The sequence below is a fragment of the Talpa occidentalis genome, unplaced genomic scaffold, assembly GCF_014898055.3.
Source record: "Talpa occidentalis isolate TD23 unplaced genomic scaffold, MPIMG_talOcc4v2.1 talOcc4.12, whole genome shotgun sequence".
Classification (NCBI taxonomy): Eukaryota; Metazoa; Chordata; class Mammalia; order Eulipotyphla; family Talpidae; genus Talpa; species Talpa occidentalis.
Window position 1 is genome coordinate 98,420,571 of NW_023601212.1, and position 64,066 is coordinate 98,484,636.

The 64,066-nt window shown below is 54.7% G+C and overlaps 2 protein-coding genes across 7 annotated transcripts; one reads left to right on the plus strand and one right to left on the minus strand.

Moving 5' to 3' along the window:
• Positions 1-2,367: 2,367 nt before the first annotated feature.
• Positions 2,368-13,651, minus strand: METTL22 (methyltransferase 22, Kin17 lysine). Its single transcript, XM_037507628.2, has 11 exons — positions 13,578-13,651; positions 11,622-11,793; positions 9,768-10,118; positions 7,270-7,310; positions 7,034-7,178; positions 5,747-5,818; positions 5,515-5,568; positions 4,598-4,678; positions 4,282-4,384; positions 3,513-3,681; positions 2,368-2,469 (listed from the first exon to the last, which is right to left on the minus strand). The coding sequence occupies exons 2-11, from the start codon at positions 11,725-11,727 to the stop codon at positions 2,434-2,436; spliced, it is 1,158 nt and encodes a 385-aa protein (XP_037363525.1). The 5' UTR covers positions 11,728-11,793; positions 13,578-13,651; the 3' UTR covers positions 2,368-2,433.
• Positions 13,652-26,715: 13,064 nt separating this feature from the next.
• On the plus strand, positions 26,716-42,698 carry TMEM114 (transmembrane protein 114). 6 transcript variants are annotated; one of them, XM_054693857.1, is made up of 5 exons: positions 26,716-26,747; positions 40,017-40,117; positions 40,859-41,245; positions 41,316-41,474; positions 42,466-42,698. In XM_054693857.1, the coding sequence occupies exons 2-5, from the start codon at positions 40,033-40,035 to the stop codon at positions 42,696-42,698; spliced, it is 864 nt and encodes a 287-aa protein (XP_054549832.1). In that variant the 5' UTR covers positions 26,716-26,747; positions 40,017-40,032. The 6 variants fall into 6 exon arrangements, with proteins under 6 accessions (XP_054549832.1, XP_054549831.1, XP_054549833.1 ...); XM_054693856.1 differs by lacking the exon at positions 26,716-26,747 and adding an exon at positions 26,772-27,250; XM_054693858.1 differs by lacking the exon at positions 26,716-26,747 and adding an exon at positions 26,773-26,807.
• Positions 42,699-64,066: the final 21,368 nt, after the last annotated feature.

The following is a 64,066-nucleotide window of genomic DNA, read 5'->3' on the forward strand; positions in this document are numbered from 1 at the left end:
ACCCATGCTGTCAGTCACTGCCAGCGCGGAGCCGTGGTTCGCAGGGAGGCTGAGGCGCAGTCATTCACTCTCGAGCAGGGAGCCTGCTGGGGAGCCCCCACCCCCAGAAGGCACTAAAGCAAGGCGAGGGCCGGTGATTAATGACAGCAATGGAGCGAGGGTCACCCCTCGTGTGCCCTCCCCGAGCCAGGCATGTCCAGCCCCGGCCGCAGGGGAGTGAGCCCTGTGCCCACTTGCAGACATGGCCGCGGGGGCCCGGAGGGTGGGTGTTGGGCTGTTTCAGTCCCACTCGGGCACCAGGCTGCCTCACCACAGAGCTTTCTTGCTTCTCGGCACGTCCAGGGCCGGGGCCGTGGGGAGCAGGCTTAGTGCCTCTCGTGCCCACTCAGGCCTCCAGATCGTGGCCCCCACAATCCCTCGGAGGTGAGCTCTGAAGCCGGAAACCCCACCACCGCCCCAGCCCGCTTCTGAGCTTGCTCCCTGGGGTGCAGAGGCCCCTGTCCCATGGGGCAAACACCCCCACAGGGCCCCACTGTGTCGTAAAGCCCCAGGCGGCACACATTGTACTCTCAGCCTCGGAGCGCCCCACCCTCCCCATGTCCCGTCCACAGGTGAGCCAAGGCCGCCCTGGGCAGGGCAGCGGGAGGACCAGCCTCCCGCCTGCATCACCGCGTCCTGCAGCGCGTCCTGGAGTGCGGACGGCCCGCGGCCCGTGGAGGCGCTCGAGTCTCAGGCGCTTCCCCCTCCTGGGCCTGGGTGGGGTGCTGGTAAGTGGGATGGAGGCACGTGGGTTTGAGCTGAATCAGGCCGCAGGGTGGGCCGTTTCCTGGCAGCTTCCAGAACGACAGCGTCACGAGGTAGAGCAGGGACTTGGGGCCCAAGAGTCCCCCAGGACCCACAGAGCAGAGGGGCTGCCGCGTCTAAGGGGACTGACCCTGCCGTGGATTCCTTGGCACACGTCCCGGTTCCCATTGGTGAGGCTGGGGCGCCACCGCGTGGCCAGAGCCCTCGGGCAGCGCGTCGGGAGGTGAGTGCCCGGGAGGGACAGCACCTGGGGGAGAAGGACACGCGCGGCCGGCTGGGAGACAGGGCCGAGAACAAGCTCCGCGGCGGTCTCCACCCCCGGCCGGGCCACAGTGGGGAGCCCTGAAAGGTCCCCCTACCGTCAGCCCACCCATTCATTCACTCACTCACTCACTCTCTCTCACTCTCTCACACTCACTCACTCTCTCACTCACTCACTGACCCATTCATTCACTAGCACAGCTGGGAGTCACCCTGGCCCCCATCTATCTCTTCCTGGACCCCTCAATGACTCAGGAGTGAATCTCAGTCCATTCACCGAGAGAGAAGAGCGTGAGCATGTCGGGGAGCCCCGGCGCTAGAGGGACCCGCTCTGTGCCCGGCCTTGTGGGTGGGCCAACGCCCAGCTGCCCTTGGGCAGCCTGAGGCAGACCCCATGACCCCGCCTTTGGGGTCCCCACCACCTCACGGGTGGGGGCTGGACCTTGTGACCCACTTGTCGAGTTGGGCTTGACCAAAGCCATGGGCTGTGCCATCCAAGACAGGGCACCAGGCTGGCTCGGCAGGGGCTGCGATGAGCAACCGAGTTAAGATTCGCACATGCCTGGTCCCTGCGGCCCAGGTCAGCGGATGGCCAGGCCGATGGACCGGAGAGGGGGAGCCAGAGGGAGAGGGCTCTGGGGGGGCCGAGAGTGCAGAAGCAGGGTGGGTGGGGCAAGGGCAGCAGGAAGAGGGGAAGCAGAGACAGGGGGAGCACCAGGGTGGGGGAGGAGGGGAGAAGAGAGGCACTAGACCAAAAACCAGACAGACAGACAGACGTGAAGCGGGACGGAGGGGAGACGGAGGGAGCAGGGCTGCAGAAGGGGTGTGCCATCACAGCTGGCGGGCAGCCACACCCAAGCGCGTGCTGCTTGCTCTGAACACACTTGGCTAGGGGCACGAAAGGCCAGGTCTGTCCAGGAGCCCCACCTGCTCCCCTGAGCGGGGTCAACGGGGGCGGGGGGGCGACAGGTGGGGGAAGGCGACTGTGCCCCCTTCTGCCTGCTGTTATTACAGCAGCTGTAAGCAGCTAACGCTGGGGCACGGCAGCCCCCCCAAGAGTGTGCAGTGCCCGAATGACTCGGGGAAGGGAGCGTGCTGAAAACACTGGCCCCCACTCGACAGAGTGGCCCCTGGGTGCCTCGACACACACACGTCGCAGCAGGAAGGACACAGGTGCTTGAGCGGCCCCGGTGAGCAGCGGGCCCCGGCCGCCGCTGGGGGACAGACCCCAGGAACTGGGCGGGTCTGGCAGGCCCTTCTGCCTTGTTTCAGAATGATGAAGTCTCAAGCATGCACCTTTGTGAGCTTTTGATTTTATTAGAAAAATATCACAAGAACAGTCACGAAGCCCAGCTTGCTGAAGGATGGTCACGTGACTCGCTCCACAAACACCTTCCAGAGCTCCTGCGGCACAGAGAAGGAGACCGGGATGCGACGGGGCCGCCGGTGACCCAGGGAGGGAACCAGCCCAGGAGACTCAGCAGCCAGGCCGGCGGGGGCAGGCAAGCAGGGCAGGGGCGCCTGTGGGCATTCTCATTGCTCAGGGGGCTTCTTCCTTCCACTGTGGGGGCGCCCCGGCCCTGACCCGGGGGGCGTCAGGACGCCACACCCTCCAGAGGCACCGCAGCACGGCAGCCGGGACACGAGCTCTCCACTGGGGCCTCAGTGCCGCACGCTGGGGCTACTGGACTTCGCAGGAGCGGGCTTCCTGGGCCACGCGGTGCTTATCCTAGTGATGGCAGGTGCCACACCCACACCAGATCTTGGGCATCCCCACATCCTCACTGGCAATCAGCCCGGGCTGTGACGGGCAGGCAGGCTGCCCAGAGGAGACGCTGCCCAGAGGGCAGCTGGCACACTGAGGCCATGCAAAGGCCACGCTGCGGGAGGCAGACGGGGTGCGTGGTGGAGAGCGAGCACTGGTCCCCCCTGGCATCCCCTTCTCCTCAGGCCCAGAGCACGGGAGGCCACGGCCCAAAGGCAAAGGGAACGAAGGCCAGACATCCTCCGCCTCTGGACAGCTACGGTCCCGCTCCTGGACAGTTTCGGGGGTTTCCAAGGGTAATCTGGACTTTTCAATATCCCCAAGGGCTATGATGAAGCCACCCAGCGGCACCTCTTGGCTGGGTGACTTGGCATCAGCTTGGACTACTTAGGGTGACCACACAGAGGCCTGTGGTGATGGCGGCCCTCGTGCCAGCAACTCCAAGGTGAGAGCATCGGCCCTGTTCCCGCCCCAAGATCCACCACCCAGCGTCCCTGACATCCTGCTTCCTGCAGGCCGCCCCCGATCTTGCTTCCCCTGGAGTCTAAGCTCTTTCCAGGGAAAGAACAGGCCAGAGAATCCAGAGTGCTGGTTCGCCTGGCTGGAGTCTGGCTCCCGTCCTGCAGGCCAGGTGCAGGGCCCGCATCTGGAGGCCTTGGCCTGCTCCCACGGGGCCACCTACCAGCTGCCGGATGCGCTCGTAGACCAGGCGCTGCGGGAAGGAGGCCTCCACGGGCTCTACCACGAAGCGCAGAGGCCCGTCGGTGAGCCTCTCCAGCCGCTGCAGCGAGGAGCGGAAGTGGTCGTAGGCCTCGCACGTGACGTCCAAGTGTCTCAGTGTGAAGTTGAGCCTGCGGACAGCAGCGACACAGCACTGCTCAGCTGGCCACCGCTCTGCTGTCCCTGCCCGGCCAGCCCCTGCCCAAAGCATCTGGTGCGTGGAGCTGCAGTGACCACGGGGCCGGTGGACAGAGGCTGGGGGCATGGCGGTGGAGGGCGGCTGCGGACAGGCGATGCTTGGGCCCCACAGGCTGGCTTCAGGGAAGCTGTGTTGCGCCCATCAGCACATGGACACTGTCCGGGAGCCCGAAGGCTTGAGACAGTCACGTGGCAATGACCAGGGGCTCTGTCTGCATCAGGCAAGGACAGAAAGCTGGGGTGCTGAGGAGACGGATGGCGTCCCAGGGGGCCATGGGGTGAGGGGCTCTGGGGCGGGCCTGCTCCAACTGTCTGACCTGCTCTGGCCTGACAGGTACCCTGAGGTCTCGCCTCCTTTCTTCATCTGGAAATAGGGATGGCAGCACCCCCACATGGGGTGGTGCAGGGTCACGGGGGGTCATGTGTGCAGAGGGCCCGCGCAGACCTGCACAAAGTAAACAGCGCCCCCGAGGAGGCTGCAGAGCAGGAGAGGAGCCTACTCTTGGGGGCTCGGGGGCTGGGGCAGCTCTCACCTCTTCTCCACAGACAGGATGGCGGTGCAGGCGTTCTTGAGCTTGAGAGCCAGCGCAGAGAGGGTCTTAAACAGTGCGTCAGTGAGGTCGTCATCATAAAACACTGTGGGGAAGGAGAGGGCAGAGGAAGACCTGCGCGTGTCAGAGGAAGCGATTCCTCAGAGGAGCCCCCAACCGCAGAGAGAACCTCATAAGCAGGAGAGACCCCCGTAAATGCCCAGCAGCAACAGCCCTGAGTTACACGTGCGGGGGTGGGGGGTATCCTGGAAGGACATTTCTAGAAGGGAGGGAGCTTACTGCGGGCCTTGGCGCTCACCTTCGGCGGCCAGCAGCACCGTGGTGTGCTCGTACAGGTCCGTGAGGTCCTCCTCCGACCAGCTGAAGGGGGCCGCGGGGTCTGTGGGGGAGGAAGGACGTTCTCTGCTCATTCCTCTCTAGAGGCCACAGCTCATGAGAGACTGGCTGAGAGAAACTTCAGAACAAAAATGGGGTAACAGCTGCTTGGGGCCATAGGTACCCCAGCTTTAGGGCCATGGCCGCTGGCGGAGAGCACAGGGGAGGGGCGGTGGCCTGGGCAGGACGGGGTCTGTGTGGCAGGCTGGGCACTCCTACCCCACCTGCTTGTGTGTGACGCTGAGAAAGCGGCTCTGCCTCTCTGGATTTTTGTACTAGAAGGGGCATAAAGCACGTCCCTCATAGGAATGTCAGGCCAAAGGCCCTGATATGCGGAGCACCTGGCAGGTGGCAGGTACATGTCAAGCCCTGACCTCCAACCTCCTCAAAGCAGATTTCATACAAAGAAGGAAGAGGCGTGCTGGCCTGAACACAGGCAGGGTGAGGCGTCTGGCCACTGCCAGCCCGTGTGGGTGAGGGCGGCGCAGCAGGTCTTCTTGCCCAGTCTGTGGCGAGGGGTCTAAACCCGGAGCTGGCAGACGTGGGCCCCATCCTGATGCCTGCCATGTCTGCTGTGCGGCCCCGGGCAGCACTGAACCTCTCTGAGCCCCAGTCTTGACTCACGACCCAGGGACCACTGCGCTACTGTGCACTGGCATCGGAGTCTGAGTCACAGTGGGACACCCCAGACCACGCTGCCAGCCTGCGGCCGGGCGAGTGAGCTGGCAGGGCGGCGGCTGCAGCCAGGGCTCTGCGGGCAGACGAGGCCACAGGCAGATTGGTCAAGAAATGTCACAGGGGACCACGGGCTCGAAGAGGCCCCGGCGAGGAGACACACACCAGTGCAGAGGTCCACTTTCAGCCAGTCCAGTTCTTTGACCTTGACCGTGCCGCCTGTAAAGACAGAACAGGTAGAATTCCTCAAACTCAAAACATGAGTAGGAAAGAGGATAAACGCTTATTACCCACGATAGCTCGCCCTCCTTCCGCCGCCCGCACGGCCCCTCCCGCCCGCCCGCCCTCCAGGCTGGGCTCTGTGCTCAGGGCACAGAAGCTGATGTTCTGGGCTCACCTGCAGCAGCAGTCAGGTGACTGTTGAGGCTGGTGTTCCGCTGGCACATGGCCAAGAGGTCTGTCCCCACATCTGCAACGACAAAGGGCAGACCCTAAAGTGCAGCCGACAGCACCCTCTCACTGCGCGTCTGCTGGAGAGAGCGGGGGCCGCAGCCCCACAGCAGGGGGACGGAGTGCGTGTGGCACCGCGCCTCTCCCCCCCATACAAGCAGGTTCACTTTAGGCTCTTTCGAAAGGTCTTTTCCCTAAATAAGAGGGGCTCAGGCGGGGGCCATAGACTCCAGGCACCTTCCGGGGAAGGGCTGAGAGCTCCCACGTCCCTCTGCATAGAGGGGCCCAGCACGTCCCCCAGGCTGTGTCCTCTCTGATGACCAAGAGCCCAGGGGAGCTCAGACCGGGCGACCCGAGGGAGGTCACGCCGCAGACTCCAGAGGCTGGCGGCCCTCACTGCTCTCGTGTGACCACTCCTGCACCAGGTGCCCTCGCCAGCAGAGGCGGCGGGTTCCCAATGGCTGGGGCAGAGCTGAGTGCAGCGAGTGCCCCAGCCTTGCTGGGGTGGGCAGAGGTGGGGACGGTACTCTGCCCAAAGTTAAGTCTCGGCGAGAACGCGTGCGTGGGAGGCACAGAAAGTCTAGTCAGTGACAAAGCCTGGATGGGAGGCCGTCGTCTCATCCCAGGGGCCACGCGGAGTTCGCCAAGGCGAAGACAAGAAAACACAGGGGCAATGAAAATGCCCAGAAGTAGACTGGTTTGAAAAACAAAGATGAAATATTAGACTTCCGCTACTGTTGGGGAAGACGGCCTCGCAAAGGAGAAAGACTGTAAAACAGCCAATATACAATAACAATGCAAATTCTAAAGCTCCCTGAAGACAGCGACTTGATGCACTTCATCACCAGGCCTGAGCCTGGCTGACCGCAATGCTGGGGACACCGCCTGCTGGGGGCTGGGAGAAGGCTTTATCTGCCATTCTACAAACTTGTCGCCAAGAGCAGCAAGACTTTCACAATCAGGGAAGACGAGAAAGCAGTTTTTGGCAGCATAGAAAAGGTGGTGCTGGTGGGCTCTAGGCTGAGCAGAGGTGCCCCCACCCCTGCCAGGGCCTGGGTGTGGCTGGGTCACGCTGACCTGACAAACTGAGAGACAATGGCGGGTGGAGAAACCAGCAGGGCTGGATGCCGCAAGCACCGGCCTGCTTCCCTGTCTAGCCTCTCCCCCAGCCCCCCCATTCAGTCAGGAGCCCTGCTGTGCAAGGGCTGTGTCCCCACCTGCCACGCAGGGTTACCTGTGCAGTACACGGTCCTCGCCATGGTGGCTGCAATGATGCTGACCAACCCCATGCCGGCCCCCAGCTCCAGCACCGTGCGCCCCTGGAAGAGGTCCGGCTGGGACAGGATGTAGTCAGCCAGGAGCAGGGCACCCCGCCACACCTGCAGGGGAGATGGTAGGGACCTCCAGGTGACCTGAAGCTCTGGAGAGACACCTGAGGGCTGCGGGGTTGGGGGGAGGGGACCTACCTACCTGCTTGCCAACATCCTCCAGCGGGGTGGCCATGGTGTGCTCTAGACAGGACGGAACCAGGAGAGAAAGGGCCACTGTGAATCGGGGCTGGCCAGAAAGCAGAGGCAGGCACGGCATGCTGCACGCAGGCTCGCGGGCACTGGAGCTGGGCGTCAAAGGGCAGTGAGACAGGCCGGGTTGGCAGGCGGGAGGGGGCGTGTGCACGTCACCCACAGACCAGGCACTGGGCTGGGTATCCGCCCCCACAGTGCATCCCTGGTGCTCCTTACACTTAGACCCCACCCCCACTGGACGGTCATAACAAAGTCTGAAGTGCTCTCCTTGCTTAGGTGAGAATATTCTCCAGCCAGAAGCTGTAGGATAAAATCTGAGTGTGGAGGGGGTAGGGCGTGAGGTCAGGAGCAAAAGGGACAAGGCAAACCTTCTTGCTGTTAATGAAGAGCCGGCTCTAGCATTTTTAAGCGAGATGGTAACAGCAGCACATTCATCCACACCCCCCCGCAGAGTAGGGAGGCTCTGGACATGGCCAGACACACACAAATCAAATCACATGCTGCTCCCCAAACGAGGGTAGCAGGCTGGCGGGAGGGGGACAGCGAGCTGGAGCTGGCCATGAGGTCCACCCGAGCGAGGTGGGCTTTGCTTTCTGTCCCCTCCAGAGCAACTGGGCTTATGACAGGAGAGAGATAGGCTGTGCCATCGTCCTGGGGTCCCGGGGGACCCCCCTGAGGGGGTCTCCGGGGGACCAGACCTTCCTGCCCTCCCTGCAGGTTAGACTCTGGGTCCTGAGAAAAGGTGACTAGTGCATTGTTCACCAGCCTCTTGGCTGGATTTGACCTCCTGGTCTGGGAGAAATCACTTCCGAACCTCTGATTGCTGAAGCCCAACCTGTGTGTACAGGTTGTGAAACAAACAAAAGTATGTCCATGACTGGAAGCTCACTGGATGGACACCTGCCAGAGTCCAGAGCCCAGAGCCTAGAGCCAGAAGCCTGGCCAGAGCCCGGCCTGGGGCCGTGGGGCTCTCCCCTATGCTCACACTAATCCTGTGACGCAGCCCTCATCACCCCATTTCCCAGATGAAGACATTGGGGCTTGGCACTACGTTTCTAAGTTATGGGGACAGCACACCTTCTCCCTGCCGGCCCCCTGTGACTGATGGGGGAGCTCACGAAACTTCCATGCTATCCACAGAGGCAGCTGAGTGCCGTCCTGTGGGGCGAACCAGGCTGGGCAGGGAGGCAAGTTGCTGGGCCTCAGCTGGGACCCCAGACGATGTGCTGTTCCCTCTTCCCTGCCCACCCCTGAGGGGAGCTGTTCTTGCTGGTTCAGAAAGCACTGGCAGGGGTCCAGAGTAGAGCGCACAGGGTCGCCAGGTCTGTGTGAGGGGGGGTTGTCCCATGTGACAGATGATGACACTAAGCTCAAGAGGCTCAGTCATGTACCCATGACACCCCGAGTACCTGCCTCCCGGCCCCCAGTTCTCTCTGGTCCAGTTTCCTGATCTATGAAGTGAGGACGATGGACTTTGGATTTCTCAGTTTACTTTGACCCTCGGGCCTGGGACTCTTAGCAGGTTTACGAGTAAACTTTGGGTTTTTGTCACTCCTGAAGTTATGTGGAAAACACACTCTCCTCCAGGGTAGCCTTTTCTTATTCTTTTTCCTTTTCCTTTTCTAAATCAAATTTTCAGAAGGGCCCACCAAGTGCAAAGAGTCACGTGAGTGGACAGGCGGCTGGCAAGAGCGGCACTGGCACGAAGTCCCACCCACTGGGCTCCGACCTGGGTGCTTTCTGTGCAAAAACTGAGGTGGGGTGAAACCTGTCCCAGGCAAGTGGGGCCCTCTCCAAGTTACTCTGTGCACTGAAGTGGGGGGCAGAAGGGCAAGAGGCGCTGCTCCAGCCCGGGTTTCTGATGGCTCCCCACGCGCCTGCGCAGGGCGGACCTGATGACAGGGAGCGGAGAGGGTGACTTCCAGACACCGTGACTCAGGCCTGTTGCGAGGCCAGGGGGGCGGGAAGGCAGGGAAGCTGGCCACTCGGTGACCCTTTCTCCTGGGACTTTGCTCCTTGAGTGCGGGACAGTCAACCCCAGCACATGAAACTCGCATGCTCCAGAGGCCAAAGGCTGGACGGGGGCTGACCAAGCCTGTGGCGCCCCCTCGGGGAGGCCAGTAAGGGAGGGCTGAGCAGGAGACGGCCACCAGTGAGCCCTGAGAACAGACTGCACCAGAGACCCTCCCCAGAGGAGCAGTGCTGGGGCAGGGGGTGAGAAGGCGCTGTGGCGCCGGCCCACGTGGCTGAGCTCCGAGCCCTCCTCCCTCGGCCAAGCAGCTGCACGGCCGAGGCCTCAGCTCAGGGGATTCCTGGATCGCCTGAGCCGGTCCCGATGACCTGTCTTACTCTCTCTCCCTGGCCTGGGCAAATACACTGTGCGCCCTGACCCACAGATCCACACGGGGAGTCGCCGCAGTGGCGGGGAGCCAGGCCCTTACTTACCTATTTTGATGACATTGTTGGGGTCACTCCCTTGGGCTGTGTCGTCCAGGATGTCGTCCTCTTCCTGCCTGAGAATCACTGGATGGACCTTGTCTCTCGCAGGTCCAGGTACGTCCGGGTCAGAGGCAGCCCGGGGTCTTCTCACCACATCCAAATCCCCATCCTCGTCCAGCTGAACTCCCACCCCCTCCGGGCAGGCGTCACTGCAGCGGCTTCCCAGCGGGGATCCGGGGCTGCCAGTCCCCTGGGGCGGTGACTCCCGGGTGCAAGCACCTCCATGACCACCACCCTCTGCCCCTGAGTCTGTCTGGGCGTCTCCGTTCCGCAGAAGCTTGAACTGGGTCAGGAAAACTGAAAGGCAAACAGAAAAAAGGCGCGAATATTTCCAAGCTGCCTGCTCTTTATTGTTTCTGTCTCCAGGCTGGGTTTCACAGGCTGGGTGGAGACATAAAAAGGTCAGCAGAAAAGGCCCATTTGACTCAGCCACAACGCCGGGGTGTCTGGCCTGACCTTCACCATCGCCGTGAGGGCACACTCACCTCACTGCACTTCACAGACGCTGCCTTTTGCACACATGGAGCTGTGGGGACCCAGTGCCCAGTGAGCCTACCAGCACCATTTTTCCAACAGTGCTCACTTCCCGGCTGGGTCTTGTCTAGCTCAGGCCTGCGCAGCTATCTTAGACCCAGTGCTACTGCCCACTTAACAGACGACAGGACAGTGTGAACATGACTTCTATATACACCGGGAAACAAAATAAGTCACATGACTCATTGGGCTTTATCACGGTGGTCTGGAACCGCACCTGCACCTCTGAGGGGTGTGTGCAGTGGCCATCTTACAGACGTGGAAACTGAGGCTGAGAGAGTGTAGGTGAGCTGGCCAAGGACAGCTCTGAATGAGGCTGAGGCAAGGCTCACGCCCAGTCTGTCACTCCCCAGGCCACTGCCTTTGTCACCAGACTGGTTGGCTGGAGACCTACTAAGACACACTGGTCAGCAGGATGAACCAGGATCCAAAGTGTCCCTCACCCTCTGGGGGCCAGAAGGACACCAGGACAAGGTTCAGTGAGAGCGGCATGTCAGCGGGGGCCAGGGCAAGGGCTAGAACAACAGCCCCAGGCTGGAGTCCTTGAGCCCTGGTATCTGACCATGGACGTTGCTGTCTGTCCTTTACCTCAGTTTCCTGATCCAGGAGTCAAAATTATAGTGCGAGGAAAGGAGAGTGAATCATAGCAGGAGGGCCATCTAATCAGGGTGAGCAGGCTGGCATGGGTGCCAGGATGACATTTGAGGAGCCAGGGCCAAAAGGAAGAATATTCTAGGAAGCAATAGGTGAGGAAGGTGTGTGAGGGACAGGAAGGGGCTGAAATGGCCACAGCAAAGCAGGTGGACACACAGGCAAGGGAGGGGCAGCACTGGCTTGGAAGGTCAAGGTCAGGGGCTTATTCTGAAGTAATTTTATTCTGAAGTGATGGGACAGTCACCAGAGGATTTAAATCTGAGGGGTCATGTGATCTGCATTCCCAAGACCTCCCTGGCTGCCGGGGAGCTGGGGGGGCCAGCAGGCACCCTGGTGGGATGTGCCAGGCAAGTGATGAAGGTGCTGGACAGTGCAGACAGAGGGCAGTGGGCAGATGGAGCCGTGGTGCCCTGTCTCCCCTAACGGAGGAAGGTCTCCCTCGGGGTGGGGGTGGCCCACTCCCGTCTGCTGTCCCAGCATCAAGTCCTGGTGGGTACACGGGGGAGCTCAGGAGAGCAATTTACACAATGAAAGAATGGGCGTGAGAAAAAGAAAGTACAAGGTGAGGCCATGGGGTGTTGGGCCCCCCTTTGCAGACACCCTGGTCCTTACCGGGCTGCCCCATGCTGTTCAGTCGCACCATGAAGTGTCTGTGGTTTGGGGTGTAGAGGTGGACGTCCGACAGCACAGTGTCGCTTCTGAAGGTGACCTCATCCATGGCCGGGTGGGAGCCTCATTCAGCTACCAGGTGCCTGGCTCCACATAAGTCACGGGGCAGCAGCACCTGGGAGGCAGGACAGAGGTTCATACAGCAGGTCCAGAAGGGGGACAGTGTGAACAATTCCAACCAGGGGTACAGAGTTTTGCAGCACAGCGGAAGAAAGTGCTTCCCTTTCAATGCTTTTCATTTTCCCTAAAGGAGAAAGTTTCAGGGCCCAGGGAAGGGAAATGAAACCAGCTAGAAATGTGTTATTTTGCTTGTATTGTGTTCATTTTTATAGTAGTCTTTTATCTGTGGTAAGGGACCTGAGAAAGCTTTTTTAAATTTCTCCCCACTTTTTAATTATGAAGATAGACAAGAAAACGGAAGTCATAGCACAATAAATAACCATATAAATATACAGTGCTTAGATTCAATGATCTTTCTGCTGTGTTCACTCCATCTGTGTTTTTTTCTTCCCTGACTGTAAAGTATATTGTTGACATCACAACATTTACCCCTAATACCTCGGAGTTCATCTCCTAAGACGTGCTCATATAAACCCACAAGAGCCTTGGTAGACATAAGATAAAAAGTCCAGTCCAGTCAAGTTTCTCCACTTGTCATTCAAATGTGTCCACAGCCAGTCTTTCCTAAACCAGTATTCACTGCGATTTACATTTTACATTTGTGATTTGCCCTTTGGTCTTTGTTTATTCTACAAGTTGATCCCAGCTTCCCACATACTGTTGTTTTTTCTTTTTTAAAGAGTGGATTTAAAAGCAGTTGAGGGAATACAGGTGACACACAGGTATGGAAGTGTTATGAAATCATGAGGACCCAGGTGACACGGATTTCCTTAGAGGGGTATTTTCAGAACCAGGTATCCAGGAATGTGGGGGCACCTTGTAACTATCTCAGGGTCCGTGTGAGCATTAAATGAAATAATGGTGACTTTCAGGGTTCAGGGCAAAGTAAACTCTCAATAAGTAATAGTAAATATTACCGTTACACCATAATCTGCTATAAAGGGCGTGCTGGGAAGATGGGGAAAGGCAAAGGTGAGTTTCTTTACTTAGGAACAGCTGCCTCAGTCTCCATCTAGCTATGACGGGGCTGACTGAGCTTTAGGCCCCTCTTCTCAGGGGGCAGAACAGGGGAAGGAGACCCAGATGCAGATGGGGACCCCTTCCTCAGGTTGCAAATCATTCCCATGCAGTTGCTGACAGGAATCCTTGACTCTCCTAAGGCTGTGGGGTCTGACTCATCTTTCCCTTCCCAAAGCCCCCCAGCGAGGACTGCCCCCTAAAGCACTGTTTCAGAGTCTGGGGGTTCAAATCCCTCACCCCTCCTAGTCTTTCTGCCAGGAGCCACTCCACTCACTCATTCAACCACTTGGAACTGGGTGCACATTCTGTGCCGGTTCATAACCAGGCGCTGCACAACGGAGGGCAAGTTGTGAGGTATGGGCAGCTGGAGGCACCGGGCCGGGGAGTGGGGAAGAAAACTCGGCCCTGGGGGCCAGGGGTCCAGGGACTCCTCCCCGGGGCTCCTCAGACTGGACCTTGCCTCTCCTTGACACGACCCTTCCAGACTAAGGACTGCTCCCTCGGATGCAGCCACAACGTGATCACTGTCCTCCCCTCTACCCGCAGCTGAGGAGGCTGCTTGGACCCTGGACCGAGCCCCCGGGCCGAGCCCGATGAGGACGTGGACGCCTTACCCCGACACCAACTTAGAGGGGAAACTGAGGCTGAGCGTGGGGACCTGGGGCCCAGGTACGTGGGAGCCCGGATTTCACTGCCAGGTCCGGCGCCAGGGCACCTTTTGTGCTCTAATCCGTCCCGCTGCCTCTCCTAGGCGCTTACCCGCAGTCGGCCACAGTTTGAAGTCCTACCTAACCCTGTCACCTCGGGACTCAGGAGGCCGCCATTGTGGTCGGCCTGCGCATGCGCGGCCCCGCCCCTCTGCGCCCCGCCCCGTGGCCCCGCCCACACCCTGGCTGCTCATGCGTGCTGCGACCGCCCACCTGGCGCGTGGTCCTAGTTCTGGGCACCGCTGCGGCAGGTCCCCCTCACCTGCTGGGGGCTGCTCTTATTTGCCGGGTGTGTTGGGGTGACCGTCCTGGAGGGACCACGACTACGGGTCGGGGGGTCTGTTAGAAAACTCGCCCTCGATCACGCAGCTACTAAGTGGCGAGACTTGGATTCGAACCTGGGTCACCAGAGCTCCGGTGCCTCCTGCGCTGTTAAGCAGCATCCTAGATGCTGTTATTGCTACCCTTGCTCTTAGTAGTCAGTAGTAGTAAAAGCTGGTGGGTATTTCATTCATTCAGTCACAAGTGAATTGCTTCATCAGGCAATGAAGACTCGGTCTTACTTGAACTTCTAAGGGGAAATGAGAGCTGCTGCAGGTGTTGCACTCTAAGGAAACTGCTAAGCACCCAGGACCACGTGTGTAAAATGCACACACACACACACACACACACACACACACACACACACACACGGCCTCAGCTGGCACCCACTGTCTTAATTATTTTAAAATGGATTTCTCTTTTCAAGACAAAAGATTCCATGGGTACTGTTGATAAAACATGGGGTACGGGGCTTGATAAGGGTGACCTGGCAACAAAAGAGAAAAAAGTGTTTTTTAAGGAAATAGATCCTGTTAACTGAACTCCCCGGGACGGAGAGAAGTCCTGAGGCCCCGTGCAGTCCTGGTTCTCTCTTGCTGACTGAGAGCTCCTGGTGCTGCCAGTCCCAGAAAGGGCAGAGGCGAAGGTGCCATTCATGTTCCTGGGATTTGTCTTTGAACTTGGGAGAATAAACAGGAGAGGAGCAGGCACAGAGGCCCTATACAAAGAAAAGTCAGATCCTGTCTCTTTGTTAGAATCCTTTGAGGTGCCCCATCTTGGACAGAAAGGGACATGAGTGTGCTTTCCCCTCATACCCTTTCCACCTCACCTCTGCTCCCCCTATTAGATCTGCTCCCCCACCCTTATAACCTCATTTAATGGGAATTGCATTCTTAGAGGCCTGTAGGGTAAGGTAAAAAATGATACCAGGCTTTTCTGCCCTTCCGCCATTAGGATAGATGATGGATCCCTGTGGTCCTGAATGCATGCCTGATGGCGGGCACCTGGAGTGGGGTGTGGGCATGCATAAGTGGGTACACCTGGGCTGAGAGACCGAGCTTATAAGGGCGGCGTCACCCGGATGCCAGAAGAACCACAAGAGAGCAGAGAACGAGAGAGAGAATGAGAGCGAAAGAAAGGAGCAAAAGAGAAGCAGAGACCACAAGAAAATGCCGGAGAGCCCAGAAAGAGTGAAGACTTGCTGGGGGCTGGGAGGCCTGCCAGTCTCCCGGCTCCCCAGCACCCCTGCCTGCCGTGTGCCTGGTAAATCCCAATAAAAGCCGGCAAAAGCCACCGAGGGCACCAAGAACTCTCTCCTCCTTACCCTGTCTGCTCGGGTCGTAGAAAACCTGGCCTGTGCCTCTCCTGCCATTACAAGGCCCCATCTCCAAATTCAGCAGCACCGGGTAAGTGTTTCCATATATAAATTTGGAGAGATTACATTCAGTCCATAATACCTGTAAAGTCAGGAATGGCCACAGTGCAGGTTTTCTGATCCCATGCAGACCGGGTAAAGGAGGAGTCAGAGTCCTCAGTGGCTTTTTGCAGGTCTTTTATTGGGGTTCAGCGGGTACGTGGCAGGCAGGGGTGCTGGGGGGCCGGGAGGTTGGCAGGCCTCCCAGCCCCCAGCAAATCCTCAGTCTATCTGGGCTCTCTGGTGATCTCGGCTTCTCTTCTTTGCTCCTCTTCGGCTTCTTTCTCAGCTTCTATTGCTGCTACTGGCGTCCCCGTGACGCCGCCCTTAAAAAGCACAGTCTTAGCTCAGCTGAATCCCATCTACCTATGCCCACACCCTATTCCAGGTGCCCGCCATCAGGCATGCATTCAGGACAACGATCCATCATCTATCCTGATGGCGGGAGGGCAGAAAAGTCTGACATTTTCTTTACCCTACAATACCTTTCTTGCCTCTCAGTCTCTGGAGGTTCCTGGCATCACCCCAACATCTGCCTGCATTTTCCCATGCCCTTTTCTCTGTGTGTGTCTGTGTCCAAATGTCCTCTCCTTAGAAGGACATCTGTCTTTGGTTTAGGACCCAACTCCTCCGATAGGACCTCACCTTAACTTCATCACATCAGCAATGAACTCTGTTTCCGAATATGTCACTTTCCAGGTACATGGTTAAGACCTGAATGTATCTTCTGGCGAGACACAGTTTGACCCCCAGAGGAAGCCACCTTGGAAGGCTGTTCCAGACCCAGCTCCTTAGCCCCCAGCTGTGAGAGTCCCTGCCCCATCCATGTGTTCTCACCGGACCCCTGGGACATCATAGTGTACAGACAAGTCAGCCCCACACAGGCTCTGCCTGCATGCAGACCTGCAGAATCCATCAACAGCCAAAGACAACAGTCAATGCCACTGCATTTTGGGCATTTACGACCCAGCAGCATCTTATCAGAACAAGTAGCTTATCAGAAAACCCAGCCCGTCTTTGCAGCGCCATGAAGGCAGATGGGGTAGAACGGACCCTTTATTTCTGTGTCCAGCCGTTTCCAAACCACTTGCTGGGCTCTCTAAGTTCTTCCTTCGTCTCACCGCCACTGCTGACGCCCAGAGAGGTGACACACCCCCCTCCCCCAGCTCCCGAGAGGCAGGCTGGGTCTCTGAATCATCTCTGTGGGTCTGCTGGGTCTTTCAAGCACGCCAGGCAATTTTCGCCTCTGACTCTCTTCCCTGGGTGATGCAAGAGTTTGGGCGCTAACTCACATAAGCCAGAGACATCACCTGCCCCCTCCCCCCTGCCCCAGCCTGGGTTAATGACAAATCATGTACGTGGCGCAGGAAGCTGACCAATGGCCAGATGTGTGATGAGGAGCTGGCTTGCAGGAAATTGCTGCCAGGTGATTGCCGGGGGTTCAGAATAGCCCCCTTTCCAAAGGTTGTGCGTGGACAAATGCTTCCTGTGCTTCCCATTGGCCCCGGAGGACGCTGTCCTTCTGGACAGAGAACTCTGTCCCGGGGATGGTGGGAAGTGGGCGATGGTCAATGTTCTCCTCCTGCCAGCTGACACAGCGGCCCCAGTGACCACCTCTCGTTCTGGGCTGGGTGCGGACATGCACCCTCCTGACCTTCCAGGCCATGGCTCAGGACTCCAGCCCCCAGCTCCGTGGCTGATTAATTATACTCATTTGTTCAATGCATCCTTGTGGAGAGCTTTTCACCTGCTGGGTACTCAGGCAGATGACTTCTCTGAAACTCAATTTCCTCATTTCCTGGGTACTGATAACAATACCTACTTGAAAGGGTTGGTGTGAGAACAGGTGAAAAAAAAAATAACATGAAAAGTTCTAGGTATTTCTTAGAGATGATCTGACAGTATCTGGGATGTTGCAAAGAGTCCGTCAATTTCACTTCTTTTGCCAACTCAGATTGGTAGATGAAAATCGGCAAATTCTAGTGTTAGGCACACTGTCTGTCTTCCTTATAGGACACCTGTCATGGGATTTTAGGGTCCATCCCGATAATCAAGGATGCTCTCATCTCAAAGCCTTCACTTAGTCACGTCTGTAAGGACCCTTTACCGAAATCGGTTCACATTCATGGTTTCTGAGTAGACGTGTCTTCTGGGGGCCAGCATTCAACTGACCACAGCAAGAGAACTTGACGTTCACGCTCTCACACCAGTCAGTGATTGGCTGAGGTTCACCCCGGGAGGATGGAAACTCCCAGGCACTAATTGCTTTCTGCAGGTGTCGACGAAGTCATCCGAAGGCTATCTGGCTGATATTGTGCGGGATGTGAGTAAGATGTTCTCGTACGTAGAGAAGAAACACAAAATACTGTTTCCTCAGGATAGATGCATGTTATATAAATGCACAAAGACCCCCCCTCTTCTTGGGAGGGGTCTATGCTGGGGGTAGGATCAAGAGGCCTTTGCTTTCATTTTAAAGAGCTGCCTCATTATTATTTGTATATTTAGAAATTTATTTGGCACTGAAAGTGCACAGGGGCCTCCCTGGGTCAAACATGGTCACCAGGAGGACTGAAAGGAGGCGGTGGGAATAAAATGTGACACACTGAATAAAAACAACCTATTACCCAGCTACTCAGACAAACGCATCTCAGTCTGTTGGGGCTGCTCTGACAAAATACCACATGGCACATGATTTATTAACAACAGGAATTTCTTTCGCACAATTCTAGAGGCTGGAATCGAGGCGCCAGCAGGTCAGGTTCTGGCAGAGGCCCTCATCTAGATTCCAGACGGCTGACGTCTGGCTTTATGCTCCCATGGGGGTGGGGGGTGGGGTGGAGTAGGTACTTTGTAGGGTTCATATCCCACTTCTAGGAATGGGATATGGGCCCTAATCCCACTGACAGGACTCCAGCGAAGGCCCCACCTCCTGACCCCATCACATCATTAGGAAGTACTTACCGCTGTTGATTTGTCTCCACTGTGCTGACTGAGTGGAGTTGATGCTCCTTTAGCTGCTCCACTCCACCCCTTCCACTGCGCTCACCTGTGCTGACTGCACACGAAGCAAAAATGATGCAGTTAGGGTTCCCCACCCTGTCCGCCTGGCTGGGAGACCGATGCAGACTCTCCTTCCTCATGCCGGCACTCACCTGTTAGAAGTAGCTGAGCTGTGGTGGCTGCTCTCAGCAGTGCCGAGGGGTGTCTGCAGAGGTGACGTGGTCCTGACTGGTGGGTGGCCGCGGCTCCTCCCGTGGACACCTCTGAGAGTCGTCTGGAGGTCCTGGCTGTGTTAAGTCCCCCCAAGAACATGTGGTTTGAAATGGAGACGCTGGAGACCGGAGAACACCACCAAGCAGGGACAGGAGAGGCCTCAGGCAGCTTTAGGGGGGCTCTAGGGGAGCTGACCCTGGAATTGGCCCACCACCAGGCAGACTGCAGGGCCCTCTCCACCAAACACTTCTCGGGGGACTGGGCCAGGCGTGTTCAATGCCTGTCCTCTGCAGCGCCCCCACCTGTCCTCCACCCTGAGGACAGGCGCGCCGGCCAGAGACTCAATGCCACGGGCCCTTTTCATTCTGCTCTCGGCTTTTGTGATCTATTTTCCGCCGCCCTCTCCAAGTTTCAATTTTCTCTTTTTTACACGATGACACTTCATGAGCCTTCAGATGTTGCACATTCACTTTGATTACACATCCCCCCATCCGCGCCTTTCATCTTGGGAACATTTTGCAACCAAATCGAATCAATACGGAGCAAGGGGGGCCTGGTGGAGGGGCCACATGTCTGGGTTTACTTCAGGAGCTCTGCCTGGCGGCTGGGAGCGGGAGGCTGAGGCCTGACCTCCAGCGGGACATGCCGCCCTGGGCCCACCTAGCAGCGCAGAAGAGTCTCAGGGGCCCGCTGCCTTCACACGCCCTTCAACTCGTTCTCCCAGCAACCTGAGGGGCAGGTGTCCCCAAAGTCCCCGTTTTGCAGCTCAGCAAGCTGAGGCTCAGCCGTCCCAGGCCACTTACCCGCAGTCACTTGGCATCTAGGGAGCTAGATGGACCTGACCCTGAAGAATGGCTTAGAAAAGGGAAGTGGGTCTTCTAAGATGCACCCCAACTTCCTAGAGTCAGTGGCCTCTGTGCAAGCTTGGCCTGCCTGGCTCCCGTGTATGAGGCTCTGCAGACCTGGAGGTGGGGATGCATGTGCATGACTTATGGGGAGGGGCTTCCAGGAGACACTGCAGAGGCCGCAGGCCCAGCATGAGAGGGGGCAGCCTGAGCCGTGGGGAGCTCTGAGCACGCATTACATCAGAGTGTTAGCAGCATGGGTAGGAGTCTCCCAGGGATGGTATGAGAACTGAGAAGTCTGAAATCCAGGGGTGGCCTGGCCTCAGTCCCTCTGAAGGTGGCCTCTGTCCCAGCCACAGTGGCCACCCACAATGCTGGGTGTTCCTGGGCTTGCTGACCTTTGCTCCAATCTCCTTTCTCATCCATATCTGTCTTCCTTATAGGACACCTGTCATGGGATTTTAGGGTCCATCCCGATAATCAAGGATGCTCTCATCTCAAAGCCTTCACTTAGTCACGTCTGTAAGGACCCTTTACCGAAATCGGTTCACATTCATGGTTTCTGAGTAGACGTGTCTTCTGGGGGCCAGCATTCAACTGACCACAGCAAGAGAACTTGACGTTCACACTCTCACACCAGTCAGTGATTGGCTGAGGTTCACCCCAGGAGGATGGACACTCCCAGGCACTAATTGCTTTCTGCAGGTGTAGACAAAGTCAAGCTCATTTAGAAGCTGAACTACCGAACTCGGTGTCTTCGTGGGGTGTCTGGTGCTTGTGTCTATCAGCCCCTTGAGGTGGTCCTAGAGTTCCCGCCTCCGCTCTCCCATCCCAGTCAGCCCCTGCCAGTCTAGCCAGCCTCTGGCCAGCCGCCGGCTCCTGGTGCCAGCTCAATAAATATCGACTTTTGTATGACTCTAGGTGTTATTCCTGTTCTGTGGGGGAATTTAAGCCACAGGCGAAAAGGGCAGCTGGTGCAAAAACAGAATTTTCGATTTCTTCTTTCCCAGCTGGAAAATGTGTTGCAGACAGAATGGTGTTGAGCCCTGTGGAGAGACGCAGGGAAGAGGATGGGGGAAGGGGCTGAGGCAAGCCAGAGGCGGGTCATGTTCTCGCGGGTGCATGGCTGGGCTGGTGTGGAAGCGGGGCTGGGGAAGGCTGGAATGCCAGGGGTGCACAGGAACTGAGGGACCGGGATGCAGTGGCCGCTCCAGGACAGGCGGTGTGTCCTGGGCACAAAGCCCTGGGCTTCCACGTCTTAGATTCTCATCCTGACTCTTGCTAATGAACCTCTGACTTGGGTGAAGTTCATGTCCGTTTCTTTCATCTATACATGGGGTAAGAACGCCCACTGAACAGGGTTGTTTTCAGGATCGAATGGAACAGCCTAGCTTGGTACTTGATTTATATATTAGTTGCTCAATAAACACACCTTCCTCTCTTCAGTGTCTGAAGTGTTCCTATAGAATTGGGGTGGGTAAACTGGCCCCAGGCCGAGCCCCATGTACTGCCTTCTTCCATAAGTGAAGTGTTATGGGAATACTTGCTTGTAACTGTTCCTACTGCTTTACCCTCTGTGCAACCTCAGAGCTGAATAATTGTGGCCAAGATCCTATGCCCGGGGAATGACTCAAATATTTTCTGGCCCCTTAAGAAAAAGTTGGTTGAGGCGCTATGTAAGAGCTAGGTCTTACAGAGAGAGCCCGCTTCTCTAGATGGTCAGTGGTGTGTCTGTGTAGACGAGGGGACTGGCGGCTTGTGCCAACATGTGAGTTCCTTCTCTTCGGCACTCTGTCTCCAGGGCGCTCAGTCTCGGGGGGGGGGGGTGGGATCTAGGTGGGGACTCAGAGGAGGACCCCAAAGTCCTCAGTGGGCCTGTAATGTGCTGGGTTGTGCCAGTTCCCAGCAAGGGCCATGTGGCCTAATGGTTAGTAGAAAAGCATAACAGCAAAGCAAGTCAGTCTGGGGTGGAGTCTCCAATTCGATTCTATGACTTGGGGGCAAGTCACTATACCTCACTGTGTGCCTCAGTTTCCCTTTCTCTAAAATGGGAGTCTTGGTAGCACATCACTCATAGGGTTGTTGAAGGGATTAAGTGGGTAATGTGTCTATTATGGAGTCTGGCCCCTAAGTACTCAAAAAGCAGTGGCCATTTTCTAGTTGATTTGGAAGCTTCCAGCCCCCGCCTGGCCTTCGGAAGCCCTCCTGGGCTGGCTGCCTCCCTGACAACCTCGCAGGTGCGGACTGGGGCCTGTCAGCTCTGGCTGGCTCTGCCCTTTGCATCCAGCTGGCTTTCGCCCCCCCAGGCTTTCTTGAGCCTCTTTTTGCCGCACCCTGTTGGGCAGAACTGTTTTCCAGGATGCTGACAGCGGCCTTTAGTTCTCACTGAAAGGTCCTGAAGCTTGAAAAGGTTAGAGCGGGAAGGTGGGAGACCAGCTTGTGCGATGGCAGCCAGGTGACTCTGGAGCTGGGTGGGGTGGCGGGGCTGGACGGTGGCCTTCACGGCTCCTATCCACGTGGGAGTGATCCTTGATAAATCGGGTGGGTGTGCTGATTCTGTCCGCGGCTCTCCTTCCTCTCAGGAGCCAATCTGCTCCATCCTTGTGGTTCTGGGAGGGATTATGAATCAAGGCACTCGTACCCTCTTCTAGGGTCATGTGATTCAGGGTGGCCAGTCACCGAGGGCCAACCTCCTGGCCCCAGACTACTGAAAGAGACATGTGACCCAAACAGGACCAATCAGATTCTTCTCTGGGATTAGCCTATGGATTTGGGGTATGGGATGTTGTTATTCTCCCGGGCTGCTAGACTAGGAGGAAAGAAGTCTGGGACCTTTGCCTGTCGTGTGGATAGAGCCTGAGAAACAGAAGCAAGAAGAGCTAATAGGTTGGCAAAGACAGAGACCTGGTGATAGCTCTCTTCCCGGCTCCTGGATACAGCCAGAAGCACCTCTGAGCTCCCTGATTCTGTGGAATTTTCCAGTTTAGACTATTTGGATTAGGTTTCTGCAACTGGAAACAGAGTAAGTTTGATTGATTTAAGATTTATGGAGCACTTCTGTGTGCCAGACACTGTACTAACAATTTTATAAACATCGTCTGATTTCTCTTGAGTGCATCATTCATGTCTTGGAGAGTCTTTTCTGCTATGTAGAATGGGCATAATATTATAAGCCGGCTGTGAGTCTTCAGTGAAGGAAAGCATATGAAGCTCCTGGCACCTAGTAGGTCCTCACTAAATGCTAGGTAGTTTTCTCCAACTAGGCATCTCTGTGATGATATCTTTGGAAGTACTTTATGGAACAATGTCTCTGTTTCCCAAAGTGGAACTGAGGAATCAAAGAATATGCACTGGTTAAAGTCCTTGACACACAGCCCCAAATTACGCTCCAGAATCATGTAGTAGTTATCTTTATGGCTGTGCAAGAAACCACCACAAACACAATGGCTTAAAAGAGCACACCTATTATCTCACCCTTTCTGTGGTTCCTTGGCTGGGTCTCGGCTTCACTGTCTCTTATAAGGTTTTGAGCAGGTTGTCAGCACGGGCAGTGGTCTCATTTGAAAGCTCAACTGGGGAAGAATCCGAGTCTTGGCTCACTCATGTTATTGGCAGAAAAGTTCCTCCTGGACTGTCTCCTGAGGCTCTCAGATCCTCAGGGATGTTGATAAGAGGATCGTACAGTTTCTGGCCATGCTGATCTTCCATCGTGAGTCATGGAAGCCAAGAAGGCAGGCAGAGCAAGTCTACCAGCAAGATGGAAACTGCAGGCTCATTGGACGGCATCACAGAAATGACACCCATCACCTTTGCTGTGCTCTGTTGGCTAAGAGCAAGGTCCACCACTCACACAGAAGGAGACCACCCAAAGATATGATTCCCAGGAGGAGGCATCACTGGGAACCACTGACTTTTTTCTGTTATGAGTTATGCTCTTTATGTTCTACCTAAGGAATCTTTGCTTAACCCCAGGTTATCCCATGTCCTCCTATATTCTCCTTTAGTGTATAGCTTTTCCATTTTGGCATGTAAGTCTGTGATCCATTTAGAGTTAACTTTGACATGTGGGGCAAGCCATGGATCAATGTTTATTTTTATTTTTGCATATGAAGTCCAACTGAGTGAGGTCATTTTAGTCAATGAGAAGACTCCCTGTGCTGTGTGATTACAATCCTAATGATCACATGTCGTGAGCACTCCCTGTGGGTTGTACCTGCATGAAGGAGCACCTAGTTAAATGGCTTCTCAGTGCTATGCACCTAAGTTAGAACTCCCTCCCCACCCACACCAATTGACTTGTAATGACCCATGAGACATTTCCTTGAGTGAACAAAGCAAGGTTTAAGCCGCCATTTGTGGAAAAAGAAATGTATGCACGGTGTGCTAAGCCATGTACTGGCCTGCACAATGTATCTCCGGAAAGATGCAAACAAATTTCTAAGTGTGGTTTCCCCTGGGGAAGGGAACTTGGGGACTGGGATCAGGAGTGGAGGCGAGGCTCTTCACTGCATGGCGTTCTGTATTCCTTGAATTTTAAGACTTGTGTATTTTATGACTCGTGTTGATATCATCCATATAATGTAAGAGAAAAATAAAAGAACTCCTGGGGTCTGCTTTCAGAGCCCCTACTCTAATCCACTGCCCTGACTCCCGTGCTCAGTCACCTACACATCTATCTCTCCTTTCATCCCTTCACCTCTTTGCCTCGACATTCCCACCTGCTAACTGGGGATGATAATGCCACCCCCCTCATCGCGTTGCTGTGAGCACTGACATGATGCACATAGAACTCTCAGAACAGGGCCCTGCACCCAGAGAAAGCACAATGAACACTATCCTCATTACTTTATTCACAGGAAAAATGATTAGAAATGAGTCTGGCATGCAAGCAGAGGCTTCTCTGGTGACAGGATAAAAGACTACTTTCCTTATCTTCTTTCTCCCCCAATATTAAAAAAAAAAAAAAAAAGCTATGCACTACCTCTTTGTTGTTGTTGTTATACACTATTCTTGTATTAGACTTTTCCACTCCTTCCCGGTCTGGCTGACCCCAGGAGTCCCTGAGGCATGTTCTCTGTGGGCCGCTATGCAGACTCCGCGCACTGGCTGAGGTTGGAGGAGGCCAGCTGGTCTGGCCTGAGTCTAGACGCATTATTTCCCTTGGCTGTCATAGAAACGAGATACTTCTTAAAACAGGAAAATGTTTCTGGACAAAACTGCAGGGTCAGGGTGAAGAACAGAAGGAGGGAGGGTGTGTCGTGTGCTCATGCGACTAGGCATCCATTTTGCCCATTTTTCAGATGGGAGACTGGTGCTCCTTGTTTTCAGACATTCAAATGAGTTGGGGAGCAGAGACAACTGGCTGACTTCCAGAAGCTTCCACCTAAGTCACTGTATTTGTCTTGATGATTTGAACTACAGGAGAAGCTGGTCTGGTGTGTCTGGGGGAGTTCAGCTCATGTGGGGAGCAGTGGTGGTTCTGAAAGTGAGGGGGTGCCGCCAGCTGTCAGCCCCACAATTTGGCTTGGGACCTCCTCTTACAGCAAACTGCTTTCTGCTGTCCAGTCCTGGGCTTTTCCCTTGTCCTTTGTAGCAGAGTGGAGACTCTTCCCTGCTCTTGGGGACCAGGTAAGCCCTGGTCCAAATCCCTGCTCCTTTGCCGACTTTGGATAAGTTACTTCGCCTTCCTACTCCTTGGTTTTCTCATTTCCAGTGTGGGGGTGTAGCAAGCCCTAGTTTTGTTAGGGTTTGTGCTAGGCAGAATCATATCCCGTCCTAATCCCTGAACCCTGTGACTATGTTACTTTCCACCTAAAAGGGGGCTTTGCAGATGGGATTAAGTTGAGGCTCTCAAGATGAAGAGGTTTTCCTGGATTATGTGGGTGTGATGTCATCAGGGAGGGAAGGGAGTCAGTGAAACAAGTCAAGGACAGAAGTAGCCAGCGGGGAGAAGCTGTGCTGTGTGGCTGGCTCTGAAGACAGAGGGAGGGGCTAAAAGCCAAGGAGTGCAGGCGCCTCTAGGTGCTGGGAAAACCAGCAAATGACACTGCCCAAGAGCCCCCAGAACAAGCACAGCCCTGTGATTTCAGCCCAGGGAAAGTTCTGAGTGTGGGTTTCCTACCTCCAGAACCATAAGAGAATAAGCACAATTGTGTGTTGGGTTAAGTCACGAAATTTGTGATAACTTGGTGCAGTGGCCACAGAAAATCCACATGGGATTGCGGTGAAGATGAAATCTCACTGAATGGTGGGGTTTCGAGGGAATGTGATTGGGGTGGAGGCTGGAAGGGGGCTACCTGAATCCCTTGGTGTGGAGGCACTGTCTGAGCTCTCCACAAGTGCCAGCTACCCCCAAATAGCACAGCTTTGACCTACTTCTATGACAGCATGTGTGACACCTTGTTGCATATTTCCTTCCTTTTCTGTGTCCCCAAGACTGTATGAGCTCCTTGGAGGAAGCAGGGGACCTTATCCAATTCCTGTTCCATCCTTAGTGCCTGGCATACAGTAGCTGCTCAATAAACTGACACCTGCCAACAAGGCAGCTCTCATCTCCTCACGGCCCCTCTGCAAGATGATGGCCTGATGCTCAGCTGTCTCCCCACTCTAGGGTTCTAGCGCCTCTGTTCCCTCCCAGCCCCTGCTGAGCGAGGCAGCGTGAAGGGCCACATGTCCTTCGTGGAGGCTGGTTGCAGTCTTGGCTGGGGAAGGGAGCAGCTGCGCCCTGCAGCCTGCATTTCCAAGGGACCATGACCTCAGAGAACTGGCTGGTCACAATCTCCTCCTTGTGATGCTCAGAATCCCTATCAGCTCATTCCCAGCTCAGACTTTGCAAGCCCTGGCCCGGCAGGACTGTGGGGAGCCGGCTGGTGGCTGGTGCCGGCACTGACGTGTCGGTTCTGGTATTCATAATCTGGAGAGACTGTTTCCTCAGGAGCTACAAACATGCTCTGGGAGGACAGGGGCACCGGCTGCTGTCTGACGCGGGGGAGGAGACGATGTCAGACCTGCTTGTTCAGATGGATACCCCAGGTCGTGGCAGCGGCCTCACTTCTGGAGCCAGGCCTGGGTTGAATGTCCTGTTAGTGGCGTGACCCTGTGGGTCACCCTGAGCCGCCTGTCGTGTTCTGTAGAAAGGACCTGCACTAATAGCACAAGCTGACTAATGTTTCTGGCTGTTTCTATGGGTTACCCAGGCTCTGCTCAGAGCTTTCCATGTGTGGGTCCAGGTCATGTGCTCATGATCTCAGGACCAGGACTGTCTTTACACCTTCTCTGCGGATGGAGAAACCAAGGCCTCAGGAGGCTGTGCACCTCGAGGGAGCCCGGGACGAGAGTGGCTGCCGCCACAGCCCTTTGCTGACCACGGGTGGCCGCTGGGATTGTTGTGTTAAGTGAGATGAAGCTGCCATGGCGACAGACACACCTAGTAAGTGGGTTGTTGTGATGAGAATCAGGGTGTCACCTCCACCCTCTCCATGTGACCTGGGTAAGTCCCCGACATAGGCTTTGAGACTTTGAATGTATCTCTAAACCCAGTGGCTTTTAGCTTATCTACAGGGTTGTGCAATAATCACCGGAATCTAATTTTAGAATGTTCGTTTCACTCTCAAAAGCAACCTCAGTCCATTTACAGTCATTCCTCATTCCCCCTGTGGCAATTAGCTGTCGGCTTACTGGCCTTGGGCGCCCGGATGGACTGTCTCTGGGTGCTCGAGGGGTGCTTCCGCTGGCATCAGCAGGTGGGCTCAGAGGAGCTGGCTGCGCTCTAGGATGAGAGTGCTCAGCGCCCGTAAACAGAAAGAACAGGGCGGCGGTCTGCTTCCTCCCATCGCCCGGCGGGACATGGCCTTTCTCCTCATCTTCTCTGGGCACTGGGATTCACATCGTAGGATCTGCTGCTTCTCAGGACTTGGGCCCCTCCGCTGGCAGGTGGGTGATCCTTCTCAGCCTCTGTAATGCAGCAAACAAATCCTCGTAAGAGAGGAGTGTGTGTTGAGCCCAGACCAGCACACCCTCCCTGCGCAGTCTGGACTGATGGTGTAAATGGAACCGCATATGAAGACTTGTTTTCCCTTGGCTCGATGGCTCTGGGCACCTCCTTGTAGCTGTTCTATAGGATGGCATCATAGTCTGGCATCTGGATGGGCTGCGTTTTGTCTGTCTATTCATCGGCTGGTGGGCACTTGCGTGGTTTTCCCTGATCTGGGCTATTGTGAGTAGCACAGCTATGAACCTTTGCGAACCAGTCTTCTGTGGTCTGCTTGAATGAAATTATGGCTCACGTGGTCACTTCTGTTTCACATTTTGAGGAACTGTTTGTCCCACTTTATGCTCCCACCAGCAGGGCCTGGGGGTTCAATACCCCACAGCCCCACCAGCACCTGCTCTTAACACAGGCTCCCTGAGCACTGGTTCTGGGTCAGGAGTGGGGAGGCCATGCCAGCAGGTGGCTGGGGTCAGGAGCTGTTGTAAGCGCCTGCAGATTGTTAGAGGAATGTTCTCCAGGCCCAGACACTTGCTGGGGGCCCCTAGAGAAACTGTGGGGGTGCAATCCAATTCTGCCCCCAAGCAGCTGATGTCCCAGTGGCATGGCTACGGGGTACACAGGAGGCATATGGAGCAGTTAGAGGCTAATACCTGACATTCTGTGATTGGTGACCTGGAAGATGGAGATGGGATGTGCGTCTTCTGCCTGCCACCCAGTCACGGCGAGGAGCAAGCTGCACAGGGGGAAAGAGGGCTGCTAACATCTACTGCGTGTGTGTTGAGCACCTACTGTGCGCCAGGTTCTGGGGTGAATGCTCTCTTCTATACTGTCTGTTATGGACTGAGTGTTTACGTCCACCCTGGTTCCTCCTAACCCTCAGTGGGATGGTATTTGGAGGTTGGAGACTTTGGGGGTGATTAAATCATGAGCAAGAGCTTCATAAGCGAAATCAGTGCCTGTTATAAAGAGATGGTGGTGAGCTTGCCCGCCCCTCCCGCATGTGAAGACGCAGCAGCAAGTCCCCAGAGCCAGGAAGCTGGTCCTCACCAGACACAGAATCTGATGATGCCATCATGTTGCCGTCCTAGAATCGTGAGAAATAAGGCTCTGTTGTTTACAAGCCCCGAGTCTGTGATGTTCTGTTACAGCAGTCCAAGCAGACCAACACATTGCCTCATGTAATTTGAAGATAACTGTGAGTTTGGTAGCTTCACACCCATATTTCCAAAGAAGAAAAACGAAGCTCAGAGAAGTAAAAGTTGCACCCAGGGTCACTCAGGTAGAGCTTGGTGGAGGGGGCATTGGAAGTAAAACCTCGCTGATTCTCCCTTTAAAAAAAAAAAAGATTTATTTATTTATGTACACAAGAGCTGGGGTACAGGCCAGAGATGTGGGAGGTGAGAGGTGTATGTGTAGTAAATACACATACAGTGCAATATTATTCAGTCTTAAAAAATAAGCACTTGTTTGATTGCTTGTGTATATGTACCACATCTTCTTTTCTTTTTTTAAAGATTTATTTATTTATTTATACAAGCACTGGGTACAGTCAGAGTGCGGGAGGGTGAGAGAATTCACCAGAGCCAGAGCGGGGAGCAGAGCAGGCAGAAGGACCGAAGTACACTGCTGAGGGGAGCAGCGGGCGGCAGGAGAGGTCTGCGCGCCATGCGGGACCCTCCTCCAGTAGCTGGGGAGCAGCTGGGGATTGAACCGGTGCTGCAGAGGCTGCGGGCAGCTTCGCAACCCAGCGCTCAACCGGGGAGTCCCCGTGTACCACATGTTCTTGATCCAGTCATCTATTTTTGGGCATTTGGGTTGTTTCCATAGCTTAGCTGTTGTACATAGTGCTGCTATAAACATAGGGGTGCCTGGATGGAGCTGGAAGGGATCATGCTCAGTGAAATAAGCCAGAAAGAAAAAGAAAAATACCAGAGGGTCTCACTCATAGCAGGAATTTAGAAAACCTAAATAAGGGACCAGGAAAAAGACTAATTATAATAAAGTAAAAATCAAAATCAACAAGCAACTATAAACCAGAGACACACTACAGGGGGAGGAGGGATTAGGGTCAAAATAAGGGGGGGGTGGGAATTGTATGGGGAATATAACCAAAATGAAAATGCATACAGTGTGCAAAAATGAAAAATGATGTAGAAAACATATAAAATGAAAAAAAAGAGAAGCACTTGTAACAACATGATGGGCTTGGAAGCCATTATGCCAACTGAAACAAGCCAGTCACAGGAGGACAAATAGTCATGATTCCTCTTGTGTGAGGTACCCAGTCAAACGTGTAGCAGTTCCAGAGGGTGGTGGAGAGTCATCTGAGGAACTGGTGCCCAGTGGGTATAAAGTCACAGTGATGTAGAATGAGTCAGTGCAAGAGACCTACCGTACAACACCAAGCCTCCATCAACAGTATCGTCCTGTGCACTTCAAAGTTCATTCCAAGGGGAGCGCTCAGGTTAAATGTTCTTATCACAAGACAGAAACAAAGCAACAACGAAGAGAGACTAGGAAAGTTTGGGAGGGGGTGAATGTGTTTATTATCTTGATTGTGATGATGGTCACACAAATGTGTACATATGTCCAAACTCACCAAACTGTATACATTAATTGTGTATATTTTGGGGGGGGGGTTTGCCAATTTTAAGAATGGGGGAGGCAAAGCATACTTTTCTCATAGGATTGTTGTGACGATTCCTAAGGGAAACAACTGATGTTCCTGGTACAATGGAAGGCTTCAGAAGGTGGGCAGTCACTGTGACAGGTTTCTAGAAGGGGATATTTGTGCTAATCCCTTTTACAGACAAGGAAGCGGAGGCTCAGCAGGTTAGTGGCACAGGAACCCAGGTGTTCTGGATAATCATTTATCCAGATTTGGGAAGAGGTTCTCCTGGAACAGAGGATGCCTTGGCATCCTGCCAGGCATGTGATGGGGACATTAGACCAGTGGGCTCCTGGTGCCTTTTCATGTTAAACTAATTCCATCATAAAGGATATGGAGTGTGGCAGCCAGCTCCTCTGGGTGTCTCTCACAGACAGATGGAGGCTTTGCACTGAAACAGTTATGCCAGGTCACATCTGTGGAGTCCAATTGGCCAGTTGAACATCGTGACCTCATGAGACTTAATAAACAGAGGCCATTTCTCCCCAGCCTGGCACTCTTAATAGCCATACTGATATCCTAGCTAGATATCTAAAGCCCCGAGTTGGTTCCTTATGATTTTGCCACATAAATTTAGCGCTGAGCTTGTCAGAAGAGACTTTTGGGCAGAATTCACTTATTAAATCAACAAATCTTCAAGACACATCTACTGTGTATCATGTGCTAACCTGAGAGTCAATGATACACTGTTGGATAGGACTAAGGCATTCAGTCTAAACACAGCTTCCCTAAGATAACGGCTTACACAGAGAAGCGTTTATCTTTATTTTCTAACAAGTCTGGAGGTAGGTACTTCAAAGGTGAGGCAGCTTTCAATGATGTTATCAGAGACTCAGCCTCATGAGGAGGTTTGTCTTCATGGTGGCATGAGAGCTGCTGTACTTCCAGACATCACATCTATATTCCAGGTGGGCCTCAAGCCTTCTCCTCCCAAGGTCTTCTCCTTTTCCTTGGGGGAGCCGTTCCCAACCAACTCTACTTTTACTTCAGAATTATGTCAAGAGGACACCACCGGCTGAAAGGCGTCTAGAATGTGAAGGTGGGTCAGAATGGTGTTGACTGAACTATCCTAGAGCTCTAGCATATTGTCTGAATAGGAGCAGATAGAGAGGTAGCAGATAACTCCATCATTCAAGAGTCATTAATTACATTAAGGAGAGGATACTTAAAATGTACCCCACCCCGAGTGCAAACTGGTCCAACCACTATGGAGAGCTGTGTGGAGATTTCTGGACCTACTAAACATAGAGCTTCCATATGATCCAGCAATTCCACTCCTAGGTATTTACCCAAAGGACACAGAAACATCCATTCCAAAGAGCACCTGCACCCCTATGTTTATAGCAGCACTGTTTACAATAGCTAAGTTTTGGAAACAGCCCAAATGCCCCAAAATAGATGACTGGATCAAGAAGATGTGGTCCATATACACCATGGAATATTACTCAGCATTCAAAAAAGATAAACACATGCCATTTGCAGCAACATGGATGGCGCTGGAAGGGATCCTGCTCAGCGAAATAAGCCAGAAAGAAAAAGAAAAATACCGGATGGTCTCACTCATAGCAGGAATCTAGAAAACTTAAATAAGGGACCAGGAAAATGAATAACTATAAGAAAGTGAAAATCAAAATCAACAAACAACTATGAACCAGAGACACTCTATGGGGGGTAGGGGGCGGGGAGGGGAGGGATTGGGGTCAAAATAAGGGGGTTGTAATTGTATGGGGAATATAAAAATAAAATTTATTAAAAAAAAATGTACCCCACCCCAATTTTCAAGGCATTTCCCACCTATTTTGAGACCAGCAGCGTTGGGCTTACTCCTCGGAGGCCACCGGATCCTTCTACCATGTCAGCCCCTCTCAGGCTGCCTTCTAGGGTTGGTAGCTGTCAGGATCCTCATCTGAGGACACGGGAAACTGAGGCTCACAGAGGTCCGGCAACATCTCAGGACTGGCTTGGGCGTGGAGGAGTCGGGACACTTGGGCATGTCCTTCCACCCCCACCCCTGCAAGTAGGGGAAGATGCGGGAAGGGCCGGCCAGGCGGCTTCTGGAGCGCCAGGCTGGAGCTGGAAGTTGGGGCGCGGTGTGGGAGAGACAGGCGCATTGGGGCGGGGAGGGAGACGCAGGGCCGCGTGGAGAGGGGCTGGGGTTCCGTTGGAGACGGAGGGACAAGGCTTGGGGGCGAGCAAGGAGTGGGTGAGACGGTGCCCCAGGCTGGGGTGGGGTCCAGGGGAGGTGGGGGGCGTCAGGGAGGCGGGCGAAGGCTCAGCAGGGGTCTGAAGTCCGAGCGCTCCAGGGAGGGCCCCGAGGCGCAGCCGCGCCCGGGGCTGGGGACGCGGGTCCGAGGGCGGAGCGCGCGCAGGTCCGCGGCGCAGGTGAGGGTCTGAGGGGCGGAGCCAGCCCGGGACGAGGGATCCAGCCCGGGGCTTGGGCTCCAGCTCCCGGCTCCGAAGCTGGGAGGAGGCGCGGGGCGCGGCCGGCGGGCTGGGGCGCGGGTTGGCGCCAAGGAGGGGCCGCCGGGGCGGGCGGGCGGGCGCCCGGGGCTGCGCGATGCGGGTGCACCTGGGCGCCCTGGCCGGCGCGGCGGCACTGACCGGGGCGCTCAGCTTCGTGCTCCTGGCGGCCGCCATCGGCACCGACTTCTGGTACATCATTGACACCGAGCGGCTGGAGCGCAGCGGCCCGGGGGCGCAGGACCAAGTGGGGGGCGCCAACCTCAGCCAGCTCGAGCCCCTGAGCTCGCACTCCGGCCTCTGGCGGACCTGCCGGGGTAAGGGTGCCCGCGGGGAAGGGGCTGGGGCCGCGCCGTGCCCGCGCCGTGCCGGGCTCGCCTGGGGCCCGTCTTGGCTCGCGCCCCCTCCCCAAGCCCCCAACCCCAAACGCGCAGCCTGGGGGCGCGGGGTGGTGGGCGGCAGGTGGCCAGAGGGCGGGGTATTCGAGAGGTGCCCGGCTCGGTCCGCTGCTGCTCCGCTCCTCGCGCGCCTCCCGGGTGGGGCTCCCGGGGGGGCTGGGGTCCCAACCCCGCGCCCCCGCCCAGCGATTCCTCCGCCCCACCCAGTCCAGAGCCCGTGCGCGCCGCTGATGAACCCCTTCTGGCAGGAGAACGTCACCGTCAGCGACTCCAGCCGGCAACTTCTTAGTGAGTCCTGCCAAGGTGGGGATGGGGGAGAGCTCGGGGGCCGCCGCGGGATTTGGGGGGGTCTTCTCCAAACAGCCGGGTGGGGCGCAGGAGGGGGGTGTCCCTCGCTCCCCCTGTAACTTTGTGTGGTTTCGCAGTGAACATGCAGGAGCTGGAGGCACCCTGCGCTCTGGCCCCGACCCCAGGGCGCACGGGAGGGTGGGTGGGTGTGCTCCGAGCGTTGTTTCAAGAATAATCAGGAGTTTCTGCCTTAGCGGTCAGGGAACTGGGGGTCCAACCCCAGCTCCGACTCTTCCCCCGACCTCTGTGAGCCCGGGGTAGGCATTTGAGGCTCCCTGGTCCCTGGTCTCCACAGCTCTCCAGAGGAAATAGCAGAACCGCCAGGGGCGTGGCCAGGAGCCCAAGAACTAGCTGGATGAAAAACCACCTTTGCTGGGACCTCACAGCACCTCGTGGTTTGTGGGGGCTGGGGGGCATGGGGTTTCGTGGTGGGGGGTGTCTCTGTGTTGCTTATCATTTCTCTGCCTTGCTTTGATACCAAGTATTTGGCACGTAGCAAGAGCTCGGCAAGAGCTCGGTAAACGCAGTCCTCTCATTCCCTCCAGCCACTGTCAGGCAGCCCCATCTAGGGAGTGCTGACCCTGACCCTGACCCTGACCGGTGCCCGGGGCGGGCATCGGCCCACTGACCCCACCTCTGGGTAGATGGGATGACCACAGTCTGCCCCGCTTCCTTGTGTGACTTGAAAATGCAACCAGGCACCAGGAGTTTGAGGATCAGGAGAAACTCAGACCCCAGGGTCTGTTCATCTGTTCAGCCTCAGACCTAGGTCTACCCCCTGCTTTTTAAAAGTATGATTTGCATTTCTGTGACTTGCTACCAAAAGACTCCTGGCTGATCCAGCCAGCACGGTGGGTTCCCCTGCACCCCCTCCTAGAGGCTGTGGCCTTGCGAAAGTCCCGCCTCTCTGAGCCTCAGTTGCCCTGTGGGCGTGAAGAGGAAAACTGTGGCCTCTTCCTGCAGTTATTGCGGGGATGCAGCGGCTGTGATTGCCACCCATCGGCTGGGCGAGAGCAGGCAGCCCTTCAGAACACATGCTCGCTGCAATCCCCAGGAGGAGCTTTTCCCAGAATCTCTCATCCCAGAATGGATTTGCGTCTGTCTGAGCCCTTTCGTAATGTGAAGACTTTTTATTCTTGCAGGGCCCGCTGCCGAGGCGCGAGCAGAGGGGCGGTAGCAGGCTCCCCAGCAGCCTCCTGCGCAGATCCTCTGTCTGGGCAGATCCTTGATTATTTCCTCCAATAAGCCTAAGCAAGTCGACCACGCAGGGCCCAATAAGCAGGCACCAGTGTTGGCTTAAGTAAGTGTTGGCAAAAGTAAGTGAGTTTATTAGAGGATCAGGGTTGAGGACTTGAGCCCAGAAACAGCCTGCAGACAGCTCTGAGGAAACTGCCTGGATTCTGAGGATTATACATAGTGGGAGACACAAAACATTTCCAGGTTTCTAGAAGGAAAGTCTGGGCAGGGACCCGTGCTGCTGACATCGTCTGTGCGTGGAGGAAGGCAAAGAGGGTTGTTAAACTCTGAACATCATCTGTTTAGAGGCTGATTTTCCGGGAACTGGGAATTTTAGCAACGCCACACATCTGGGAATGGATACTATTGGAAGCTAGTGATTTGTCTGGGGGAAGCAGTTTCCAAAATGCTGCTTTTTCATAAAGATGATGTTTCTCTTGGGCTCGGTTTCCTCAGAGGACCGGGCAGCTGTAGCCCTTAGTTGGAGCCAGAGAGTCATTGTTCGCCTCGGTTAACCTGTGGATGATGGGTCTTCCAGATTAGTTTTGAGGATGCTGGAGGTTTGGACTGGATTTTTTTTTTTTGGGGGGGAATGGGGAATCATCAGATTCAGCACAGTGTGGATAGAGTCACAATCTAGTGCTAGCTAGATCAGCCAGGCTAGCTAGATCAGCCAGGAGTCTTTTGGTGGCAAGTCACAGAAACCCAATCACACCTTTGCAAACAATTACCGGCCTATGGACCAGGAAAGCTGAAGCCTGCTGGCATCTAGAGAAATAAGCTCGATTTTGTTCTTCTCTGTGGCCTTTCCTGTTTGAGTTCTGCCTTCATTTAATCCTCTCCAGCTTTAGCAACTCCAGCAGAAGGTCTTTCTCTTTCCCGACCTTCCTGCAGAACCCCCAGTAGGCCTGGGTCATAGCCCCCGATGCCTGCTGCAGACAGGTAGGGGAGGGACACAGGGCAGAGCCCGGGGCAGGGCTGGCTTTCCAGAGAAAGCAGGGATGTTTCTGGAGGGCAGTGTAGAAAGGGCCTCTCAGAGGCACCCCTTCTGCTCCCCATGCCTTCTGCCAGCTGGTCTAAGAGCCCAGGAGGAAGGGCAGGCTGGTTGTCCTGCCAAAAAACACCGCTAGTAATGGCCGGGTCTTTCTCTAAGAAGGTGAAGTTGAAAAATCGCAAGGTTGGCTTTCCTGCCTTTCTGGGGGCCGGAACACGGAGCAGCGTGGAAAGGGAAAAGCTGGGGCAGGTTGCGAGAATGGAGGTGGAAGGGACAGGAATGGATATGGGACTGGGGACATTATGCATCGAGTGGTGGCCTGGGTCCAGAGGGGGTGCTCAGTGTGCTGGGAGTGCGGCTGCTGTAGGCAGAGATGTAGCATTTCCTGCCCTCGCGGCCCCTCCAGGCAGGAAGACCCAGGTTTCAGGCTGCCTCCCGGAGTGCCCGTGGAAAGTCACGCACACATTTTAAATAAAAAACATCACATTCAAAGCAATTTTATTTCTTGGTATACCACGTGAGGCTTCTTAAAAGTGGTTCACCCTATCACTTTAGAAACAGTAAAAAACAAGATACACCCTCAGTCAGTGCCTATGGATGGAATGATGGTTAAACTTTTACATGTGATACAGCCCGTCTGTGGAATATTATGTGGTCAGTAAAAAGAACAGCCTCCTGGGATAGAACTTTAAGCTGGGGAATGAATAAAAGCAAGTCAGAGAGTGTTATGGGCAGTATGATGCTGTGGGTTATCTCTGCCTCCACTCCCCACATCAGACCTTTTGTATGGCTCCATGCCAGGCTTTAAGATGCAGCTTGATTTTCTATGCTCTTAAGAAAGACAGCCGCACTGGCAGTTATAATGGTGAGATGCTGTGCCTCGTCAAAGTGTCCTGTTTTCAGATGTGTCCAGGTGTCTCCGGCACACACCTCAGAATTAGAGAAATATGTAGACATGTTGATAAGTGTATAAATACAGGTGAGAAAGCTGGGACGAGGTATAGCCAAGCATTTAGAGAGGTTCACTCTGGGAGGAATGGAAGAAAGAGTAGAGGTGGGTGTCGAAAGGGTCTTGATTTATTTTTTTTTCTAAGAATATTATTGTGCATTGCTATAAAACAAACTCCAGCAGGGCTGACCTAGAGGTGGGCTTCAGTGTGGCTCTTGAGTCTGTGTGTGGCCTCTGCCACCTCTCCAGCTGCAAAGGCTGAGATGTCGCCATGCCTCCTGACTGCTTCTGTCCCCTCTTCTGGAACACCGGCCCCCACTTCTCAACCCAGTGAACTTGGCCTCACCTTACTTTCAGGGCTCAGCAGTGGGCTCCCTCTCACCCCCAGCCCTTCCTGACTTCCAGGAGGGGCAGAGCACCCTCTGCTGCAGCCTCTGCTCCACCTTGTCAGCCTCTTTCCAGTTCTGACGATTTCTGGCCCATTTGGAGCAACCAGCATAAGAGCTTGAAGTTCAGTTTTCTCATCTGCAAAATTGGAATTACCAACTCCTACCTGCCTCAGATGCGTGGGGACAGGAAAGCAAAGCCTGTTCTTCCATTCAGCACTCACGGCGGTTTGGCCAGGTCAGAGCTGTGGTCCAGCTAATGGGGAGGAAACGGGCTTTTGATGGATGCTGTGGTTTGCTTAATAAGAGGTGAGGTTGGGATATGAATTTGCGTCTTAGCTTGTAGACATTTAATCTTTTTATATCACAGCAGCACACCTTGGTCACTACGATGATAACTAAGGGGACTATATTCCAGTGAAAACAGACACGAGGGCAAACACTGACAAAATTTTTAAAAAATCCATTTCCTTACCAGGCATAATAGAACTGAGTACCTCGGAGCCTGCCTTAGAGTCTCAGAGTCACATTGACAAGGTTTGAAAATAAAGGCAGTGACATTTTCCCCTTTGGGAAATTGGTTCTGAGACTTTCTTCCTTTGTCAGAGCTTTTGAAGTGTCTGGAGAAGGATGCGTCCCTGTTCTTTTTAAGAGCAGAACTATTACTTCGCTAGCCACTCGGGGACTTCCTGACCTCACAAGCATGCAGGGGCCTGGTTTTCTCTTGGTGCTGTTCTTTGAACACTCCGCTAATGGAAGAGCCACAAGCAGTTTCCTTAGTGTAAACACCATTGCTTCTCCCTGGCTTGTTCTTCCCTTGCAACAAAAAAGTGAGTCAAAAAGATCTCTTCTCTTGGATACGCCTTTGCCCTTGATGAAGCCATTAGCTGCTAACACTATAATGATTTTTAATTGGATTTAAAAACTTCAGCGCTCATCTGTTGAGCCCCTGTGAATCCACTGCAGCGGGTTGGAAGGTGCCATCTGCCAAAGGTGTGTCCATGTCCTAGGCCCTGGTGCCTGTGAATTCAGCCTTACTTCGAAAAGCATTTTTGCAGATTGTGTTAAGGATCCGTAGATGGGATCATCTTGGATAAGCTGGATGGGCCCTAAACCCTATGACATTTGTTCTTATAAGAAGAGAATTGCAGAGAAGATCACATGAAGATGAAGGGGGTGACTGGAATGATGCGGCCACAAGCCAAGTGATGTGTGACAACTGCCAGGTGCTAGTAGAGGCCAGGAAGGACTCGCCCTTGGACCCCTGCTGACACCTTGATTTATGGGCTCCAGAACCATGAGAGATTACATTCCTGCTGCTCTTAAGCCACCTAGCTGATAGGACTTTTTTACAGTGACCGAGAAAGTGAGTGCAGCCATCTTATCCAAAGAATTCCCCTCCCGCCATTTACCACCTCATGCTTATGATCTCGGCACACATCACTGTTTCTGTTTCCTTGCTTCCCCGATATCTGGGTCCTGTACTGGACTCCACAAGGGCAGGGATCCTAGACACTTGCTCTGCATGCCCTTGTGTGCCCGATGACCGTACCCACAGCCACAGGCAGTCTAACTGGGTTACAGCTCAAGTGTGTTGCAGTGCTCAATTCTCCTGTTACAACAGTCATATCACAACACACCTTTATTCCATTGATATCTGGGATTTCAGGCTTACAGCCAGAGGACCTCCCGCAACTCAGCAGGCTCATGAGTGAGCTAACCCTCCGAGGAGCCCTGCAAGGACCTGCTTATATAAGCAAAAGGGGAGGGGTAGATTGGCTTTATGCAAAGGAGGCTTTCTGTGCTCTTGTGATTGGTGGAAAGTTAGGCAGTGATTGGTGGAATTTCCATCCTGGGCGTGGCTTGTAGGGTGGCTTCGTATCTTATCAGTGTGCATGGGAGGTTTGAAGGGTGACAGAGTAGGGTGTAAAGACCCTCAGTTGGCAGGTGATGGGACTGACATTTGAGGAAGGCCGAGGGTATGAAGATGGTTGATTAACAATGCATGGTTGATTGTAGACGATGATGGCTCTGGTGGGCGGTGAGCGTGGCCACCAGAGACCAACTGCCTGTGAATTATTCATCTTTATCCCTGCACCAGCATTCAGCACAGGACCGACCGCCACGCCATGCGCACATCTGCTGAATTTAGTATGTGGAAGTGAATGGGAAGGATTTTTCCTTCCCACAGGGTATGAATTCTGGGCTAGGGTGCAGTTAAGTGGTCTTTTGGAGACAAACCCTCTTGCTCCCCACTGCACTTCCGCCCCCTCCTAGCCACCCCGCCTCCCTCTGGAAATGCACTCTGTGGAACACATCCCCCGTCCCCCTCGGGGAGCTGTGTCCAGGCCCACTGCTTCCTCCAGGGGTGTGGGCGGGCGCGGGGACACTTCCAGGCAGCACAGCCCAGCAACTGTGAGGTTCCAGGACTGTGGTCTTGGAAATAAAACAACAAAGGCTCAGGTGTGTGCATGCGTGTGGGTACCTGAGCCGGATCGCAGCAGGAGGTTTTACAACCCTCCCCTGGGTGCCTGCTCTTCCCCAGACATCTAATAGAACATCAAGTCTGCTTGCAGCTTGTCGGCGCTCACACTCTAGGCTGCCGGGCTGCACCAACTCCGGGAAACCTCATTAATTTCTTAATGAGAAATAATTTCATTTCTTAGCTATAGTCTGGCGGCGACGCTGTGCAGGGGACCATTTATAGGTATCACGCCAGCTTATTTATTCTTTCTTGCCCAAGACTTTTTCCTTAGAAAAGGCAGGCAGGAGGGAGGCAAGGAGGGACGCACATCCTGACCCTGTGTGACGGTCCTGGAGGAAGACCAGTCTGGTCGCCCTGCTCCCCGAGGTCCGTGGCATTTAGGGGCTGGAAACCCGCATCCTTGTTGAGGGCAGGGTTGTTTATTCAGTGCCCAGCCTCGCTTGCTACCCCACTTTGCTTCATTGTCTTGGCACAGACTGTTCTAGTGGTAACAGCATAAGCTGGCAGCATTGCCTCCACGATGCGGGTGTGGAAGTGGGGTTCTGGGGGTGTCAGCAAGCTGCCACGGGCCCATAGCAGCGGCCAGTGAGCATGCCGAGCAGCTGGTTCTACAGCCTGCATTTTATCCACTCTGTGTGTGTGTGTGTGTGTGTGTGTGTGTGTGTCTTAGAACAACACTGCCATGTTCTTAGGTGGACAAAAACCTATTGCCCACGCATCAAGCCCTGCCAAGTTGTAAAGGGGAGACGAGGTTGCCCATGTCACAGAACCCACGTCCTAACAGGTGACACAGAAGAGTGATGGATGCCGTGACCATAGGCCACACGTGCCAGGATTGGGTGACCCTGAGAGGATGCAGAGGAAGACACTGGAGCTGGGCACTGGGTGGGTATGAGGGCAAGGAAGGACTCTCTAGAAGAAACGATGCTGAGCCTGCTCAGAAGGAGAAGAGGGAAGTAGGGTAGTGCTGCCCTTTTAGCTTTGGCTGCTGGGAAGCTCCACACCACCGTGTGGGCACATATTTAGATCTTGAGATCTTGAAACCCTAGGCTCTCTCCATGCTCTTTCCCTGGGGTCTCACGCCTGGATCTCACTGTCACCTGTTCTGGTTCTCACACCCTTGCAAAGCCCTCGCCAATCCTGCCTTCCACACACCTGGTGCCTGAGCGTGCCTCGCCCCCACCTCCTCGACCTGGCAACCCCCCTTCCCCTTACCAGCGTTGGTGCCCTGACCCCCGTGATCTCCCCTCCCCAGCCAGATTCCTCCCCTTAGTTTTTTCTAATCGGCTGAGAAGCGACCACGTCCCGGGCTTGTGGCACAGCCCACCAGATGCAAAATCAAGGTGTGTGCAGCCCCCCACAGGCTCTAGGGAGACCGTGCCAGGCCCCTCCCACTCCGTCCCTGGGTCTGCAGCAGCTGCTGCCCACCCCCGCGCCACCACCCCTCTCTCTTCCAAGAACACCGTGACCGGGCAGGGCCCCTCGCACGCAGGCTGCCCTCATCTGCAGTCCCCGAACCTACCTCATCTGAGACTCTTGTTCCAAAGGAGGGTGCAGTCACAGCGTCCCCCCACCACCCCAGGCTACCCTGTGGACGTGGTCGTGGACGTGGGCGTTGTCTTCCAGTGCACCATGCCGGCTACTCTCAGCACAGCAGCCAGAAAGGCCCCGGGAGCCTGAAGATGAAGCCTGCGGCTCTGCCCCATCTCACGCAGGGTCCAGCCTCCCCTGGCTCTCGGCCATGTGGCCCATCCAGACGCTGCCTCCACGTCTTATCCTGGCTCCGCCACTGTCTGAGAGGGATGGGCTCCCCCCCAGCCCGCCACCCTTCCCTTCCTGCCCTTTTGCTTGAGGGCCACCTACCTGCAAAGGCGCGGGGGAAACAAGCAGGGCGAAGCTTAGATCGCAAAGGCCTGGTGAGGCCTGGTGCCCGAAGGACCTCAAGGGCTGGCGTTATTGTGATCATTGATAATGAGCAGCAGCGGCCCTGTTCATCGCTTCCCCAGCATGCAGGTGCTGGCCAGGGGGAGGTGCTCTGTGAATGTTTGTTGATTGACTGATGGATGTTAGTGCCCCTTTTCAGCCCGCTCTCCTCTCTTCCAAGCCATGCATGGGACCTTTGTGATTTTGCTGCCGCTCAGCCTGATCCTGATGGTTTTTGGGGGGATGACGGGGTTTCTGAGCTTCCTCCTGAGAGCTTCCCTCCTCCTGCTGCTCACGGGGACACTCTTCCTCTTTGGAGGTAGGTGCCCATGTTGGGGGCTCAAGGTCCCACGGCGTGGGGGGGGGGCATCACCTCTCGTCTCAGCGTCCCATTGGCGACACCCCTGCTGGTGGGGAGAGAGATTTCCAGCTCGGGGTCCGGGGTGTGTGTCCCAGGAGAAGCCGAGGGCGGGGCCGGTTCTGAGGGCCCCTCTCACGATTTCCCGAAGAAACCTCGAGGAGCCGGCTTCAGCTCTGGGCTGCCGGCTGGCGGCCCCTCCTCTCTCCCCCAGCCTGCTGCTCTCACCAGCAGGGCCTCAGGGTTGAAAGACAGGCTGACCAAGACCAGAGACTTCCAGGGGGGCCCAGCACACCGGGCTGCTGCTGCCCAGCTTCCCTCCTTAACGGAGCCAGGGCAGTGAGGATGCACACCTGGGCCCGGGGCGGGGGTAGGAGGAGTAGCTGGGGAGGAAACACCCCAAGGCCCTGGTGTCCCCTGCCCCCGGGATCATTCCTGTTGGCACGAGAGGCTCACCATGGCCCAGTCTGGGCACCAGCGCTGCCCAGCCGGGCTGTCTGGGATGGACTGAGCGCTGGATGGGGGTGGGGCGGGGCAGCCCTTGGCTCCTGGCAGGGGAGCAGGGGCTGCTCGCCGAGACTGGTGCAGTCGCCGCCTGTGGCCGGTGGCTGTGGGGCTGGGCAGTGCGGCTCTCAGGACGTGTCTGTGATGACCCACTGGGTGTTGGTGCTACTCTGGGCACTGGGGAGTCCAGGACGAGGCCCCTGCAGCTCACAGCCCTGGGGCAGACAGACATTACTTAGGGGGGTGTCAGGAGTGAGCTGAGGTCCCAGAGAAGGGGGGCTGGACGCTGTGAGCCGCAGTGCTTGGGGAGGCCCAGGAGTGGACACGAGGAGATGCTGGGGGCGGGGGTTGGGAGTTACTGATGGTGGGGGGGCGGAGAGGGGAGAGGTTGCTGGGGGGAGGGGGTTTGGGGGAGGGGAGGTCTTGACCCTCTCCTCCTGCCCCCCAGCCTTGGTGACCCTGGCGGGCATCAGCGTCTACATCGCCTACTCGGCCGCCGCCTTCAGGGAGGCGCTGTGTCTGCTGGAGGAGAAGGCGCTCCTGGAGCAGGTGGACATCCGCTTCGGCTGGTCGCTGGCCCTGGGCTGGGTCAGCTTCGTCACCGAGGTGCTCACCGGGGCGGCCTTCCTGTCGGCGGCCCGCGTGCTGCGCTTGCGCCGGAGGCAGGACCAGGTCATGTAGCCAAGGACGGGGGTGACCGGGGGGCGGCCGGGGGGCGGCCGGGGGCGGCCGGGCCTCCTTGTCCTCGGAGGCCTGGAGGCCCTGGGGCCAGCCCGAGAGTGGGGGGCCGATGAGCTGAGGGCCTGGCTCGCCTGCTGCTGTCTGTGCCGCGGGGATGCGTGTGTCCCTCGTGAGGAGTCCTAGGGAGCCAGAAACCAACAAATAACAAAAATGTCATCATCATAAACAGAACTTTAAAGATCGCAACCTCTGTGCATCCTCTGGCTTCATTTCATTCTCCCTGACACCGCGCCTCCCAGGTTCCTCCTCTTTGTGAAGGAAGTAGAGGACCAGAGAGGTCAGGTGAGTTGCACAAAGGTGCACAGCCAGGTAGTGGCACATTGCTCCCCAAACAGTGCTCTCTCCTTGATCACAGCTTTGCTGAGCGGGCTGATGGCCGCTGGCTGCAATAAGATTTCTGTGTGTTCATACCCCCCAGACTTGGGGGGTCCTACAGGACCTGGAGCCGAGGCGGAGGGCACAGTGCAGCCTTCGGGGGGAGACAGCAGAGATCTGGGCTCCTCGGCAGCCGGGCAGGGAATGCTGCTTCTTAAACTCAGCCGGTCCATGCATGTCTGGTCCAGAGCCTGACCTACCAAGGCCGGGGGTGACCAGGGGGTGGCGGGGCGGGGGGCGGCCGGGCCTCCTTGTCCTCGGAGGCCTGGAGGCCCTGGGGCCAGCCCGAGACCGGCCCTGGTCAGCGAGCAGGGGCCCGATTTTAAAACATAAAATAGAGCCATTGCTGAGACGGAAACCCCTCGTGAGCACTCAGGGGCCCAGTGTGCTCTGTGTGTCACTTAAAACTCTCAGAGGGCCCGGAGGGCGGAGGGGAAGGGTCCTCTCCATGAGCAGGCCGGGCTTTCCGCCAGCCTGCGGCAGCCGGGACTCATTTGCAAGCTCTTCCGCAGAGGGATGAGCCCCCCAGCGCCCTTGGTCCTCAGTCCACACGAGCTCAGGGCGCCCTCAGCTCCAGGACTGATGGGAGGGGGAAGAGTTGACAGAGCCCTATTCTCCGGGGCAAAGTCCAAGCTTGCCTTTCTAATAAGCTCTGGGGAGGGCGGGTTTCTGAAGTAGAGCCCACGTGCACAGATGCACACACGTATGCACACACGTATGCACACACCCCTGTGCCCACCAGGCGAGCCTTACCCTCTGAGCTGCCAGAGCTGGGAGAGCAGCCTGCGAAACTGACCTTTGGTGAGCAGCCCCGTGGCGGCGCATGAGGCAGAGCACCAGCCAGGACAAGTCCAACGCGGTGCCGAGGCTGAGAACCGTTCCTGAACGACTCTGAGATGTGGGGGAGGCCTGGGAGCCCTGAGTTTAAGAAGCTCCTTGGGGAGTGCTAGTGGGTCAGCAGGTTTGGGGACCACTGGTGTGGGTCCCATGATGACAACCATTGTCAAAATGAAGACATCCTCATCCTCACGGTGGCATGATCATCAGAACTGACACCCATTGAGTACCAGGCATTGCACTATTTTTCACGTCAGTCAGTCATTCAAACACCCACTGGAAAGCAATTAAGCTGGGCATGAGGGCTCCATGCCCACCTGGCGAGCCTTGCCCTCCGAGTTGCCAGAGCTGGGAGAACAGCTTGAGAAACAGATCTTTGGTGAGGACTGTGGTCGTACATGAGGCAGGGTACCGGTGAGGAAACTCAGACACAGACAGGTGCAGTTAATGGACCTGAGGATGAGGGGAACAAGGCGTGCAGCCAGCACTGACGTTCGGAACTGCCTGATGGCAAGATGGCTTTCTCTCCACCCCGGTCCACACCCGCGCCTTCCGGCCGCTGGTGGGGTCAGGGCGTGGCTGCTGCTGCATCCCTTTCTTTGAAATCTGGAAAAGTGCAATCAAGGTAAATTGCTCACAGGCTGTGCGGGGTGAGTGACTGAGCCGCGTGCAAAGCAGGTGATCACCAGGCTGGAGACAGGAACTGAAGGTTTCACAAAGCGGGGCAGCCCTGTGAGCGAGAGGGTGGTCTTTGCTGCCACCTCCCGGCCATATGGCAGAACTGCGCTGGCGGGCGGCCTAGCTCCCGAATCAGCCCCAGGCCTGGGGAAGGCCAGTGAGGGGGTGAACACTGCAGGCCAGGGGTTCTCAACCTGGGCGCCTGGCCACCTTCTCCCCACACCTGGGATCCTTGGAGACCCATTTCTGATTCATGCTGGCGGGAGCGGGGGGTGTGGAGGCCAGAGATGCCAGCCTACAGGACACAGAACACAGAATTACCTGCCACCTGTGCGAGCCGGGGCTGCGGGGCGCTGCTGGAGGAAGCGCCGGGCATGATGGAAGCAGCCCGTGTGCACCCAGAGCTGCTGACACCGCCGACAAGGCTCATCCACTCATGCGGTAACTGTTGGCCAAACTCATGCCAAGTATCAAGAACTGTTCTGGGGCTTCAAGGCACTTAGTGGGGGTGGGTGGCAAGATGCGGCCCTTGCCAGCTTACATGGAAACAGGCGATTAACACGCAGCCCAGGGTACACGTGAGGCCGCAGGCAGCGCTGAGGGCCGGCCCCGAGGGGAGCAGGGCAGGCGGGGCGGCGGGAGGGCATGCTGGGGCGGCCCGCCAGGAAGGGCTTCTTGGAGCAGGTGGTGTTATGTCGAGACTCCAAGCAGGACCTGAGTAGGCACCAGCCTCTGTTTCCCCTTGCTGATTCCTGGAGCTGCCCCCCGGGGTGACGGGGGCCGCTGACACGGTGAGGGGGGCCGGGCGCTTGCAGGTGAGTGAGCTGAGGGTGCAGATGGAGGGGCGGCTCCCTGGACACTGCAGCGGGGTACCAGGGTCCAGCACCTGCTGTTCTTCTCCCACAGCAAATCCCACAGGCTGGGGATTTACTCGATAGTAAAAGGGGTACAGTGGGGGGCTGTGCTGAGCCTCACCGTGAATCTCCTCCTGCTGGTCTATGAAAGGTTTGGCGCGGTAAAGGAAAGGAGAGAGCCAGGCTAAATTTCTCAAAGGGGGGGGGGATTTATTGCACCCCCGGGCGTCTTCACCGACCCCCACCTTGAAGTCGGCGCATTGTCGGGGGACATGTCCTTTTACAGGGTGAGGAGAGGTCAGGCAGGAAAACTGGGTTGGCAGGAGGGGAAACGGGTTGAGGCGGAACAAAGTTGGTTTTCGCGGAGCCGAGTTGTTTTCTCCTGTTATGGCTTCGGTTTCGGCTGGATGGTGTCAGTGGTCCTGGCGTCGGGGCCTTCTTGGTTTTCTATGGGGGTCTCCTCGTTCCTGGCCCCTGCACGGCCTTTCAGTCTCCCCAGCACATGGCCCCCCCAGCTGGACCTGGAGCCGGGCCTCTGGAGTGCTCAGGCACTGGGCCCCCAGCCCGCCCGCAGGCCCGCGCTGCTCACATATTTGCAGCTGAGGTGCCCTCCGCACACGGGGGAGGGAGATGGAGACAAACGCAGCCGCTCACACGCGCACACACGCACACACGTGTGAGAGACGCTGCAAGAGCTGACATGGCTACGCACAGAGAGAGACCCAGGGGCGGCGGGGCTGGTGGTCAGGGCCGTGCAGGGGACAGAGGAGAAACGGCGCTCGCAGAGGCAGCGAGAGCAGAGGGTGGGGCCCCCGGGACCTGGAACACGGAGGAAAGAGGAGAGAATCTCATGGGAAAGGCGAGCGAGAACAAGGCAGAAACCCCCGCAGAAACAGCAGAGGCTCCTGGAGGATTCGGGAGGGGCCGGAGGCGTGAATGGGCAGCTTCTGCGGAGGGCCTGGGTGCTGGGGTGGGGGGGGAGCAGGGAGGAGGGGGGCTGGTAGGGAGGGTCCCCTGGGGCTTCTTCTGGGAGCCTGTGGAGAGGCTGGCCTGGGGGCGGAGGGCGAGGTTTGGCAGGCAGCTGTGACTCTGGGTCCTCCTCTGGCCTGGGGGCCTGGACCTGCCTCAGTTTCCCTATCTGGGATGCGAGGCTACATCCAGAGGGAAGGTACTGGGGGAAGGGAGCTGGTACTCCCAGGTCTGCGGGGCTCCCCTTGGGCACAGGCTCTGCAGGGCGGTGACCCTGAGTGCAGACCCTGCCCCCACTCCTACCCCGAGAGCACATTCACCAGCTGGGGGGCAACACTGGCACCTCCTGGGCCCCCTCAGTGGCCTGGGTCCCTCCTCTTCCCTGCCTGGGAGTGTGGAGCGGCTCCCAGATCCCTGTGCTTTGGGGTCGGAAGGTCTCTGCGGGGCGGGCGCCTGTGTTGGGAGTGTCTGAAGGGGGGGCCGAGGGAGCAGCAGGGAGGAGAGACAGGGAAGGCTGGGCCTCGGGCCAGGGCTCTCTTGTCCTGGATGGGGTCCCGTCCTGCAGCAGCCTGTGAGAGCTGTGTGTGCCCCAGAGGCTCCCGGGGGACACAGAAGCCCAGGCCCACCTACTCTGCTAAGCTGCAGGACCCCAGCCCGGTGGCCCCACGGCCGTCCTGTGTCTGTGTCGGGTGCCTGCCTCTGGCCTTCACTTCACCGCTGAACCTCCTGGCCCTGAGGGGCCGCGGGGGCACATTTTATTCTGAATCTGGTTGACCCCTGAGGGGCAGACTGCCTCTCCGGAGGCTGGAGCAGGGACGCAGGCAGCGTGTTCTTGTGTGGCTCCTCCTGCAGGTCCCCAGCCCAGGGTTCTGCCTCCCCATCCACCAACATCCTGGGGGGCTGCGGATCAGTCCTGATCCCCAGCTGTTGACTTAGTGCTGATGCTGCTGTACGGGGGATCCCTGAGTTTCTCGCCCCTGTGGCTTCCCGTCAGCGCAGCACTATAGCGACAGTATGCAGGGGTGACAGAGGATTCTGCCAGAACATCAGCATTTGTTCCATATTCATTTTATTTCCTCAATTAGCAATGCTTAATTTAACGGAGTGCTCGGCCTGGAGGAGGAACAACCACCTGATGACTAATAAAATATTGATGTGCTGAGAGAGCCGATTCCCTTCCTGCCTGGTTCCTTTGTGGAGCTCTCTCCCTGCACCCCCTGGGGCGTTGGGTTTTTGCCTGGAAGCAGCAGCTTGGGGGGGGCCAATGGGGAGAGCTGGTTGTGCCTCTGCAGTTTCCGGAGCAAGCCCACGCTTTGTCCCTGGGCCTGGAACTTGGTCCTGATTTTGCACCGTGGAACCAGCTAGGGCCACACCTCATTGGACCAAATCCACATCTCTCCTCCCCTTTGACCCCTGAGCCCTGGGCAGCAATCATGGGCCTTGTAGTGGACGACCCAGCAAGGTGAGTTCAAGTGCATACCCCCAAGGAGATACTGAAGTGGTCATTCTCGTGCCCTGTGATGAAGGGTCTTTGCAGATGGGACTAGTTCAATGAAGCCTGGGTCATATCGGAGTTGGTGACATATACCCAAAGGCTGGTATCTTAGAAGGTCATATGAAGACGCAGGCACAGAGAGGGCCAGGAGAGACAGAGGCAGAGATGGGAGGGATGTGGCCACGAGCCAAGGAATGTGGGAGCACTAGGAATTAGGAGAAGCAGGAGGGACTCTGCTTGGGGGCCTTCAGAGGAAGAGACATCTTCTTGACACTCCAATTTCAGACTTCTGGCCTTTCGAACTGGGAGAGAAGAACTGTCTGTTCCAAACAACCTAGTTTGTGTCCTTTTTTACGGTGGCTCTGGGAGATTAACAAGGTACTAGAACACAGGGCGGCTTTAAAGGCCAGACTGAGAGCAGCAGAGACTCTCACTGCTGGGTAGATTTCCCAGGTGTCTCCCTCCAGGGGATCCCCAGGAGGAGGGTCTGTTCTAATCTGCTCTGCGGCAGGAAAGGAGACCCATGTGGGGAGGGGAAAGCATCACCCGAGCACAAGCCAGTAAGAGGAGGGCCTTGGCTGGCTGACCCCTGCTGTTTGCTGCACCAACTCTAACTAGCCAAACACAGCCTGAAGCCAGCGGCCAGCATTTCTATCTCTGTAGTCTTAGAGGATTAAGAATCCAGGGCTCAGGGCCTCCCCGGTGGCGCAGAGGTTGAGCGCTGGGTTGCGAAGCTGCCCGCAGCCTCTGCAGCGCCGGTTCGATCCCCGGCTACTCCCCGGCCACCAGAGGAGGGTCCCACATGGCGCGCAGACCTCTCCTGCCGCCCGCTGCTCCCCTCAGCAGTGTACCTCGGTCCTTCTGCCTGCTCTGCTCCCCGCTCTGGCTCTGGTGAATTCTCTCACCCTCCCACGCTTCTGACTGTACCCAGTGCTTGTATAAATAAATAAATAAATCTTAAAAAAAAAAAATCCAGGGCTCAGCTGTGTGTGTGTGTGGGTTATACTTTCTTCTATTTCTTCCCTCTCAGGCAGCTGCAGGAGGGGCTGGCGTACCCTCCATGTCATCTCAGTGCCTCGTCTTGCAGTGTCCCCGTGTGGGCTGGATCCAGCTTCCCACAATGGAGTGGCCACAGGGTCATCCTGGGGCTTCCTCACGGTGAACAAGGTGGGCTCCTGCCCCTCAGGACCTAATTTCTGAGTCTTGTGGTATCACCGCACAGTGGTATCTTGTAACCACAATTCCATCCTGCCCTGATTCACCCAGAGGAAGCATCTACCCCAGCCTCCAGGGGGAGGCATCAAAGCCACTTTCTAAGTAGAGCGGGGATACTGAAGGCAGTGCTGGCATGGGGGACTAGAGGTAGTGCTGGCATAGGGGACTGGAGGTAGTGCTGGAGCCATCTTTAGAAAATGCCATTTGCTAGCCTCCAAGAGTAACCTGCTTTCTCAAGCCTGACTCTCAGGACCCCGAACACCCCTACTTCCAACCCCAGCAAAGTCTGGCTAGTTGAGTTACTAGCAAAGAAAGAGGCTGAGGGGCAAACAGGGGCCAGATCATGAAAGTGCAGAGGAGCATAGAGGTTGCTCCTTCCAGTGGGTTTTTTTTTTTTTTTTTAATTGTGGCAAAATACACACAACATAAGGCTGACCATGTAACCAATTTAAAGTGCATGACCCATTAGCATTTAGCACCTCCCATGTGCACAGTCATCACCATTACCCAATTCCAGAACTTATTCATCACCCCCAAAGGAAGCCTGTACCCAATGGGAAGTTAATGCGGTAGCAGACACGCTTGTGTCTGGAAGGATCTCTCTGTCTAGTGCTTGGGTGACGGCTGCAGGGACAGAGGCTTCTCTAAAATAGATGAGACAAATAGTGTGGCCAAACCCGCACAGAGGAGGGTGTTTGGGCTAAAATGTACCATTTCCAGGACGTCTTAGGGTTTCTAAAACCAGTTGATTTCTGAGATCTGTTCTGGGCCTTCCGATAACCAAAGAAATCCCAGAGCAAGGGAACTGATGACCCATTCACAGATGAAGAAACTGAGGCATGAAGGCAATTATTGCTCAGATTCACAAATCAAGCTGATGATATCAGAACAAGGACCAAATTCCAATTCAGGGCCATCTCTCTGTCACCCCTCCATAGCTCAGCAGGCACAGCTTAGCAGATTGATTCATTGCCAAGATAAAGATAAATTGCTATTTTTCTCCCCAATAATATTTGTTTAATGTGGACAATTTGAAAAATGTACATATGCAATAGAAAGAGAATAGAAATCTACATTCTATCATTCAGGGATGAGACCTTGTAATAGGTGGGTACATTTCTTTCTAGTCTTTATAGCCACTCAGCTCTTCTTGATAAAGACCCACACAGGTAGGGCCTCCCTGGTGGTGCAAGAGGTTAAGACGCAACCTATGAAGTTATCCGCAGCCTCTGCAGCATGATTTCGATCCCTAGCCAGGGAGCTGACCTACTAGGCACAGCAGACCTCTCCTGTCTCCCCGCTGCTCCCCTCAGCAGTGGATTTCAGTCAGTCTGCCTGTCCTGCTCCCCACTCTGTCTCTGGTGAGTCCTCTTACCCCTCCACAATGCTGGCTTGTACCCCAATTCTTGTATGTATAAATAAATAAATCTTTAAAAAAGAGACCCACACAGGTAAACAGGAGAGGCTTTCTGCCAGTTCTTTCAGCGTCTGCATGCCCCCCTCCCTTCCCAGGCACAAGTATCTGCTCATATCAACAGCGTCTTCCCAGAAGTTACCTTTGTGTATTTAGCAAAAGGTTCTTCCTCCAGGTAAGGGCACATTTTACTCTGAGAGCTGTTCAAAATCCCAACTCTGAACGTAGTTTACATCAGGTCGGAACAGTGAGTTCTTGAGGGGGCAAATGTAACTGTTCTTGACAGCAGAGCTTCTGGTTCCGAGTTATTTTGACTTGAAGATATGTCCATGTTCTCTCTGTGCTGAGGAGGGCATGGCTGAGGCTTAATCTCTTTCATTTAGATGAATACACTGTGGGGAAGCAAAGGCTGAACGTCCATTGTTTAAATCTTTATCCATTTCCTTGTTCATGAGCGGGGATTGAAAAAACTGGTTTACCCCAAGGCAGCAGGTTTTGCAGAACTGCTGCTTCACACACTTCGAGCCTCTGCAGATGGCTTTTCTCGCTTGCCTTATACACGGGTGTGGGGATGTTCTTATACACGGGGGTGGGGATGTTCTCAGAACAGTTTGCAATCTGTTCATACATCCTCCAGCAAGCATCTATGCTCCTCACTGCTGGGTATTCTTTGGTGGATAGCTAGGACCTCCTGGGAGTTCAGGGGAGCTAGTATTCCCAGGAGCACCTTAACCCATGATGGCAGACTGTAGATGCTCTGGCTTCCTTGCCTACAGGTGGAACAACCTTAGGAGTGCTCCCAAGTCCTCTACAGCATCCCATCAGAACTGGCCCTCAGTTTCCCCCTCAGTGGTCTGCTCTGACTGCCTTCCCTTCTCTGTCTCTGCTCCCCAGTGAGACCCTTCTTGAACCGTCTCCCAAACAAACCACTTGCACTTGAATCTTTGGGTCAGAGATCTGCTGCTGGTGACACTCACTGAAAACAAGCTCAAAGAAATCCACCCCAACATTCCAGAAGCTGCTGGACAGCCTGGATGGCTGGTGCTGGCTTAACAGAGAAGGGAGGTCCTTGGAGGGTCTCCCACCAACCACCATGCCCTGCCATCGAGGGGATTGTCCCAGTGGCACTCCACATGCCCTAGGTAAGGTTGGTGAAATGGTGAAGAGGCAACCCAGGAGGTGTTCTTGGAGGAGGAGGCAGAGGAAAAAAGGATAGTAGTATAAATTTTATTTGCAAGACATTGTTCCATCTGCAAATCCCTCTCCTGCTGCTTTCTCATTAGATACTTGGGCACATCCACAGGTGAAGAGCAGGCATTTCTGGCTCCAGGAGAGGAAAGAGACTTGTAAATCCACCATGGCCCGGACTACAATGCACCACCGCCTGACTCTATAAACTCCCTGACCCTTTTCTTTCTCCAGAAAGAGTTCTCTGGCCATGTACTTCCACAGGAGGAACCACCTGTTGCTGGAATTTTCTGGAATTCCCACTGTTAACAGGGCAACCCCGATATGAAATAGGTTGCCTGACTGTGGGTTCTCACCTGTGCACTTAAAGGGGACTTTTTAATGCTGAACTGCAGGCACACACAAAAGGATAATAATAGGTTTGTTTACAAGGGAAGGGGAAATGAGGAAACTAATAACTCAGGGAGAAAAAGATGGAGATAAATTCATAAATGCATCCTACCCGTTCCACTGACCTGGAATCCCAATGACCTGCTGAGAGCTGGCGAAAAGCCAAGTGCTGTGAGGCCGAGAGTGACCCCAGCTCACGTGGCTGGTTTAATATCCAAACAGAAAACATGGCTTCTTAACTCCGCCCTCAGGTCGTCGCAACCCTCCCTTTGGCGATCATGGGATTTGTAGTTCCCAGTGTCTTGATGGAGTGGGGGTGGAGTCCACAAAACCTGTATGGAGTTTGCTCAGGACATTCTTTTTCCCTAACACCTCCAACTAAATCATGGTGTAGGTTTGGACAGCGAGATCACTGAGGGTTCCTTAGACCCTCACTCCTCACTCCTGACCTCCTGCCGCCTCCCATTCTGGCCTCCGCTGAGCAAGGACCAGCAGCAAAAGGAAACTTCTGAGAAGTCAGAAGAAAACCTGGCAGGAAGCAGGGACCTCAGACAGCTTAGCAAGTGACCAGAACTAAGTCATCAAAGGGAGCTGGATGAAAGCAGGGAGATCACTCAGGGGGAGTTTAAACACAGACAGCTTAAGTGGTAAGAGACCCAACTGAGGGATCAAAGCGGGCATCAGTCAATGCTAGGCCAGGGCTGGGGGCTGCTCCTGCGGGTGGGTGGGGGCTGACACAGCGGAAATGGGAACTTGGGGGAAGGCAGGACCATAGACAACAGTCACTGTCATATTTTTTTTAGGTCTTTGTATTTTGAAATAATTATAGAGTCATAGGAAATTGCAAGAATAGTACAGAAGAGAGCTGTGAGCGTCCCCACCTGCCCCCAGCAGAGACGGTGACAGCCTCTGTCACTGCAGCGCAACAGCAAAGGCAGGAGATCAATGTGGGCTCAGTGCTGTGGACTAGACTGAAGACCTCACCGGGGTGTGTGTGTGGTGTGTGTGCTCGTGCCCATGTCTGTGTGTGTGTTTCTAGGCAGTTTTCTCCCGTGTGGAGATTTGTATAATCACCCCTTATCATCAAGTCACCATTTTCCATCCCCACTACGGAGCCACAGAGAGCAGAGATGGGGGTTCCTGTGGGTGTGAGCGGGGCTCCTGGCTGGTGCATGGACACAGCTACTCTGCGTGGACTGGACATTCAAGAACAAAATCCAGATGGTTTTTTTTGGGGGGGGGGTGATAATGAGTGACAAGTCATCATGGGGTGAGAGCTGGTGACCTTGACCTCAGGACACAACACAAACACTACTTGAACCCGGGGAGAACCTGCTGTGATTGTGGGGGTTGCTGCAGGTCAGGCTCCCCTAAGCCCATCATTGTTTCATGAGGCTCCCCAGAGGCAGGCGCTCGATTGGCGCCCTTCTTACAGTCAGGGAGGTGAGGGGTGCTCAGCCAGGCTCCCACCATTGCTAAGTGCTGGGTTTGCACCCAGCCTGGGGCAGCCAACTGACTCCTTTGGAATCAGGTTTTTCTGGAGCTCTTGCTGCAGCAGCTCCGGGGAGTAGAACTTGCGTTTCCTCTTCTTCATGAAATTAAAACAGCCTGGTCACGTATTCTGGAAGAGTCTCAGTTCTGGGTTTTTATCACTGGGCTGGGCATCGAGTCCACGGTGCCAGCGTGGCCAGTTGGTGGAGGTCAACAGAGCCAGCCCGGATCCTCAGAGGGGCCCCTGCACCCCCAGTGAGGAGAGGGGCTGCCCGGCATGGACTCTGGACTCGCCCTTGTCCTCCTGATGACGTAACCGTGTCCCCTGCCGCCACGCTGCTGCAGGCCGGGGCAGTGCCCCCTGGATGCCAGCCACCTGGTGTCCAGGGAGGAAGGCAGCTTTCCAGGGACAATGGTGATACTGTAACAGGGGGGGTCCCCAGGAAAGGGGGAGGTTCCAGGTTCCCTGCCCCACCCAAGGGAGGGTGGAGCTGAGCAGGGAGAGAAGAAGCTGCAGAGGAGACTGAGGGAGGAAGGAAGCAGGATGGAGCCAGAAGGAGACCTGGAGGAGGCGCATGGAGCCGAGAGACACGTGAAGAGACTGCGCTTGCCTTTTGGTCGTGGACGGGGTGACACAGATGTGGGTGAGACCCGTGGGGAGGGGACCGTGGCAGCTTTTATCTTGATGTTGATTTTGCTCTTTTCCTTCCGGGCTTCTCTGGTTGTTTCTGACCCTTTTCTGTGGGTCCCCACTGGAAGATGCTTCGGACTTGGGGCAGGCTTTGGGGCCTTGCTCTGGGCCAATCCCATTTGGATGGAGTTTTACCCACGAGGGGACGGGTAACTTTGGGTGCTTCATTTAGAAACTAGACTCTTTGCCTTCCCTGTGTTGTTTCCTAGATGTATTAAAGTTTCTTCCCATTAAAGTCTCATGTTGTGTGTTGCTGCGGCGGAGGGCAGAACCCATTCAGAGCAGGCAGGTTTGCGGGGTCTGGGCTGCCCCCTCCCTGCCCTGGAACAGTACGAACGCGGGCCGCAGCCTCCCTCAGCCAATAAAAAGAAACAGAGTTTGAGGAAAAGGAAAGTGGTTTAATTTGTTGGCAAATGAGGAGGGCGCGGACTCGTGTCTGAAAGACCTCGCCTGCTGTCGGGCAGGATGCAGGGTTATTTACACAGAGGGGAAAATAGGGCAGGTGGGCAAGCGTCTGCCCAGGCAATGGGGAAGGGGCGGGCAGCCTGGTGGGCGCCAGCTTTGCTTCTCAACAGCTGCGTTTAACTCCCTTTTCCTTGGAACGCAAGAGGACAAACCTGTTAGACAAGGGGGCGTGGCAAGAGCCAGGGGGCAGCAAACTTGTTAAAGCTGATCTGAGAGAGGGGTCTTCTGTGGCTGCATCGAGGGGCATCCCTTTAGGCTGAGGAAAGGTGCATGGAGAGAGAGCTTGTCCAGAATTCCGGTTTCATTTCTTGAAAGAAACCCTCATCGACTAGTTGTGTTCGCTCTCCCCTCCCCATCTGCCACACCACTGCCTGGATGCAGGTTATTATTTTATTTATTTATTTATTTAAAGATTTATTTATTTATTTATACCAGCACTGGGTACAGTCAGAAGTGCGGGAGGGTAAGAGGATTCACCAGGGCCAGAGCGGGGAACAGAACAGGCAGCCTGATGAAGTACACTGCTGAAGGGAGCAGCGGGCACATCAGGAGAGGTCTGTTGCCCCATGTGGGACCCTCGCTGGTGGCCGGGGATCGAACTGGCCCTGCAGAGGCTGCGGGCAGCTTTGCAGCCCAGCACTCAGCCACTGCGCCACCAGGGGAGGCCCAGGTTATTATTTTTTTAAATATATTTTTAAAGCTCAATCATACTGTCTCCTGCTGAACTTCTCTTCCAAATGGATTTATAAACTTTCTGTCTACTCGTCTTACTAGAGCTTCCCATGAATGTAATTCTCCACACGTAAATACACAAGGAGATGATAGATCTAAGGCTTTGCCCTTTAGCTTTAAGATGTAATTCATCTTAGCACATCAGGCAAACATATCTGCTTGAATTTTTCACCTGAGTCAACTATAAAAAATCCCTTGATAAACAGACAAAACATAACCTTTATTTTAAAAAATATATATCAATTACTATACCTGGTATAATCTTTAAAAAAATCCACTATTATTGATTAACCATTCATGAACACATCCATAGAATTTTGGGGGGGCAGCTTTCCGCGTGGACATGGGGGCAGCGCCCGCCACAGGGACAGATGATGTTTTCAGGCACAGCCCAGGACACAGCTCAGCTGGGAACACCTGGAGGCTCTCTTGCCCACAGCAGCAGTGACAGTGCAGAGAGCTGGTCCTGGCATAACTGCGAAAAGCTGCCTGCAGGGCACAGGTGCAGCCTCCCCCTTATACAGGCCGGCGATACCCTAAGGGGCCTGGCACAGACTGTATAAAAAGCTTTGCGATGTCTCCCTGGGTGGGGGGGGGGGGGGCGGTGCTGGCTGTGGCTCCCTCTGGTGCCTCCAGCTAACTGTGCAGACCCAAAGACCAGGCAGAGGAGACTGGGCTGAGGTTCTTTATTCAGAGCTTGCCCAGATGCAGATGGTGGAAGCTGGCTCCCTCGCTGTTGGCAGAATCTCAGAGAAGAGGGGACTGTCGGTGGGGTGTCCTACATGAGTGGCTTGGGGTGTGTTTCTCTGCTTGGTCCCAAGTTGGTGGAAGAGACACAAGCCAGGGAGGCTGTCAACGACTGGTCAAGTCCTGGCCATTTGGGCATAATTGGTACAAAGGTTTGGCTTTCTGGGCTGGTTGCTACAGGCAGCATTTAGTTTCCTGCGGTCTGACGCGTGATGGCAGGCTGGCTTGCCGGCCCAGTTAGTGTAGACGGGGGCTGTTTTCCTGGGCTGATGGCTATGGAGTCTGACCCGCAAGTTTTATCTCTGGTCCAGCCGTGGCCTGTTTCATTCAGTTCCTCATAACGAGCACACAAGCCTAGAGTCATCACCGAGAGTCTCGATTTTTAATTTATAAATGTTTACATTTGCTGAGAGGTTGGTCGGGCTAACGCACATGGGATGCACTTATTTGCTTGATGGTTGGAAGGGACTTAAGAATTCCTAATGTGAGCGGCATCCGCCTGAACGCCAGGCAGGCTGAAAGGTGTTTATAAGGATGACATGCATGTCCAGACCTGCATTCTTAATCTAATTATTTTATTCTTTCCAGCATCTCTTGATGAAATTAAGGGTCTGAAAAGCTGAAGAAATGTGTGAAGCCACAAGTGCTAAGAAAACGGGAGGTCACGTGAGTTGGGTTCTCGAGGCAGTTTCCAGGACCAGCAGTGATGTGGCTTCTGGAGTCTGTGGGTTTGGGGTGCGGGGTCCTAGGGGTCACTCTGGGAAAGTTGTCACCAGAGCTCCCGTTTCAGCGGCACGCGGAGAGTTTCCCGGCGAGTTTCTCCATGAGACAGAGACGGGAGTTGCGTGTCAAGGGCAGGTTTATTAGGGAAAGGGGACCGGACAGTAAAAGACACTTGCACAGACCCCAGCGGGCAGAAGGGGCCGCCCTGACAGGGGCAATTTGCTGAGGTGGTCCCAGGAGGGCGGCCTTGAGGAGCTGCCTCTGCTGGGGGAGGTCAGTGAGGAGAAGCCCCGGCTACAGGGCACGGGCGGGCAGGAGGCCGCTGCCCTGCAGAAGAGAGAGTGGGTGAAAAGAAGCACCTGCATAGGCACAGGTGGGCAGAGGGCCTGCTCCCCCCGGCCAGTGCACAGGTATAGTCTTCTTCCCTGTGGGAGGGCCCACTCCTTGGAGCCTTGGGTGAGTTGCTGATTTTGGATAACTCTGCAGAATCTGAAGGGACCAGAGATTCTACAATGGGCTCAATCTCCATATCTTACCTTTGGATGCGCCCTGGGATACCTGCTTGGATGTTATGCTTTGTGATCTAGGCTTGGCGCCCGAAGGCACTTGGTTTCCATAGCTGGGTCAATGGCTCTGCTAATCCCACCTACTCCCACCTCCAGCTCTTGGCATTGTGTGAGCCACAATTCTGGTCTGATGCGGCCTCCTTCTCGGTTTTTTGTTCTTGTCCTCCATCACTCAGGGTGGCTCTCGAGAGCTGTTGTAAGGGTCTCCAATGAGAGAATCCATGAGAATCTGAAGGCTGTGCTGCCCCCACCAACCCACCCAGCATCCCAGCATCCCAGTGGAAGAGGCGGGGCGGGGGGGGGGTGTGGGGTGAGCACGTGGGCGAGACACAGTCATATTTTATTTATATCTACAAGGAGAGTGCTGTATGTTTTGCTGGGTGCAGCAATTTTTCAAACGTCTGTAGATGTGATTGGGTTGAACAAAGTACAAATTAATTTAAACGCATCACTGAATTTATCATAACTTTTTGCTGTGATGTGTTTTCTCAGACAATTTGCGCTGAAACGGCTGCCATGGACTTGCTGAACATCGAAGTGGGGTCCCCTTGTGCAAAACGGTCATAGGCCAACGGCCTGGCCTAAATCTGAACTAGTCAGTAAGCTCCGCCCCTGTGGATTTGTGCCTCAGTGTTCTCCTTAACAGGTCGGCCGTCCACCCACCCCATGTTCACATGTGATCCTGTGGCTATTGCCCGTCATTTGATGTCCTTGAAGTTCTTCCCATGTTTCTTCCACTGGCGAACTCCTATGTATACATTAAGAGCCCATTATGAGCATAATCCCTTTTGGGAGGCCTCTCCTTAATTTCCCAGGGAAGTCTCCTGATTTGCTTCCCCTGATCCCACGGCATCCAGGACACACCTCCACACTGGGCGGCAACCCTCTCCACTTCCCAAGAAACAATGAACTCTGAGCGTGAAGGGCCTTGTGTTTTTCTTCCCTGTGGGCACAGGACCTGGCTTAACGCTTGGCTCCTAAGTCGGAGCTCACCAAATGTTTGCTGAGCGTCTATTTACTGCTTAGCTAAAAGTGCTTGCTATTTGTCTAAAAGGTGTACTTATCTAAGTCAGACAGGAAGGAAGCCTAGAAGTTATATCCTTGACTTATCCTTAACAACCCACCTATATGAAGTCATTTGCAATCCTGTGATGATGGATAAAATGAGAAAATAAGTGGAAACAGAAAACAACAATAATAACACAACCACGGAGAGGAGAAAAATAATCAAGAAAATTTTAGTCTAATAATGTTGTGATGATTAAGCTTGGCCTTTGCGTTTGAGCTTCCTGGCAGGCTAGGCAAAAGGCAGAAATAATGGGCTTTATCAGTTGATTTGATCCATGAATCATGTAGTTCATCAAGAGAGATGAGGGGTTTCATGTCAGGAATTTACTGTTTAGGATCCTATATAATGGACATCAACACAGTGCTAGGTGCTTCCAGGAGCTATGGAGATGCTGGTTACAGAAATGTATAAGACACCTTCATGTTTTGGTGGAAGAACCTAAGTTAACTGACACCTTTGTGTGATAAGGTGTGTGTGGGGGGTGGTCAGGAGGCTTTGGGAGCAGGTGACCCCTGAGCTGAGTTCCGAAGACTGAGTGGGGTTTGCCAGATGGAGACATTCCTGGGGCGGGTGTCCTGGCGGCAGCAGCACCCAGTGCAAGGTTAGGAAGGAGCAATGGGCTGAATACTCATGTTCCCCCAATTCATGTGTTGAAATCCTAACCCTGACTTGGTAATGTGAGGAGGTGGTGCCCTGAGGGGGCTGGGTGATGAGGGATGGGAGTGGAACCCTCATTAAGCAGGAGCTTCCAGAAGGATCCAGAGAGGGGTCTGCCGCTCGCTGCCCTGGAGACCTGAAATTACCAGGTAAGCTAGAGCAAGTCCTGAGTGACCCCGAGGTCCTAGGTCTCAGTGCCCCAGGGCAGGGGATGGGAGCTGTGTAAGTATTTTAGGTGGGGGAGGCTGAGGGCCAAGTCACTCCTTTAAAAGTGGCAGAAATGACCCTTAGGTTACCCCTTCTAAGCCCCTGCTGGAGCCTACCTTTGCCCTGTCCTCGACCTGCACTGGCCCTAACTTTCTTTGCTCGGAGGCTAAGCACTTTGACAACACTGGAGCTTGAACTGTCATCAATTATGCTGAAAGGGGGAAAAATTAATTAAAAGTTTTCGAAGGGTTCTGTTCTGTATCCGTCTCTATTTTCATGTTATCAGCAGAGCTGCTTTTTCTTCTGGCTGGGAGTTATTACAGTATAACACTTTCATGTTGCTTGTAGGGTAATTATGTCAAATATATGGGACATGATAAGCGGCAGTTTGTATTATTCTGTGATTAATCTCCATACATTCTGGCATTTCAATCTGGCCTCAGAAGACGGGGTTGGTTAAACTCTGGTGGAGAGCAGGATGGTGGGGGAGGTAGGTGGTGGGTGGCTGGGGGAAGGGGAGCTGACACGTGACACTGAGGTGCTTCAGCTTTGAAATAGCCCAGTTGCCCCCAAGAACCCTCCACCCAGGTCCTCCCCCTAACCCATCCCCCTGTCTCGAGGGCTCTCCTGGGCTCCGTGCTTCGTGCTTCTGAAAGTCTGGGCTGCCACCCTGGCACAGATCCCCTGGGCTGCTTGGGCGTGGGACACAGAATCAGCATTTATAAGATCTGGCCCAGGAATCTGCATTCTAACCACCCATTCCCGCCTCCCTTGCACCAGTTTTGAAATAGCTGATCCAGATCTCAGGGCTTGACCCCCAAATAGAATATGAAGTTTTCCAAGATGGGGTTGAAAGAAGGGGCTGACACAGATTAAAATCCAGCAGGACACAGTGCTTCTCTGGACGACAACCACGTGAGAAAGAAATCACAGGCGAGGGCAGAGCACAAGGACTATGGTGATGGGGCACGGGTGAATGGGTGGTGGGAATTCCATGGGGACTATAGTCGAGATGAGAAAGCATACATTGTACAAAATGAAGAACAATGTAAAAAATATGTAAAATTAGAAAAAATTTTTACAAGATTTATTTATTTATGCTACAAGAGCTGGGGCAGGCCAGAGGAGCAGGGGGTGAGAGGATACACCAGAGACAGAGTGGGGAGCAGAAGGCAGACTGACTGAAATCCACTGCTGAGGGGAGCAGCGGGGAGACAGGAGAGTTCTGCTACATGTGGGTAGCTCCCGGCTGGCGGGGATGGAACTCGTGCTGCAGAGGCTGCAGATAGCTTCATAGTGTGGTGCTTAACCTTGTGACAACAGGGAGGCCCAAATAAAGAAAATTTAATATAAAAAAAAAAGAAACACAAAACTAGGAAGAAGATGAACTGCTGATGGCTCCCTGAGGCTGGGACACGACAGCTCGGAGAAGGCAAAACTCCAGTAGAGGCTGGAGAAGAGGAAACCAGCTAGAGGAGGAGATGGGGGGTGGGGCTCTTCCTCCTGGGCAAGGGACCCCCACCACATCTCCACCTTGGGGCCTTGGTGGAAGCCTTTTCCCTGCTGTATTTCAATCTACTGTTTGGGAGTTTTCCCAGCAGCCAGAGCGAAGCTGCCCAGTGAGGCTGATCCCCCTAGAGGTGAAGTCCACATCTTGACAGACCTCCAATTCTCTCTCCCGCCAGAGACTGGCTTTTTGGCTCCTGCAGTATTCCAGAATCTTCCCAACCCTCCTGCCAAGTTAACTGTGGCAAACTCCAGTAACCCTTCCATTGACAGGCAAGAATATGGGGTCCATGTTGGACTCCCTCTGGTCTGTGATTTATTGATGGAGAGTGTGAAATTTTCATTAAAACAGACTGCTGTTTCTCACTCATTTGTCACATTTTTAATTTATGTTTTAAAAACATTAATAAAACCGACAATTAATTATTTTTGAAATGTCAACTATATCTGAGCTGTGGGGGGGTGGAGGGGGGCTTTCTGGTGTAGCTGCGGGAGCAGCCACTTTGGAAAAGCAATCTGCCTGTTGGCTGACAGCTTTCCTCCCGGACCCCACGGCCAGCCATGTTGTCCCTGGCCTCTGCATGTGTCACCTGTGACCTCGTCCGGCAGCGCCCGCGACGGCCCTGGTCATGTCTGTGGTCCTGGCGTTATTACAACCCCTTTGTTCGTTTGCAGGACGTTTCCTGGGAGCTGTGAGTCCCAGCTGCAAGACCCCATATCCCTTCACAGCTTCTCTCTAGCAACTTTGGATGTTTTGAGCTGGGGCACTCCCTCCTACATAGGCCCTTGCACCTGCGGCCTTGTCATCTAAATCCCCCAAGTCCTTCAGATCCTGGCTCCAGCATCACTGAGTCTGCTTCTGACTCCTCTCGTGAGATCGTCTCCTGTTATCAATCCTTAGGAATATCCTGCTTCTCTCCTGCAGCAAGAATGGCTTTTTAGAGGGACTTCGAGTCCATTCTCAGGCCTCGTGAGGCTCCCTTGCCCACGTCATTGCATTAGCTGATATTAGTAATAAATCAGCGGTGATTCTCCCTCTTCAGGCTCAGTTCACCCATGGGAAGATGCCAGAGTTGAAAGTTCCTGCCCAAGTCAACCTTCTTGCCTGACAGTTGATGGTGGAGTACAAGGCTCGGTGGGTTTCGTTACCTTTAACTTTACTATATGAAGCAGTTCCGAAACAGGCTGTCCTGGGGGGAGAAGACTAGCCAGATGGCTCATTAGAGGGGGGAGTCGGGACTCAGGGTCTGTTCCAACCTTTTCCTCCTGCTCGGCATGGAATGAGGACCATTGAGAGGAGGAACTCCTCCCAGGGCCAAACCTCTGTGCAACCGGAGGTCCAGGAGTACAACCTGATATTGTCACTCCCAGCCTGGATCTTTCTCTGGCACTGTGTTCACACCCCAGGAAGCACACAGAAGACGGGAGCCTGTCTGCACAGGCTTCGCCCGCCTTCTGTTGACTGGACGAGCTTTCTGCAGGTGCTGTCCCCGATGAGGGATTCGGCTGGATGCTGCATTCAACACCGAGCTCACAGAGCAGAGCCTCCACTTTGAGATCCTCTTTCTTGACAAATGATATATTTCATTTATTTCCATGATCTTCTTGCATTATTTCAATATTATTAATACCGGCAAATATATTAAAAAGTAATAAACTGGCAATTATGATTGTGCTCTGGACCCAAACTGCTTTATTCATTACGTTTCAATTATTAACTTCACTTCAAATGTCTTTCAGCAAAGATTGCAAAAAAAGAAGAAAAAAATCCAATGAAGTTCTAGACCTGCCTCCTGTGTTTCACTCTGACTTGACATTGCTTTGATATTGCTATCTCAGTGCTGGAGGAATCAAAATAATAACAAGACGTTTCCTCCCTACTTAATAAACTATAAACAGCACCTGATATTTTCAGAGAGCTTTGTAATCTGCTTAGTGGTGTGGTATCTGTTCTTGCATCTTATTTAAGACATTGCTAGTGAAGCCTGCAGGTCCAGTCTGAGCTGCAACACAAGGCACAGTGAAACACAGGATTGGCTAAGCAGCCACCAGATGGTGACACTTCACTGCGATTAGCACCCTCCTTCCAGCTCCTCCACCTCAAAAACATCATGGCTCCAACCCAGCTCTGGACAAATCCCGATCTAAGGAAATGTCGCTTGCTGAGAATGAAGAGGTGATGATGATGGACTTGTACATGGTCTAAAGTGTGGGCACCACACCTTGCTTACTTCCCAAGAATCCAATGGGAAAACACAATTTTGCAGGCAGGTTGGGAGCTTAGCCCAAAAGTGCCACCTCCTGTACTAGAAGAACAGTCATCACATGACAACAGCAACGGTTATGTGATCAGTGTCACCATGAGCAAGCCCAGACGCAGTATGCGCATCTTGTCAGTTCTTACCAACGCCGTGGGACAGATTTCTCTCCACATCTATTGTAATCGAGGATGCTAAGACCTAGAGAAGACTATAGAGCTTGCTCAGTGTCCACCTCACCCACCAGTGCTTCTGCCATCACCGAGCTCGTGTTTTTATTCTAACCCTCCAAAAGGAAAGAGTGATGAGAGCAAGACAGAGGGCCTTCTAGAAAGGTGGATGCCTTGGAGAGAACCTCTCCAGAGAACTCAGCTCAAAATTTACCCTCCTGTACTTGCTGGTGGTGCAAGGGGTTAGCACAGCACTGTGTGCTATCCGCAGCCTCTTTAGCACGAGTTCGTCCTGCCAGGAGGCTACACATGGTGGCAGCAGACCTCTCCTGATCCCGCTGCTCCCCTCAGCAGTGGATTTCAGTAGATTCGCCTGTTTTGTTTCCAATCTGTCTCTGGTGAATCATCACCCCCCACACTCTGGCCTGTACCCCAGTTCTTGCATGCATAAATAAATAAATCTTAAAAAAATTTTACCTCCAGCCAGTTTATACCCTCCACTCCCCACCTCTCTCTATTTTCCTTGTGGGATAAGTGATAGCTAGAAAAGAAATGAAGAATTCATTTTTTAAAAATAACAAATTATATAAATTTTTATGGGCTCATTATGG

Bases quoted from the DNA above. Each gene is read 5' to 3' on its own strand.
- METTL22 (XM_037507628.2), bottom strand. From the start codon at position 11,727: ATGGATGAGGTCACCTTCAGAAGCGACACTGTGCTGTCGGACGTCCAC. The intron at 7,311-9,767 runs GTAAGTAAGGGC...CGTCCTGTCTAG, and splicing joins CAACAATGTCATCAAAATAG to AGCACACCATGGCCACCCCG. The intron at 5,569-5,746 runs GTGAGCCCAGAA...CTGTCTTTACAG, and splicing joins TCACCTGACTGCTGCTGCAG to GCGGCACGGTCAAGGTCAAA.
- TMEM114 (XM_054693857.1), top strand. From the start codon at position 40,033: ATGGATGCCGTGACCATAGGCCACACGTGCCAGGATTGGGTGACCCTG. The intron at 40,118-40,858 runs GTGGGTATGAGG...GTTGTCTTCCAG, and splicing joins ACACTGGAGCTGGGCACTGG to TGCACCATGCCGGCTACTCT. The intron at 41,246-41,315 runs GTGCTGGCCAGG...GCCCCTTTTCAG, and splicing joins ATCGCTTCCCCAGCATGCAG to CCCGCTCTCCTCTCTTCCAA.